The sequence below is a fragment of the Artemia sp. Qi Xiang Cuo genome, chromosome 19, assembly GCF_049724085.1.
Source record: "Artemia sp. Qi Xiang Cuo chromosome 19, ASM4972408v1, whole genome shotgun sequence".
Taxonomy (NCBI): domain Eukaryota; kingdom Metazoa; phylum Arthropoda; class Branchiopoda; order Anostraca; family Artemiidae; genus Artemia; species Artemia sp. Qi Xiang Cuo.
Genome location: NC_142812.1, coordinates 446,653 through 518,741, shown reverse-complemented (window position 1 = coordinate 518,741; position 72,089 = coordinate 446,653). Strand labels below are relative to the sequence as shown.

At 35.1% G+C, this 72,089-nt stretch overlaps 1 protein-coding gene across 1 annotated transcript; it reads right to left on the bottom strand.

Moving 5' to 3' along the window:
* Positions 1 to 28,961: 28,961 nt before the first annotated feature.
* On the bottom strand, positions 28,962 to 38,253 carry LOC148940391 (uncharacterized). Its single transcript, XM_089105538.1, has 2 exons — positions 38,044 to 38,253; positions 28,962 to 29,375 (listed from the first exon to the last, which is right to left on the bottom strand). Exons 1-2 carry the CDS (start codon positions 38,251 to 38,253, stop codon positions 28,962 to 28,964), a joined length of 624 nt encoding a protein of 207 aa, XP_088961664.1.
* Between the last annotated feature and the right edge of the window lie 33,836 nt (positions 38,254 to 72,089).

Genomic DNA, 72,089 nt, shown 5'->3' with positions numbered 1-72,089 from the left:
TTTCAGACATCACACACCTATGAAAGACTAAGAAATCCAGCTCAGAAAAGTCAAAAATAGCAAACTACATATCCCAAATCATAGGTTTCAGTCAACACACACCAACGAAAAACTAAGAAACCTAGCTCAGAAAAGTCAAAAATAGCAAACTACTCATCCCAACTATTGGTTTGAGACAACATTCACCTAAGAAATACTAGGAAACCTTAGCTCAGAAAATTCTGAAATAGCAAACTACATATCCCAAATCATAATGTTCTGACAACACATACCTATGAAAGGCTACGAAACCTAGCTCAGAAAAGTCAAAAATAGCAAACTACACATCCCAAATCATAGGTTTCAGACACTATAAACCTATGAAAGACTAAGAAATCCAACTCAGAAAAGCCCGAAATAGTAATTTACATATCCAGAATCATAAGTTTCAGACAGCATTCACCTATGAAATACTAAGAAACCTTAGCTCAGAAAAGTCTGAAATAGCCAACTACTCATCCCACACTCGAAGTTTCAGACAACAAAAACCTATGAATGACTAAGAATCATAGCTCCGAAAAGTCCAAAAAGCAAACTAAACCTAACAAATAATAATTTTCTGAAAGGACAAGTATATTATAGGATAAGAAATCTTGCTCAGAAAAGTCAAAAATAGCAAATTAACCATTCCAAATCATAGGTTTCGGTCAACACACACCTACGAATGGCTAAGAAATCCAGCTCATAAAAGTCAAAAAATAGCGACCCACACATCCCAAATCATAGGTTTCAGACACCACACACCTACGAAAGACTAAGAAATCCGGTTATGAAAAGTCGGAAATAGCAAATTACATATCCTAAATCATAGGTTTCAGACAACACTCACCTATGAACGGCTAAGAAACCTAGCTCAGAAAAGTCAAAAATAGCAAACTAGTCATCCCAAACTATAGGTTTCAGACAACAAACACCTATGAAAGTCTAAGAAATCCAGCTCAGAAAAGTCAAAAGTAGCAATCCACCCATCCCAAATCATAGGTTTCAGACAACACACACCTATGAAAGACTAAGAAATCCAGCTCATAAAAGTGAAAAATAGCAAACTACATATTCCAAATCATAGGTTTCAGTCAACACACGCCAACGAAAGTCTAAGAAACCTAGCTCAGAAAAGTCAAAAATAGTAAACTACTCATCCCAAACTATTGGTTTCAGACAACATTCACCTACGAAATACTAGGAATCCTTAGCTCATAAAAGCCGGAAATAGCAAACTACCTCTTCCAAATCATAATTTTCTGACAACGCATACCTATGAAAGGCTAGGAAATCCAGCTCAGAAAAGTCGAAAATAGCAAACTACACATTCCAAATCATAGGTTTCAGACACCACACACCTATGAAAGACTAAGAAATCCAACTCAGAAAAGTCGGAAATAGCAAACTACATATTCCCAAATCATAAGTTTCAGTCAACACACACCAACGAAAGGCTAAGAAACCTAGCTCATAAAAGCCTGAAATAGCAAACTACTCATCCCAAACTATTGGTTTCAGACAACATTCACCTAGGAAATACTATGAAACCTTAGCTCAGAAAAGTCTGAAGTAGCAAACTACACATCCCAAATCATAGGTTTCAGACAACACACATCAATTAAAGACGGGGGCTCGGGGAGTGCCTTTGAGGGTGTTTGGGGGACCCTTGGGGAGCCGGTTGGTCCTTTTAGAGCTTGGGGGACCTTTGGGGACCAGGGGAGGGTCTTTGGGGGTCTGAGGAGGGCGTTTGGGGGATAACATTTCGAAATTTTTACTTTTTAGTTTACTTTTTGCGGCGCATCCCTGCGGTGCATCCCTGCGGCGCATCCCTGCGGCGCATTCCTGCGGCGCATCCCCTGCGGCGCATCCTGCGGCACTTTCCTGGCCCGGCAGCGCTTTTCGGGCCCGGGGGACCTTTGAGGACCGGGGGAGGGCCTTTGGGGGGCTGGGGAGGGCCTGGGGGGGTCTGGGGGGGGGGCACTTGAGGGCCGATTGGTCCTTTGGGAGCCCGGTGGACCTTTGGGGGCCGGGTGAGGGCCTCTGGGGTCCGGGTGGCCCTTTGGGAGTCCGGGGGCCCTTTGAGGACCAGGGGAGGGCCTTTGGGGGTCTGGGTGGGCCTTTGGGGGCGCCGGTGGCCCTTTGGGAGCTTGGGGGACCTTTGAGGACCGGGGGCTTCCTTCGGGGTTGGGGTAGGGGGATTGGAACCCTTTGGGGTTGAGTTAGAGGACCTCACAACACTGTTCAAATGAAACTTGTATATTATAACGACCACAGAGTTTCACCATCAAATCCTCTTCCAAAATCTCTTCAAAAATCTTTCACCGAAATAATTCCATAACCTGTCTAAAACAGTTTCGCCAAAAATATCCCTAAGCATAAATTCAGCGTGTTCCTTTTGTTTTTGGCATCTCTGCGCTAATGTATTTCAAATTAATAAAAAACCTGATTCCCGCGCTAAAACAATTCATCGTTAAGATGTTTCATGGAGAATTGTTTTCATGGCGTTTGGTTATTAATATCCTTTGGAGTTCGACCAAAAGAGTTGTTTCCGAGGCAAAGACATTAATGACATGCATCTATTCCTGGAGCAGTTCCTGTCAGACATTACTAAACTTTGCCCGGAAACAATTTGATTAATGACTGACAGCAAAGTGAGAAAAATACTGTTTTTCCATTCTCACTGACAAAAGCCATGAAACATACATAAATTGCTGTTGACATCCATGAAAGTGAGAAAGTTCCTGTTTTTTCATTCTCACTGACAAAAACCATAAAACAGACAAAATTCCTGGTTTTGCAAGTGAGAAAATTCCTGTTTTTTCATTCTCACTGAGAAAACCATAAACCACGTGGTAATGTCACGAGTAACACCCCCTCCTCTACTGTTATTCTGGAATTGGTCTCTTTTGGCAGGTGTTTTTGGGCTTAACATCTTTTTCTTATGTTTATCTACTATGGACCGCCTCTTATATTTATGTACTATGGGCTGACTCACCGTAGTAACATCATACTTGTAGACATGATTATGTAATGAGTCGGAGGTAGTAGGCTTGAGATTACTGTTGACAAAAAAACATCGCCATTTGCTGAAAACCATATAGTGATCAAGATGTGCCCAGGATTGCATTAAACCTCCATTCAGGTGGAGGTCCCAGATACTTCTGGGATACTTCTGGGACACCTCCAGATACTTCTGGAGTTCCCAGATACGTGTTGGTCCCCGTCCGGCACTTGGTTCTGGGACCAAATCTTTTGCTGAGGTCAAAATAATTTCAATGAATTTAAGAATATGAGAATTACAGCTTGGAATGTTACGAGGTTAAAATATAATATTGTGTCAACATTTTTACTCACAAATTCAGACACTTCGAACTGGACCTTCCAGTTCCAAACTCATATCCCTGGGTTAGGAAAAATGAAATTAGGTGAAATAGAATTTATTTACTGAGACAGGAAGGATGGTGTAAATAGATAAGGAATAGGGCTAATGATGAAAACCATTTGTGAAGCTGCTGATGGTCTCTTAGGGAAGAACGTTAAGAGCGCAGCTTGGAACATTCGTGAAAAATCTTTATTTTTAATAGAGAAAACAAAAGAAATGTAAGAAAAGTGGAGAAAGCACTTAAGTATGAACCAGCGTGGTGTGAAATGGGGGCTATGGATAAAATTGCCGAGGATGTGGGATATGCAGTTATACGGCATAACAGTAAAATATTATATTGATATTCTAATAAATTAAGAGGGAGTTGTTAATCTGGACTTGTCCCAGTTAAAGATAGGAAAGGGGCCAAATTTAGTAATAAGGAAAGAGTTAAAGGGAGATAAGCTGAACGTTTTGATAATATTTTAAACCAGAATAGAACCGCACAAATAGAAATTGAGGAAAATGAAAACGTTTGCGTCATTTTGGACTTGAATAGATATTTATTTTGGGAGGAAGAATTATTAACAGTACTAAAAGGATTAAAAAATAACAAGACCCTAACTGCTGATACTGCGGTTAGTGAGTATCTTAAGTATGGTCGCTATGAGGTTAGAAAGAAATTTCTGGAGATTATGAATATGATTTTTGAAAAAGGGAAACTACCTAGCAATACTTGGAAAGCCCGAATTAAACCCTGTATAAGAAAGGTTATAAGAATGAGTGTGTTAATTATAGAAACATTAGTCTGATCTAGCTTAGCTAGAGAAGGTGTCACTAAATTTTGACTCTTAGGTTAGTAAGTGAGAAGTGCCCGAGTCATCAAACACCTTTAGTTCTTGGTTTTTTAGATCATGAGCAAGCTTACGACTCAGCTGATAGAAGAGCTTTAGCGAAGTTATCATTCTTGTATGGTATACAAGACAAAAATTAAAGTGATTAGTTCTATATATGAAAATAAAACTGCCGCGGGTGTGGTCGGCAGGATTTCGTTCTATCCTAATTTATAAGGATCATTTTGATGAACTTTGTGCTAAGGAAATGCAATAGGAGAACACGGAAACAAATGGGGAAGAAAAACTAAAGTAACTTCCATAATTTTGGTATATTTACCCATTTTGGGTTTCATCTTTGTAAGTTAAAGCATCCAAGTATATGCTTGGATAAGTGGATAAAACATCAAAATATAAAGTATGTTAACTGAGGTAGGTGTTATGTTAAATAAAGGAGGTATGAATGCACATGAAAACTAAGTAAAGCATAAAGAAATTTTTCTGACTGTCTGGATGATACAGGTAGATCGCATTAGTAAAATTTTGTATTGGTTTGTCTTCTTCTTCTTCCTATTTGGTTTAATATGGAGACGCTTTTGCATAGTCTCACTTCTGGAATCAAAGTCTGGGCGCTGCAGTGTGTTGCTACATCATTAAAATCATTAAAGTTGCTACAAACATTAAAAAAAAACAGCATAAGGACGTTAAAGTCTTTTTAGGGCTTCCTCTAAGATATCGTACCTTTGATCTATACGCAACCATGGATTAACTGAAATTGCAATTCTGGTTTTGCTTGCTAGCCTAAGACTTGCACACACTGCCCGTCACAAACTTTTTCCCGATAAGCTCTCATGCTTTTTCACTCCTTGTTCCTCTATGAGTTTTGCTCCTCTGTTGATTCTGTATCTGTGATTTGTTTATAAAGTGATTGTTCCATTTAGTTTTTATATTACCATCTTTATTTTCATCTTTTCTTTTTAATAAGAGTGATCTCTCTCTTTGTTTGTTCGCTTACTTTTTCAGTTTTATTCTTCTTTTTTTTGTTTTTTTGCTCAAATAATCTATGCTTTAGTGTCAAGGCTAGTTAACTGATAATGTTTTTTTAATAAAATGAAATAAATCGAAAACAAAAGCTTGGTTACAATTAGTGATAAGTACAAAGTTAAAGAGAAAGAGGCAGGACATTTTAAGAGTGTGATAAACTCTTGTAAAGCTACTGTAAATGCTAAAAAAATGAATAAAAAAAACTTCGTGACTCTTCGAAGTGAAAAAATATTTATTTTTTGAGGAAAAATTAGAGTTGGCAAAACATGGATTAAAATAATAAAACCGCAGGTGCTGTTGATGTTGTAAACGAGTTTTTGAATAGGATTCATGGAAAAGAAGAAGTTCCTAGCAATTTTATAAAACTCAAGTTGACCAATCTATAAGGAAGGTAATCAGAGTGAGAATTGTAATTTCTCGGGGACTAATTTGATTTCTGTAGTAATCAAATTACCTATTATAATGCTGCAATTGGAACTTAAAGAGGCCGTACATACAGTTTTAAGAGAAGAACAGTGTGGCTTTGGGTTGGGGAGAGGTTTTGTTAATCAAATTTTATTCTTAGATTATTAATTGAGAAGCTCTTGAGTCACAAGACCTATGATATCGGATGTCCTAATTTCAAAACCCAGAAGTCTGAGTTTTTTCAATTAGTACAAGTGTTTTATTCTGCCGTTAAGAGCTAAAGCTCTCTCTAAAGAAGTGATTGTCTAAAGGGAAGGTCCTATCCTTGTATGGGGTACTAGATAAATATATTTGAAGTGGATTGTTCAAAATGACTGATTTCTTGGTAATTAGTTCAGTCGTAAGAAGACCGAGTCACGTAGACTCGGACTAAGTAAAGTTGAAGAGGTGATGTTGGGTAAGAAAAAATTAGCTTAACTCACATTGGCTGGATTATTAGTATAGATGGCGAATGCGGCGTAAACGAAAGAAACGAATTAGGATTTTATTGAACACTTCCCCCTTGATATAATAAACTACATCATAAAAGTTGGAACAGAGTACTTTGCACAGCAAAACTAATTTTGCAGAACGAGGAGTAACCAGCAAAACTACAAAATAGCCTTCAACTGTTTGGTTTTAGCCTCAATTGCGACAGTTTAATTAACATAAATTATATACTTTTGCAGTTGCGGATAGTCTCACCGTATTTTGAAAGAAGTGCAACCTAAAAAAGAAGAAGAACAGCGTCTATACAAGACTCAGCGATACCCAATATAACACCAATCCCATACACCGATCTACAATTTTTAGCGGAACCCTCGCTGCCCTGCTAATGTTTATTTTTGTATTTTCGTGAGCTAATTTTGACAGTTTAATTGACATAAATTATGCACTTTTTAAGTTGTGGAAATCTCACCTTATTATGAAAGAAATGCAACTTGGAAAGAAGAACAGTATCTATAGAAGTAATCTGGAAATTGCAGTTGGATGTTCTTTAGAAGAAAAGATGAGAGTCAGTGACACCCTATGTAACACCAACCCAGTATAGTAAAATTTTATAAAAGGTAGTTGACATATATTGAGACAACATATATGTATCATTCCCCGGATAACAGCTGAGTGATTTGGATTGTCCTGCACATAAACTATTGTTATGTTATAAAAACAACTAAGACATAAAATATTACATGTTTAATATTGGATTTATATTAGTTGCTGGAGAGAGTCTACCAATTTTGGTGTGAAAAGTGCTCGCTCTTTGTAACATTTTAAATCAACCTTAATCTAGGATTTTTTTTTCAGAAAAACATTAGTAGTGATTAGATTTGCCAGTATTTGTAAAAAATTTTTAATTTGAATCTCATGGATAAACTTAAAATTACTCGAATAATTTAATATAGCTAATTCTAAGAATAGAAAAAAAGAATTTTATTAGGCGAGAACTATGCTGGTAAATGAAGTATGCTGATTACAGGGGGAATATAATTTTCGGGGTTCCTTGTTTTAAATTTCACAGACCCTTCCCTTGCCACATGCCCCCCCCCTCCAAAAAAAAAAAAATTACCGTTCATTATGTATGTAAATCTAGGATTGACTGTCTGGTAACAGTAAAACCAGGAGAAAAGTGCAATGGATTCTTAAAATATGTTTTGGATTTCACCAATTAATTAATTGAGCTATTTAATTCAAATGCCCATTAAATCACTACTTCGAGAAGAAGTAAATAAAAAAAGTAACTTATTAAAGAAAAAAGAAAAAAGAAAAAAGTATAATGGAACGTGCAAGTTTGCCCTTTGTCTATCATTCAGGTAAATAATATATTTGGTGAAGAAATTTCGTTTTCTGAAAAAAATGTAAAGGGGAATTTATAGAAGGGGACTTGAGCTACGTTTGTTACATTAATGAAGATTACAAAATGTAATAACGTGCTTGCGTATTCATTAGTAGTCAATCAGTAAGAACAGATTAATGTAACTTAGCGTACTGTTCAAATTTTCAAATATATTTTTTTTGAAAATATTCAAAGGTTCCCAAAGATCCTTTTTTCAGCCAAAAACAAATGCTGAAACTCATTTTCTTTGACTCCTTGAACCTGTGGCAGCTCTGTAATGCCGCAAGGCTTTGTGCAATGGAAGCGGTGGATATGTAAAGGTTATTGGTGGTAACATCAGGTGATTCAGATCCTATCGCATAACTTTTTATCCTCAAAATATAAATTGTTTGGTTTGCTATCAAACAATTCTTCAACCTTATTTTCTCAATAAAATCGGGAATTTCCTGAAAAATATCTCTGGAGTCCTTTTTTCTGGGAAATAAAATAATAATTTAGCTTTTTATGGAAAGCAGCAAATTTCGTTTCAAGATTTTGTAAATTGAAAATATCGGATTGATCTTCGGTATTCAGCCAAGTAACAAAAAGCAAGAAAGGCATAATTTTAAAGAGGGTTGTAAGAGCCATTTTCTATTGAAAAATAATAATTAAAAGTTTTAAGAGGGAGACAAAAGGAGGGAGATAATGCTAAAAAAGGTCCAGCGTTGGGGTATAGTAATAACCAAGTCAGTGGTTTATTGCAACTTTCGGGTGAATTTATTTCTTGTTACCATTTTGGTTTTGATAGTAATAGAATAAAGCAATTGAAATAAAATTAGAAGGACTGGGGAGCACTTACGGCTTGAGACTCAACAAAAGGATTTCTCAGCGATATTCTAAAAACTGGTCTATGGTACAGGTGTGATATATTTCATCCTTAGTAACACCATTCCGCTTTTTTTTTCCAACATTTCGATCTGATAGAAGGACTTTGAATTAGTATAACGATGTGATCGCAAGTCATTGGCCTGCTGTTGTTATAAATCCTTTGTAATCGTGAATATTATAACAAACTAGTAGGTTTAGTTACTTCTGCTAAAACTAATAGTAACTTACCGCAGCACCAAGCTGCCTGACGCCAACACAGCTATGCCCGCTCCTCCATCCTAGTCAATTCAAAGCTTCCCTCTTTACACCTTTATCAAGAAATTTCTATTTTCCTTAAGTCTTTCTTTCGACATCCTCCAATTTCAACTGAGGACGGCCTGCTTTCCGTTTAGTCCTAGACGGTTGGATGAGAAGGACATATGTCGTACACCACCTATAGAACGTGACCGAGCCTTTTAAATTTATTGGTCGTTTTAGGTTTAGAACGTCAGAGTGACAACCACATTTAATAGATCTAATAAGTTGAAAAATGATCAGTCAGTCAGATAACCCAAATACTTCGTAGATTCTTTTCTCGGAAAACGTCTGTGAAAATTTTGATTTTCAGTGTTAGTAACACGAATTATAGAAAATTTTACACAATTTGGGAAATTTGACCATAAGTGGCTTTTAGGTGACGGAGAAAAATTGTGCAGCTGAGGAATCAACTCCAGACAAAACATCCTTATTACCGTAGTGACGAGCTTAAGGGAACTCTGGAAAAATGGGGGGGGGGGGGCAGAAAAAAGAATACCGGTTGTGGATGGGTGTGTGGGGAAATATTTTAAGATATATTTTCTCAGGGATATTTTTTTTTAACACACAGAGACAAAATTCCAAATAGAAAGACAAACTAATTTGACCTGTAAAATGAAACGAAACTCAGCATAATTTGGAACAGAAAAGATTCCAGGTAAAGGGATCTTTCCATTTGATCTATAAAAAGTTTAATTGTTATGTATTTTTGTATATTCGTTATATATTACGCCCCAAACCTAGAGTAAAAGAAAATACAGAATTAAACCGATATTTCTTAAATATTTAGTATGTCTTTATGTTTAGAATTGAATTTATTTATCTTATATTTATTCTTAATTTGCTACAGAAGTATAATTTATAGAAAATTGAAATTGTCTTTATTGGAGATTTAGTATGTCTATAAGTGTCAAAAATTTATACTTAAATGTCCTAGATAAATTTCTGTAAATTTTTTTGACAGAAGAATGCTGTTGAATTTTGTCAGAAACTTTTTTTTTGTAAATTTATCTATTTTTATATATAAAGAACTTTTAAAATTATATCATAAAAGAGCATAAGCTAGCGTGCCTGTGGGTGGTTGGGTCATTTTGTACTTGAGGGGGGGGGATACATGCTTCAGAGGGTTTCTTTAAACGGCAATACATATAGAAAGTTTCCAATGATCGAGAAGGGGGTGTGGGCTTCGAAACTGTTGTATGATTCCTCTTGATTCCCAGAAATATTTAATAAGATATAAATATTTATAAGGGTCACTTGATTATTTTTAGGCGGAAATTCCTCTTCCATAACAAGGTGATTGGAAGTACGAGAGTTAATGTCTTCTCTTTGTTCATAAATTTCCAAATCTGGTTAATGAAATACTTCATTTCCCTCTTGTAGAGCACTTAGAAACATGTCAATTTTTTTTTTCAAACCACCTATGTAAATAGCGACGAGGAACACACTGCCATTTAATATTCATTTAAAGTTGTATTCTAAACTTGTATTCAGTTACGTGATTCACATAGACTTTGGCCGACATATCCGTTCACTTAACTACCCCTTTGTCTGTCTGAGAAAAATTGTATAATTAAAGTAAATACAGTCGTAAATTACCAAATGGGTTAATTTTTGTTGCAAAAACTTCCATGTTTAGGCATTACTGACGCATAGGGGAGGAGAAGGTCCCCCCCCCCAGATTAAGAAAACAAGCTTAGATCTATTTTGGACAAAATGTAGAAGGGGGAGCTTTGGCAATTAACCCGATTATGAGCCGCCCGAAAACTTGAAACTTTTTTAATTTTTGGGAATCACTTAATCAAGTTATAAAGAATTTCTGTTTTACAATCCCCCCTAAACTGTGACCATTATTTTAATAAGTTAAAGTCAAAACTGCAACGTCAAGAGTGGGGTATTGAGGAGGGGGAAGTTCCCCTCACATAAGTAATAATTTTGTTCGTTTTAAGTTTTGATGTCGCTCTTTACTTTTATTTGAAATAACTTGCATTCGGTCCTTGAACGCTTGTTATTATGAAATCAGAATGAAATTTGTTTTTTTAATTTTATAGTTTATTGATTGTGATACCTGCAGAACTTATTGCAAATTTAAAGCAATAAATGTTGAAAACCATGTCTAAACCAATATGAACACTCAGTTGCAAAAAACCTACGTTTAACTGGAAGTCTCATGCACTCTGAGATCACTCCCAGCCCCTCAAAATGTCCCTTTCCCAAGATGTACCCAATAAAAATCTTTGAGATATCCGTCTTGCTTAAAGTTATCCAAAAGTTAAATAGTTATAACTCATGGGTTGAGGAAAACCCCCAAAGCCACTGGGGCAAGGGTCTTTTGTGATGCAATTTACCCATTTTTAGCATATCAGGTATTAAGAAAAGAAGGTATATTAGATCTTGAATTAAAAAAAGTTTAGAGTATTAAGGCGAAACTTTAAGGAAATGCTGAGAGGGATGTTGAACACAATCAAAACAAACTATGTGGTTTTTGGTTGTGAAAAGGCAATATCAGCAACGTCTAAGGAATGACTGAGGGTAATGGACGTTGAGACTTTGAACGAATGTTGAGGGGATGTAGAAGAAAGATTGGAGGTCAACCAGCCCCCTTCTCCTTGTCCTGTTTAGGTGATCCTTCTCCTCTACAATTATCAAATTTTTAGTTTTCATTTTATTTAAACTAGTCTAAAGATCTAATAGCTATGCCTTTTAGCGATCTAGGAGGCATAGCAATTGCATCCTCTTCGATGTATACTAAATCATTGAACACTTTCTATGTCATGGTTACCAAAAGGGTATATGTGCAATATTTTAGGAATGGTTATAGGGATTCACTTTGTACTTTAAGGACCACTATTGCTATTAGTACTTTAGTTTTATTGGTGAATACTTACGACTTCGACTATCACTACTTGAAACTACTTGCATGTTTGACTTCTTACAACTTCGACCGCCTCTATTTTATTCCAGTATCGTGTCCACTATGTGTTTCAAGGTTATCACACGGGTTTACCTGTATTATCACGGGAGCCGCTAAGGGTAATAGCTTATTGTTTTCAGGACCACTATTGCTACTTCTTTTACTGCAACTGTGTCTACTTGTGAGAACGACGATCTTCAACTGCAACTATAAGAACTTGAGACTAAATAAAAGTGTAACTACTTATGACTGTGGCTGAGTTATTTTGCATCTATTAGTGTGACTACTTGCAATTTTGACTATTTGTAATTCTAACTACTTTTGAATGTAAATACTAGAATAACGCGATTACTTGTGACTATGACTAAGACCATTTAATGGTTGTTACTTTACTAATACTGAGACTATTTGCAACTTTCATAAGTAGTGGTCGTGGTTACTTCTTACGATTACTACTTGTGACTGTGTGTACTTTAGCCCACGAATACTTACAAATGACACTATTTGCGAGTCTGACAACAAAAGACTACTATTGCTGCGACTTTGAGCAGCGAATGTAATTAGACTGTTACTGCGACTGCGATTAGGACTCTGACTCTTGAAACTATTGCAACTTTTACTATTACAACTAAAGCTATTTAGCTAAAAAAAAAAAAAAAAAAAAAATATCCTTTATATCAAAATGATACAGTGCATCAAGGTTGCCAAAAAATCTTATCTGCAATATCACAAGAATATCTAAGGTTATTAATCTCTATATATCATTGAATATTAAGGGGATGTTGACCTCAATCAGAAGATACTATATGTGTATCTTTTGTCAGAAGGGTGCATCTTCAATATTTAATAGAAAAAATTAATTCAACATTCAAGTCAATTTAAAATGAGCAAAAATCGTTACAAACAGGAGTTTGGTTACTGCCCCCTCTACTAATCATAAATATCTAATAACGTCACTTGTACCTTACTAAAGATTAATTATATTTAATATATGTTCTTTTATATTTCCAATATTGAAAAATAAAATGTACGGTGAAGTAAAATATTTAATTACTGAGTTTCCTTGTTAATGTAATTATGTATCAAACATTCGTTTTACATGTGCCTAGTCTTACTGATTATTTTAGTCATTTAGTTTACATTTTCCGTCGATATTTCATAAACAAAAGCATACTATGCTAGACACATAGTAAAAAAAAAAAAAAAATACAAATCAAACAGTTCGTGATAACGAACTGCAAGTAAGGAGTGACTCGGCTCAATAGTAACCAAAACTCTGAAAAGTGGAGTTTTAAAAGATGCATCAAAAGAATCAGCTTTTTATGTTGATGCCAATGATACGGGAGTCACCAAGTTTAACGTTACACCTCAGAAGTTACGAAACTTAGAAAATTTGCCTGATTTGTAGAAGGGGGGCAATACATCTACAATTTCATTTACTCGCAATGAAAACCAAGCAACAAACTTTAGTTCTCCATGTAATGCTAATGAATATGTTTCAAGTTCAAATATGTAATAATGCTTAATTTTGCTATTTTTGCAAGAAGAAAGATCATGGATGAGTGTCTAGAGACTTTGACAGGGTGGGAGGGTTGTTTTGGCCGCTGAACAAAATGCCCCGTGAACGGGGTCACTTGCAGAGGAGAGCTATAGGTCACAGAGGGTGAGCGAAATTTACCGGCAATCTTTGAAAAACGAACAGAAATTTTTAGATATATGAAGGGTCGTAACTTCATCAATAACTTGATCTTTAAACTAAAGTTTATCTGTTTGTCCCAATTTTTTAAGTGTCTACTGAAAAAAAGGGGCTGTTTAATTAGAATTGAAAGCTTTTTTTTTAAAAGGGATAACAGCTTTAACTTAAAAAGCAAGGTATTTAGGAAGAGGCAACCCTCCATAAATCTGCCAAAATTAATATGCAATATTTGCTTTAATTTTTCATGTGCTTTGAGCTAAATTTGAACCTGCGTTAGTTGAAAAACGTTTCGGAATAAGTTTTTTCAACTGAAAGTAAGGAGCGACATTAAAGCTTAAAAAGAACAGAAATTATTTCGTATATGAAAGAGACTGTCCCCTCCTCAACGCCTCACTCTACGCTAAAGTTTTTATTGTTTTAAAATTAGAGTTGTGACAAAGAGTCAAATTTAGTGTAAAGAGCGAGGCGTTTAGGAGGGAACAGTCCCTTTCATATAAGGAATAGTTTCTGTCCGTTTTAAGATTTAATGTTTTAAGATTAGATGTCACTCCTTACTTTCAGTTAAAAACTTATTTATTTATTTATTAATTTATTTAGTAAACCTAGAGAAGAATAGGCAGCAGCCAAAATTCTGAAGTTTTGTTCGTTATAAGCTTGACTTGAATATCTAATTTAATTTTTACTCTTTTAAAAAATTTTTCATTTATTTGTTTATATTTTTTTTATTTATTTTATATATGTTTGCTATGATTGTTTATTTAATTTTGGTTTGTTCTAGGTTTCTTTTTATTCTTTAATAGTAATTTTTGGTCGTTTTTAGTTTGACTTATTGCTTGAATTATTTTTAATGGACCTAATTTTACTATGGCGTATCGCTTTTCTTTGAAAAACTTGTTTTTTGGGAAAGTTTGTTTTAATTAATAAGAAAAAACATAAAAATGATTCTGGTAATTGTAAAAGCATTGTATTTCCTGTTGGAAGCAATATTTTTTATTTACTTCGAGATTCTCCAGATAAAGTACTAAGAGAAGCACAATTTGGTTTAAGGTTGGGATGGGACGTGTCCATCAAATTTTGACTTATCGATAAATAATTAAGAGGCACATGAGTCAGCAGGCCCTGTAGTGAACAGGAAAAATGTTATTATAATCACTGATTTCTCGAAGGTTTTCAGAGTTTAGAATTGCAAAAATTGGTTTGAAAATTATTGCCAAGAAGACAAAGTCGCTTCGACTGGGAGCTTCACTTCCTTAGTGTTTTCTAATTTAAAAGATCCAGCCCTCGGCGTTGGGGGGGGGGGGTCATGGGGTCTAACAAGTTCAAGGATGTGGAAATCAAATCTTTCAAAGAAAATGTCAAAATCAAATTTTTTATTGGACTATTTGTTGGGGAAAGGGGCGTGGGAGGGGCCCTAGCTGCCTTGTAATCTTTTTGGTCACCTAAAAGGACACTAGAAATTTTAAATTTCGTTTGAATGAGCCCTCTCCCGATGTTTAGGACCATTGGTATGACATGATCTCCCCTTGTAAAAAAACAAAGAAACAAAAAATAAACACGAATTCATGACCTTTCTTCTGACCAAAAATACAAAATTTCACATTTTCGGTGATATGGGGTTGAAATCTCTATACTAAGGTTCTCTGATGTGTTGAATTTTACTGTCTGATTTGTGTTAAAATTCTTTTACTTTTAGATGATGTTCCCTTCTTTCTAAAGTCTGACCACTTTTCTCAGGCTCTTTACCTCTTATGGGTGACATTAAGCTAATGAGTCGTATATATTTTGAATCAGCATATTAAGCCAAATCTTTTGATATATTTATTGATATCGAGATTCTGTTCTTTAGAGTCTTGGCTACTATTGAGCTTAGTCACTGCATACTTACACGTCGTTACTACAAACTATTTGAAAGGGTTTATGAGGCTGTTTGCCACGCTTTTGTATAATTTCTGCTTGTTTTAAAATTTATTTTAGTATTCTTTTTAATTTCTATGCGTGACAAGTTTCATTTATTGAGTCATGGGATATCTAATTTTGTTCAGTCTGACTTACTTTTTCTTATTATTCAAGTTCCATTTATTCATTCAAGGTAGGCTAGTTACTTTGTGCTTTAAGTTTGATTCGCCAAACGACTAAATTTGCGTAGTTTTAGATTTCATTTTACTCCTATTGTTTCTTGCAACATATTTTTCATTTTTCAAAACTATTTTAAATAACTAACCAAATGAAAGTTGTTTTTTTCATAAGTTCAAATATATTTTTTTTCATTTTCTGAGAGGGATAATAAAATCTAGCAGATGAAATTAATCCGAACTATTAAAAACACAGGTTATTAAAACGATAATATACTTCATTTAGCCTAGAATCTATTTGCTTCTTGCCGGTGAGGCAGTTTGAAAGTAGGTAGACACAATTGCAAATTTTAGAAAAAATACTTGTAATGTACCGAAAAAATGAAACAAGTAAAAAATAATAATTTGTAGAAAAAATTCCAACATATTAGGACCAATTATACAGATTGTTTTGTTTCATGTACCTCATTTTTTCTTAAAGAGATGGGTTTACTTTAGAAATAAGAAGCCTTAGCAGGGCATACTGAGCCACTTGTCTTCACCTACGGTTGTGTTTAATTTGGTGGAACACATAATCAGAGGCAACGCTATAGCGTCTCCTGTAGTATACGGCTCCAATGTTTTATTATTATTATTTTTTTCCATAGGCACTTCATATGGAAGGGGTCGTCGTAGAAACTTCAAAAGGGGCTCAATCGATGGGAAATCGAGAGTTCTAGGGTCCTTTTTAATAGTCGAAAGTGATTGGAGGGCAACAAGCCCCCCCCCACGCCCATCTTTTCCCCAAACATATCCAATCAAAATTTTGAGATAGCCATTTTGTTCATCGTAATTGATTTCCAGATAGAAAATATATTTTTGAGGAGGCCACTCCCCCACAACCCTCAGGGCAAGGGTTTTAAGTTATGCCCTTGGGGCATACAAGGTTTTTATAGAAGGCGTTGTTGTAGAAACTTCAAAAAGGGCTCATTCGATTGGAAATTCAAAGGGCTAGTGCCCTTTTTAATAGTCGAAAGTGATTGGAGGGCAACTAGCCCTCCCCCCCCTCCCACGCCCATCATTCCCCCAAACACCTCCAATCAAGGTTTCGAGATAGGCATTCTGTTTATCGTAGTTGATTTCCAGATAGAAAATATGTTTTTGAGGAGGACACTCCCCCACAACCCTCAAGGCAAGGGTTTTTAGTTATACCCTGGGGGCATTTAAGGTTTGTATAGAAGGCTTTGTCGTAAAAACTTCAAAAAAGGCTCATTCGATTGGAAATTCAAAGGGTTAGTGCCATTTTTAATAGTAGAAAGTGATTTGAGGGCAATTAACCCCCCTTTCACGCCCACCTTTTCCCCAAACACATCCAATCAAAATTTTGAGACAGCCATTTTATTAAACGTAATTTTAAGGTCTGGAAATTATATCTTTGAGGATTGCACTCCCCCACATCCCTCAGGAGAAGGGTTGTAAGTTATGCCCTGGGGGCATATAAGGTTTTGTTTTGTATAGACAACGTTGTCGTAGAAACTTCAGAAAAGGCTCATTCGATTGGAAATTTAAATGGCTAATTCCCTTTTTAATAGTCGAAAGTGATTCTAAGGAACTGACACTCCTTCCACGCCCACCATTTCCCCAAACACATTCACTCAAAATTTTGATATAGCCATTTTGTTCAAAGTAGTTTAAAGATCTGTAAATTATATGTTTGAGCAGGACACCCCCCCACAGTCTTCAGGGGTAAGGGTTATAAGTTATACCCTGGGAACATATATGGTTCTTACGGAAGGAATGCTCGTATAAACTTCAGAGAGGGCTCATTTGATAAGAAATTAAAAGTTTTTGTTCACTTTTTAAGAGTCAAAAGACATTGGAGGGCACCTAGTCCCCCCCTCCACGCCCTTTTTTCCTCAAACCCATCCGATAAGAATTTTGAGTTATTTTTTTTTAAATAGTTCAAAGACCATATAACGAAAACTAGGGGTCCACAAAGCCCCCCAAGACCTGAGGGCAGGTGTTGTTTTGCCCTGGTGATGCCCTGGGGGAATATATGGTTCTTATTGAAGGGATGCTCGTAAAAAATTCAGAGATAGCTCATTTGATTGGAAATTTAAACTTCTAGTTAAGTTTCATAGAGACAAAAGAGATTGGAGAGCAACTAGCCCAAAACCCCCCACGCCCCTTTTCACCCAAATGCATCCGATAAAAATTTAGTGATAGCCATTAAGTTAAAAATTTCTCAAAAGTCAGACGACAAAAACTCAGGTGTTGACACAACCCCCCAGGGCCCGGGGGCCGGCGTTTTAAGTTATGCTCTGGGGCATATGCTGTTCTTATGAAAGGGATGCTCGTATGAACTTCAGAGAGGGCTCATTTGATTGGATATTAAAAGTTCGAGCTCTATTTTTAATAGTCAAAAGAGATCCGAGGGAATCTAGCCCCCCCATGCCTTCTTTTCAAAACCCATCTGATGAAAACTTTGAGATGGACATCTTGTTAAAATAGTTCAGAGGTCGGATAAGAAAAAATCCGGTGTCAATAGAACCCCCTCCAGGGAACAGGGAAAGGCGTTCTAAGTTTTACCTTAAGGGCATGTATGATTCTTATGAAAGGGATACTCGTATAAACTTCATAGAGGGCTCATTTGATTGGAAATTGAAAGTTCTAGTTCACTTTTTAAGAGTTAAACTAGCCCCCACGCTCTTTTTTCCCCAAACTCGTCCGCTATAAATTTTAAGATAGCCAGTGTTTTGGAAATTTTTCAAAAATTATATAACAAAATCGTCCCCCAGAGCCTGGGGGATAAGCGTTGCAAGTGTTGTCCTGGGGGCGTATATGGTTCTTATGAAAGGGATGCTCGTATAAACTTCAGAGGGGGCTCAATTGATTGGAAATTGAAAGTTCTAGTTCAATTTTTAAGTCAATAGATATCCGAGGGCAACTAGCCCCCCCCCACAACCTTTTTTCCCCAAGCCCATCCAATAAAATTTTCATAATAGCCATTTCATTAAAAATAGTTCGAAGGTCAGATAAGAAAAATTTCTGTGTCGAAGGAACCCGGCAGGCCCCGGAGGCAGGCGTTATGAATAATGCTCTAGGGGCATATATAGTTTTTATGGAAAGGGATGCTCGTATAAACTTCGGAGAGGGCTCATTTGATTTGAAATTGAAAGTTCTTGTTCACTTTTTAAGAGTCAAAAGAGATCGGAGGGCAACTAGCCCCCCTTTTCTACGCCCTAAATGCATCAGATAAAAGTTTTTAGATAGACACTTTGTTAAAAATAGTTCAAAGTCCTGATAACAAAAAACTCCGGTGTCGACACAGCCCCCCAGGTCCCGGGGGTAGGCGTTGTAAGTTATGCCTTGGGGGCATATATGGTTGTTATGGAAGGGATGCTCGTATAAAATTCCCAGAGGGATCATTTGAATTGAAATTGAAAGTGATCATTCACTTTTTAAGAGTCAAAAGGGATTGGAGGGCAGCTAGCCTCCCACACTCCATTTTTTTCCCAGAGGCACTTTATATACAAGGGGTCGTTGTATAAACTTCAAAGGGGGTTCATTCGATTGGAAATTGAGAGTTCTAGTGCCCTTTGTAAGAGTCAAAAGTGACCAGAGGGCAACTGGCCCCCAGGCCGTTTTTTCCCAAATACATCTGATGAAAATTTGAGGTAGCCATTTTGTTAAAAATTTTTCAAAGATCATATAACGAAAACTCCATCATGTGTGGTCATTTTGTTAAAAATAGTTCAAAGATCAGATAAGAAAAACTCCTGTGTCGACCCCCCCCAGGGCTGGGGCAGGCGTTGTAAGTATTGCTCTGGGGGCATATATGGTTCTTATGAAAGGTATGCTCGTATAAACTTCAGAGAGGGTTCATTTGAATGGAAATTAAAAGTTGTATTTCATATTCTCAGGGTGGAAAAAGATCAGAGGGCAACTAGCCCCTCTCGGCCTCCACGCCTTTGGGTGTATCGGATGGATAAACCCATCTGATAAAAATTTCAGGTGACCATTTTGTTAGAAACAGTTAAACCATTAGATTTTAAAACTCCAGGGTCGACACAACCCCCCCGGGCCCAGGGATAGGTGTTGTAAGTTATACTCTGGGGATATATATGGTTCTTATAGAGGGGACACTCGTATAAACTTCAGAGAGGACTCATTTGATGGAAAATAGAAAGTTCTTGTTCACTTTTAAAGAGCCAAAAGAGACCGAAGCTCAATCTAGTCCCCCCACGCTCTTTTTCCCCAAACCCATCCGATAAAAATTTTGAGATAGCAATTTTATTGAAAATAATTCAAACATCAGATAATAAAAATTCTGAGGTTGACACAAGCCCATTTTTTCACTTTGATATTGTTACTTTGATATTTGTTTTGATACTTTGATGAATATTTGATTTTTTTTTAAAAGTTTGATATGGAAATAAGAAATTTTTAAAAACTTGAAAATTTTTGGCAATAAAAAACGAAAAAAAATTAATTTAAAAAACTCCGAAAAATAAGTTTTTCAAAAAAAAAGTAAAGGCCATATTAAACTTAAGCTCAGCAGATACAAATACCTTTTAAAATTCAAACTCAAAACGACAAGAAATTACTATTAACCCTTTCATTCCGTAGGTAACCGTTCCTTCCACGTACCTAGTTTCTTTTGTAGTTCAGATACTGCTATCGAATTTAATACCGTCAGATAGCAAAAGTTCGGCCCTCCGTGTTGCGATACTTTTTATTCTCCTAGATGGCTCCGTAAGTCGTCAGCTGATCAGGGAAAACAGTAGTATTCTCTGTCCTTCTAGCCGAATTCTCTGTGTTAAATGTAAGGTTCGGTTGTGTCTGAATGGCGACAGAAACTGTTTTATGAACTTCCATATTGAGTGAAATGAATCTTTTTTTATCCTAAGGTGACCATATAGTAACCATTTCTATTTCAGTTTGTGAATGAAATAAATAATTGATGTTGAAAGTAAGTTGAAACGAAACTTACGTTGATTATTATTGTAAGGTTTCAGAATTTTTCAAGCACTCCTTCGATGTTCAGGTCTGAAAGGGCTAAAGAATAAATGAAACCCAAAACGAATAGAATTTACATAAACAATCATAGCAAAAACATACAACAAGTAATAATTTAAATAAATAAATAGATCTTAAGCGAGTAATGTTTAGATTGAATATAAATTTCAAGCTTAAAACGAAAAAAAATATTTGCCTATTGAAGTATAAATGAAACTTAAAACGAACAGAAATTAAACAAACAATCAATGGAAAACACACATAAAATAGATATTAGTGTAAATTAATAAATAAATCTTAAAACGAGTGAAACTTAAATTCAAAATGCAAATCAAGCTTAATCGAACAAAATTCACTACAAAGAAAAGTTTGGGTATGGCTCGCTTTTCTCACTGTAATAGTCTAAAACCTGCTGCGTCATTGGCACTTTACTGTAAATTATGTGCGTCTTGAACAATCTTGGAAAGTATAAACAACATCAAATTGAATATTTGATGTATAATGATATTAATTGTTGAAAGATCCATCAGTTCAAGAATTTGTTTCACAGTAATTGTATTTTTATTTTCAATACTGTAAGAACTGGAAAAGAAAATATTTGTATTATAATCCGTTTTCAGTTAAGCGCCAATGACGCAGTAGGCTTTCGGTTTTTATTTACAGTTAGGAAAGTAGGCCGTACCCAATCGAGTGTTACTAATGAAACTACACTCATCTTTAACAACTTTAAAAAGATCTAATAATCTAAACTGAATATTTGATGTATAATGATATTAACCTAATTACTGACAGCTCATCGATTCAAAATGTTAGCATCATCTTAATGTTTGTTTCCAACATGAAGTACAAATAAGAAGCATGTTTAATAGGCCCGGTTTTCAGTGAAATTCCAGCGACGCAGCGGGTTTTAGACTTCTACAGTAAGAGAAGGAAGTCATACCCAAACTCTTGTCTGTAGTTATTTCTTTTTGTTTTAATCCTGATTTGGACATTTAATTTAAGGTTCACTCGTATTAAGATTTATTTATTAATTTACATTAATATCTATTGTATGTTTGTTTTGCATTGATTGTTTATTTAATTTCTGTTCATTTTAAGTTTCATTTACACTTCAATAGGCAAATATTTTTTTTCGTTTTAAGCTTGATATTCATATTCAATCTAAGCGATACTCGCTTTAAGATCTATTTATTCATTTATATTATTACTTGTTGTATATTTTTGCTATGATTGTTTATTTAATTTCTGTTCGTTTTGGGTTTCATTTATTCTTTAACAGTAATTTCTGGTCGTTTAGAGTTTGAATATTAAAAGGTATTTGTATCTGCTGAGCTTAAGTTTAAAATGGCCTTTACTTTTCTTTGAAAAACTTTTTTTTCGGAAAGTTTTTTAAATTAATATACTAAAAATTTAGATGTTTGATTTTTATTGTTTACATCCAAGTTTACCAGTTATACTTCGACTAAGGATTTGACCGCAGAAATTGATTTTGTTTTTGACGATTACCCCCAGAGTGTCAACACAGTAATTCTGTTGTATAATATAATGCGTGCATAGTATATATGCGTATAGCTGCACCAATAATGATTGTAAGAAAAAACTCATCATTTTTGTTATAATGTTGTTTTTTTTTAGTTAAAAAAAAGATGCAAATTTGCAGGTGATGTTGGGTCGGGCCCGACCGATATGGATTTTTGGGGTCTAATAGCGATTCCGATATATCGGTAGCGTACCGATGCGATACCGATCTAATTTGCCGATAAATTTCCCTCCGAAAACAAAAATGTTACCTAAAATTTAAACCTCCCATTCTGTCCCCATTCATACTCACATGTTTCACTTTGATTTATTACACATCAAAGAACAGCCTAAATAATTCACTATGGATATTCCAAAATTAGGCCATTTGAAAGAATCGTTTGACTTTCTTACTCTTTTCTGATCAGCAGCTTGTTGAAACGTGGCGGTAACACCTTGGAAATCCCCACCTTAAAACCTCTCCCCACCATAAAAAAACCCCTTTCCCCCGTGTTTGCACCCTGGACTGGATATCAATGTTTTAACTCATTGAATCTTTGATCTTTAGCCAACGCAAGTGAACATTCATTAAACAGAAATGTACGGTTTATTGTATATTTTTTAGTTGTTTTGATAGAGGATAAACGTTCTTGAAGTCACCACACACTAGAATACTACTGCACCGAGTGTGTATTGACTAGTATTGACTACAAATATGCTTAGGCTTCATTTAACTCTCCCCACAGTAAGGTTGGGTGACAAACTTGCTACTTGTCCCTGTAAAAAAGATTCAGCAGCTGAAACACCTATCCGACGCCCTGTTTGCCTGCATGTGCACAGCTTAACAAAACTGTTCTCGTGAATCGAGGGGAAACACCCTCAAAATTTCAAAGAAACTTTCAAATGCTCTGCTTTAGAATGTGAATCTCAACGTGCTGAAATATAAATTTCATGTTGCATTGCCAGGGTGAAACTCAGTTTAGCGAGATTACGTTTACAAAAACTACACTTTAGCGAAGCTGTCGTATCGCTTTGAAATGTCCATTATTATATTTGAATGAACTAGTAAGCTGCGACAGTTCAATTAACGTAAATTATTTACTTTTTTAGTTGCGAAAAGTCTCAGCGTGTTATGAAAGAAGGGCAACTTCAAAGAAAAGAAGAACAGCGTCTATAGAAGTAAGTCATAAATGGCAGATGGATTCTATTTTGGAGAAAAAGAGAAACTCAGTGATACCCAATGTAATACCAATCCCTTATGACGAAGTAGGACACAAGGTAGTAGACATATAAAATATTAGAAAAATTTTAGAAGCCAATACCCAAATAATTTTATATCTGGTTCATTCATAATCTATGCCCTTTTGTGTACATTCTTTAAATTGTTACATCCCCTATTCTTCATTTTTATGTATATTCTTTGACTTTATTATATTTAAGGGAGGATTGTCAATGGCTTCAGTGCATATATGTAAGCGTTCAGTGTTTTTTTAACATTTAAACATTTAAGATAATTGTGAAGATGATAGAAGATATATCTGGTTTAAAGATGAACTGATTCATTCTGAAAATGAATTTCGTTATATTTTCATTGTATTTCTTACAATTTCATTATATTTTATTATAATTTCATTATACTGAAATTCATTCCTGAAAGTTTTAATAATTTTGAATTTGTTAAATTTGAACGACGAGAAAACATTTTAAATGTATTTTGTTTTCCTAATAGTCCAAACTATGAACTGGTCTGAAGAAATTACGGGGGCTATCGGCCCTACGCCTCTTAGTTTCTGGTCGTTATAAGGATGACTCGGATAATAATTTTAATTTCGGTTCTGTTTGAGTTTCATATTGAATTTCTATTGATGGTGATTTATGGTTATTTTCTCCATGAGAAATTGTTTCCTTCATTTTTGCTTATATTTTTGTTAATATAGCCCATTACTTTTGTAGACAAAACTGTTTTGTAGAAAAAGCTATTAAAATTAATTTCTGTTCGTTTTTAATTGACATAGTCTTTTCCACTTGTTAAGTAAGTAATATCTTAAATCCTTTGAGTTTTTTCTAAAAGAAAATAGATTTTGAGTTACTTTTTATTTGTTTCCCAAAATCTTCATCAGTTTTTTTTGCGAAATACACCCTTTTAAAAATTTTATTCACAGTATATTTGTATTTAGTTTCACACCTCTACTTTCCATGAAAGCTAAAACTTGAAACCTTTTTTTTTCAGAACATATTGTATTTATACTATTTTGATAACCTTGATGCACTTATAACCTTTTTATTTATTTCAATAATGAAAGTTAAGTAGTAATAGCAGTAGCCCTGGCAGTCTGAACTTAATATCCTCAGTCGTTTAGATATTTCACTGAGACGATTTATTGACTGCACATAATGCCTTTTATTTTAGTTTTAAAGCAAAATATATTTTCCTTGAATGTTTATACTTAATATTTTATTCTATTTCCAAGATATCCCGTCTGGATATCTTGTCAACTTGGATTCATTGAAGCTATTTTGATTTGGTTCAATGGTATACGTATTAGTAGGCAGTAGTAGCATTCGAAATAGTAGAAAAATGGGTAGTAAAACGGAAGTCCCGGAAGCAAGGCCCACCGATGTGTGTAAACGTCTTGTGAGTTACAAAGGTTCTCCCCGTAAAGCGTTAAATTGCATGTTGACGTAGAAAACCATCGTGGGAGGATCCTTTCTATTAGGACAACTGTGACAGGGCATAAAATCGAGTTATATGGACAACGGCCTCTGCCAAGGGCTGCCTAGACACTGTCGGGGTAACCGCAAGATTGGGGACCTTGCGGTCACCTTTATTGAGGATCGGTGCCCCCGGAGAAAATATAGCTTAGTATACGACACAGCATTCGCACGGGATTCTCATTAATCGATAATTGTTCTGGGTTTGGTCTATTTTGGTGGCCCTTTTCTGTCTGGTCTGTTTTGGCTGTGTATTGGTGGGTCTTTTTTTGGTGAAGCGCTTAAGCGGCTCGGTTTAGACTTGATATGATATGTTGGTCCCCGTCCTGAACTGGTTTCTGGGACCATTGCTTTTCCTGAGTCCAAAATAATTTCTATGATTTAAAGAATATGACAAATGCAACTTGGAATGTTACGACGTTAAAAGATAACTCATATCGACGTTTTGACTAACTAATTCAGACGCTTCGAACTGGACATTAGGAGTTTCAGAAGCTCATATCCCAGAGGTAGGAAACAAAAATTATGTAATATAGAATTTATTTACTCTGACAGGAAGGATGGGGTTTATCGACTGGGAGTAGGGCTTATGATGAATAAGGAAGCTGCTGTCTTGTTTAGGCTAGGAGAGTTCTATTAATAATAGAATGCTATTTGTTAATGTTATGACTAAAAAGTGCAGAGTATCAGTCATAGTAGTATGCGAAGTTGTATTATAAGTAGTAGTAGTATAAGTTTGACAATGTAGAAAATAGATGGAATTGTATTAGGAAAATAATTTGTGAAGTTGCTGATGGTGTATTTGGGAATAAAGTCTGGAACACAGTGAAGAATATTAGTAGTATTAGTATGTTTATTTGATAATGGGTGTACGGAACGATGTGGGAAAAGATGCGATTGAGGATATTCAAATATCTTCTTGTAGTATTTTTACAGAAAAGAACCTTTAAGTCACAAGTATATCAAATGATTCTTTTCTATGGAAAATCTAGCACAAAAACCTACACTTTCACTGGATTTATTCGCTGATGGTGTCTGATGGTGAAAAGAATACAAATGAATGTGCATTGTCAGTTTAATATACATATACTGATATTTAGTAATCAAAATGTTAATATTATTTGATTTATTAAAGTTATAAAAGTAAAAACATATATATTTTTTCAGTAAAGTGCAAATTATGTTCTGGCCTGGGGAAAGCATAGGGGTTTTGAACCTACTCTTGTTAATTTCTGCTCGTTTTGAGTTTGAGTCGATTATTTATCTTAATTTTTTTTCGTTTTGGGTTTCACTTATTTATAGGTGCTGATTTGAGGTAGTTTAACGTTTGGTAGATTATTTGATTTAATTTTTACTCATTTTTGGTTTAATGGAGTTCTTTACTTTTCTTTGCAAAACTGATTTTGTGGAAAATTTTTTTTTAATTAATTGCATTAAAAAGGGAACAAGACTGATTGCGCTAGTTTTAGAGGCATTAGCCTGGTCATTGTTAGTAGAAAATTACTTATTATCATGATACTTTTGAGACTGAGAGGTGCTGTGTAAAAAGTTTCTAGAGAAGAGCAGTTCGATTTTAGGAAGGCTAGAGGATGTGTCGACCAAACCTTTACTCTTAAGATAATAATTGAGAAGTGCTTGAGTCTTCAAACACTTTTGCTTCTCAGTTTTATAGATTAGAAGAAATTGTTTGATTCAGCTGATAGAAGAGCTTTAGCGAATACCTTATCCTTCTATGGTATACCAGACAAGTATATTAAAGAAATTAGTGCTAAATATAAGAATAACACTGCTGCGGTTAATGTAATAATTGGGGCTAGTGACTCGTTTTGTACTAAATGCAGAGTTAAATAGGGTTGTGTTTTATTCCCATTTATATGGATCGTTCTGATGGACTTTGTCTGAAGGAGCACAGGAAAGGTAATGGGAGAACACGGAATCAAACGGGGAAGAAAAACATTCCTGATTTAGATAATTTTCAGTTGGGTATCAAAAGGTCATATCTCCGTAATTGTAAATTTTCAGAAAAGCAAAAAAAAACCTCACAACTGTTATGTTTCTCTTTGGATAAACTTAAAACTAAAACGGAATGATATGAATTGATTTTACATATAAATCTGTTTTGTTTTCCTGTTATAGGATGAGAAATAAAAAGTTGTGAAGTTTTTTTTTGCTGAATGAACTTTTAGAAGGATGCAAAGAAATATTTAAGAGTAATGGGAACTTTCTGGGAGGGTGTAAACAGGGAGGCTTTGAAAAGATTGGGACGGAAGGGGAGCGTGCGTATCTCTGTTGGCCTCAGGTGGGTTGGTGATGTGGTGAGTTGTTAGTACTAGTAGTTGTGGTAATAGTAATAGTCATAGCAACATGAGTAGCATTAGCAATAGTAGCAGTTATAGTAATAATATTGTATTTTTTGGCCTGGTTCAACATCCCCTTCTTATATCCTGATTAAAAATACAAAAATCAGATGTTTGTTCTACTGAAATTAAGGATGAACATTAAAACTTTCTACGAGCAGGAGGAACGAAACTTTCAACAAAGCAGTGGAACAAAAATAAATAAAACAAAACTTTAATTAAACAATGTTCCAAAAATTTCGTCCCCACGTCCGGAGTCTTTCTCAACGGGAAAAAACCAAAAAGAACGAAAAAAAAATTGTTAAAAAAATAACACATAAAAAAATACGACAACTAAATTACGAAGAAAAAAGTAAATATAAATAAATAAATAAGAACAACAAACATTATAAACAAACTTCAAGTTCTGACGTTATAACATAAGAACAAAACCAAGCGAATGTCTATAGTGAAACCATGGGTCACTCCTCTTAACAATCAGTGTATAAATGGGAATCTATTATAAGTGAAGACTATATCTACTCGAACAAACAAAAAAGGTCTTATAACCCCAAGTCCATCACCTCTAACTAAATCTCACAGGTTAATAAAAGAATTCATGAATTATAAATTGAATTTATTTTTTCGTCTGCTTGTTAAGCTGCAGTCCGTTGACTTTTCCCTGCTTTTACCTCATTCTGACCTTTGTTCGCAAGGTTGTCATTTGTTGCAGGAGAATTATGTAAATCACTAATGGTTGAAAATTTTACCCGCGCCTGAGGAGCAGGTAAGGAGCTGGCAAATCTGTTCTCTCAGCTTTCCAGCCGCAGCGTTGTTTGCGGATGCGTTAACGTAAATAATAAAAACCTCTGCAGCACTGGTTAACTTTTTATCATTTGCTCAGGTGAATTTCGAACGTCCAATACCAGGAGACACTCTACTTGGATGTCTGTATCATCATATTTAATTTTTTTTCTTTTTGCATCTGAAATATCCTGGAGTTGACATTATTTGGGAATCCCAATGTTTTCCATGTCCCAGAATATTCTAACACGCATTTTGAGATGTACTCCATTTCCTTCACTTAAATCCTTAACTTATCATTATCCAAATTACAATATTTAATGAGACGAAATAATAAGAACTCACTGATTTAGCTGAACAATAAGAAGATATAATATTAATTTATTTTTGCCCTCTTTCAATACATTAAAAATGCACTAGAGGAGTACAAACAAAGAGAGAAATAGTTAACGAATACAGTACCAACATGTCTAAGAAAAAAAAAGACAAACAAGTGGAAACGTAATTCAACACTAAAATACTGGACTTATCTATCTGCCCAACCATATACATACATATACATATATATATATATATACATACACATATCCACATACACATTTGTTACCCTCTTTCGCTACACTGAAAACAATAATGCACTAGAGGATTAATAAAAAGAAATGAACAAAACACGAAAAATCATCAGCTATACAACAAAGTGACAACCACCATTGACGAGAAAAACAACTAAAACTTAAAAGACTGCTCAGACCGGGGACTAAATACCTATTCCACCGTATATAGAAGATGGTTAAGCGGAAACTCTGACATTTTCTTTCAACGGTTTTCAAATCGAGCCGATAATTCTTCCATCTTCTCAGATATATCAAAGACAGGGTATTTTTTACAAATATATGAGTTGCAGAACCATAGAGGAACACCAATAAAGAATGTAGCAAACCGGTAAAATTGAACCCTAATTTGTTCCTTTTCTGTTGACAAAAAAGTATCCAAAATGGAGTTAGATAAAACATATGCGGTACAAACATAGAGTTAGAGAGCTTTCCTAATGTATATTTGTCAAATTGCCCTTTAATTTTTGCTAGCAAACCATATGTTTTGCGAAGTTTCTTTTTCAACTCATTAATAACTAGAGTGCGTGTCGCTTTTATCGATGACCCAAAATGAGCTCCTAAATACTCGAGAGAGTCAGACCTGGGAAGAATGATCGAGCCTACTTTAAGGGAATTGAGTTTGTCTTTTCATTCGAATTTACTATCATAAACTTAGTTTTCGACGGTTCAATAGCAAGTCCAATATTAGACAAACTAGCCCGAAGAGTCTCAAAAGCCCTTTCCATTGATGACAGGTTATCAGCAAGAAGAAGTATGTCATCTGCATACGACAGGTGACTAATATCGATATGACTATCAATAATATAGGGTGGGATATTTCTCGTCGCAGTTCTAAGTGCATTGTTGAATATTAATGAACTTAAAACTGAGCCCTGTTTTACCCCGCGCTTCACAGGAATGGGACTTGTCAAACCATCACTAGAACGGACCCAGACAATTGAACTCTGGTACCAACTCCAAGGGCACGCGCAAATAAAGCCGCTAGTTCCACTATTTAACAAAGCAACTAAAGACTGTGAATACAAAATTTAATCAAGAACCTTAGCTATACCAACCGCGGATACACACAGCTTCTTCATCATCTTGTGACATTTCATTTGTAAGATTGCCCCTACTTATCAGGGCTAAAATTTGGTAGGGTATTATAACTGAGGCGTTGGTAAGTATCGGTAGTCAAACTCCAGTGACAACTGATTTTTATTATAAAATAGAATAAAAGGAAATATGTTCTATTTCTAATTATTCTGAATTCACCCAATACCTCTTCTAGGTCGGCTGTTGTTTAATCCTCGTTGTTTACCGAAAAAAAGGATTAATTTAGTCCTAGGCTATCAATACTTCTAGCTGCAAGTGTTACTCTTGAATAATTAGACAAGACTTGGGTACCAAGGTTATTAAAATTCTTTGCTTCAAATTATTGTTTCTTAAAAACTAGGAATAACACTTTTATTAAATCTCAAATTATTTGTTTAAACTAAACCAAGCTCTTATATTTATATCTTGAAAATAAGGTTAATGCTCTTTGGAACCTCTATAAACTAAAACTTTACCAGGGAAAATTAAATCTATCTTGACGGAAAGATATTGAAGTTCTTAATCTGACAAAATAGTTCCACTTTCTTCCCTGACCTATCTGTAAAACATCAAAGTCGCCTTTTATATAAACAGCTGGCGCGGGTTAAATAAAATAGGAATGGAGTCCCCCTTCTTATAAACGTCAGAGAATACACAAGGAAGGAATATTGTTATTGTCCGATAGTTTCAATCTTCTTGATATATAAGGCAAGTTCCAAGGGTCACTAAGTTGGGAGGGGGAGGCACAAAGCTCGTTTAATCTATTCTTCCTGGTTAAGGGTTTTTTCTTTTCTTTAAAGCTTAGGTTATTCACAAGTTTCAGTTTCTGGGACGAAACTAATTTTATCCTATTTTAATCCTTAAAATGCTGTACTTTGTCTAGAGGGCCCAAGCCTTGGTTAATTAATATACTCTAACCGAATTATAAACCTCAATCACCAAATATTATAAAATTTCTAGAGTCCTAAGCTATTTGCGCGCACATTTTTCTGCTGCTAATTTGTTTTAGTTAGATTGCGCATCCTTTAATTAATAAACCCTTTAAAAGTCTACTGACAATCCTCTAATGGGAATTCCTGCTCTAACTCCAGTATCAGTTTAAATGTTTCCAATGTAAGTATTAAATTAAATGTAAGTATTAAATGTAAGTATTAAATGAAAATTTACACTGGCGCGAGAAAAGTTGAAATATTAAAAAAAGATGGCACCTCTTTTAAACCTCCAAGTACAAATCTCCGGCGACGGGGGAATTCAACTACTCTACATTCAGACCTCTTTTATTTTTCGGTATCAAAATTATTTATTTGTTAAGCCGGTGTTCAAAATTATTTATTCCATAGGCTAGTTTTGAAATTTTATGTAGGTTAAAAAATTTTTTTTGCCCTAAATTTGGATGTAAAGAGAAAAAAAATTCTTTTCCAATTCAGTTTTGGCAGAGAAAATGAAAACACATTCAGTTTCTAATTTTAAACATTTTTGTATGGAGGTAATTGTGTTCGTCCAAAGACTGCTCCACGTCAGATATGGCACATGCAGTTCACTCTTCTAATGCCTCTAGATATCCAGCTCGCCACCTGTAACCTAATTTAATCGCAGGAAGGGTTTGCTAGTACCCCACCTTCTTGCCGAATGTGCTCTGCAAGGTCAGGTATCTGAAGCCTTGGATGCCCCATCGCTTGGAGAGTGGGGGGGGGTTCACCCCTCCCCCATCAATTGATGGGGGAGGGCTGGAGGGATTTCTCTCTTACAAAACAGAATCTAAATAAACTTTCGAGGCTTGTCCTTTTGTAACAAGAAATAAAGTTTGCCTGCCCATTCATGTACATACAAAGCATAGGCATTAATTGTACGAGAGGAGGCTCATTTTCCTAATCTAAACTAGGAAGCTATAGGGTAGCCTAGGCTAGTCATCAAAGGTAGAAATATTTTAGGGGCTTGCCGTTTCGTTTCAGAAGAAAATAAGGTTAAAAACAATGAATAAACATGCTTTCATTCTTGCTAAATGTCATTCTACTGAAAACATTGCTTCATGACTCTAAAATTAGGCATTTTATTTCTTTTCGGTTTTTTGGACCAACCATTATTCTGATACAAATTTTCCTTAGCCAACGGCCATAAAGTTTTTAAACTTTTTTAAAGTTTTTTTTTAAGTAAACAGTTGAGTCTGACAACGCTTTTAATCCATAAAACTCAAACATGAACAATCTACTGATTCCTGGAGACAACTTTACCTTTCGAGGGAAGCTACACCTTTTTAAGTTGATTTATGCCATACATCTTTAACTTGTTTTTTTTGCTGATTTTTTCACCCACGTTTCTTTTTTTAAATTTGACGCCCGGTACTGCCTGTCTAATTGCATATAGAGGTCTTCTTAATTAAAAATAACTCCAGCATTTTATTGGGGGGGGGGGGAGAGGGGTCTGTATCTGGAAAGTCAAAGGCCATGGGCTATATAATATTTTTTTCTTCAAATTATTGGGGGGACAACAGCCCCCTCCTCCAAAACGACGCCACTGGTTAAGTAAGCCTCCACTTAAAACAGTAAAATTTAAATTTCTCTGTCCTTGAAATTGTAAACCCTTTTAAACAAAAATGTTATTGATTTTGTATTGCTTCTGTTTTCCAGGTCTTTTTTGGATAAATTAGAAATGATGCCTGTATTTACTGATGTTATAAATATCCCAAATATAAGACATGTGGAAGAACTTGCCAAAGCCATTGAACAAAATGGCACATTTAGTAGTAACGACATCGAGAAAATAAAGAAAAAACTTCGGCGTAATCTGTAAGTCCTTCTTCTCCAAATGATTTTAGGTCTTGTGTTGGACCCTCTTGTCTCCAAGCAATGGCGTTGGAGCCTATCTATGAAGTATAAAGAGCCAGAATTTTTAATGGTTTGAAGGGTTTTTCATCTTCTGGCCCAGACTGTATTTCTACTAAGGTTATCAAGTTCATTCTTCCTCCCATCATTTCTGCTCTTACAAGACTTGTCAATATGTCTTTTGAAAAGGTAGCCCGAAGTGGCCCGAAGTAATGTATATATTTATATGACTGACGAAACTGACGTTTGATTTTCTCAGTTAATCTCATGACTTCATCACCTCTGTCAGCTCAGCCCAAGTGTTTTCAAGTTAGCAATAAGGACCAGACAGACTTGTCTTATTTCACAAGATTGTCTGATGGCATTGATGGTAAGTAGTACCTATATTTAAGTAGCCTAGGGGTCGTAAGAACCGTTACTAGCCAAAATTTTGGGGGGGTTGCAACTAAATTTGCAACCAACGCCTGGCTAGCTAAACCACTAGTCTTATCATCATTAGCAAAAAAATATCTTAAGATAAATCATAGGGTACGAAAATGAACCGTGCAATTAAGTATAAAAAAAAAATAACCCGTATAAATAACAATAACAAACGAAACCTCTTTCTTAGGTTAAACAATTCCTTAACTATCGAGAGGTTTTGTAACGCAATTAAACAACCACAAACCTGTAAAGCCAATGCAAACTTCGTATCGGATAAAATTATACAGCATAAGTCGTATATTATATATATATATATATATATATATATATATATATATATATATATATATATATATATATATATATATATATATATATATATATATATATATATATATATATATATATATATATATATATATATATATATATATGTATGTATAATGCAAGAAGTTTACTAAAAATAGGTTACCAGAAGGGGTAAAAGAATAAAGACAATAATTGAAATCCCAAAGTATGGCATCTCGTAGATAAAAGAATTAGGTATAATATTTGAAATGATACCAATGTATAAAACTAGGCTAATGTCTCTTAAAAGATAGCAAATAATGTTCTGCTTTAACAGTCAGACAATAAACATTAGACTTGAAGAAAAAAAAGTCCGTTAAAAATTAATATAACAAACAAAACCCTTTCATTAATAGGGAACTTTTGAAAGCAAACTACGCCATTATACCTGTAAAAACATGGCTACGGTGTTGGCCTAATTCTCAAGTCATTGCAAAACATAGCCAATTCCAATTTTTACAAATTCTCGCAAAAAAAAAAGAATAACCCTACAAAATTATCGTAATTCACAAACGCTCATATAAGGAGAAAGCGGTATTTAATAACTCTCACTAACCTTGTAAACTGATCCAACATAAGATCCTTGCTAAAATTATCCTCCAACCAAGACTTGTAAAATAAACTAATTAAAAACATATTGTTCAAGTCAAGCTTTGTGAAATTCATATCATTTAAGAGTTCTAAAAGTATGTATTCATGAGACACATACGTATTTGAACTGAAATTATTGAGATAAATGCAAACATTTATATAAAGTGTATAAGAGTCACGGATAATCCTTAATTTAATCAAACGAAAGTGGGAACCGTAAAATTTATAAATAGGCGAACGGAATCTTAGTCCCATAAAGTAACGACAACGACCCAAATTTCAAAATTGTTATTAGTCAGAAAATGATTGAAAAACCCTATTTAGGTATGCAATATTGAGACAGATATATAAATAAGGTTTAATACCCTTAGAATTCTGAGCGAGATGGAAACAAAACTAGTTCACGCTGAAACTAATGAAAAATAACCTTAATGAGAAATTATATTAAAATAATATTAAGTAGATAAGATACTATATCTTAGGCAAAACCCCCATTCAAAAAGAATAAGCAGATCCTTGCGAAATTTTTGGTAATATCAAACCTCTGCCATAAAGCATAGTCTCTACCAAAGAATTCTTGTACGAAATAATTTTAACCTCACAAAAATAAAAAACAATTAAGCTTTATATACCGCGTCTTGTACAAATCAATTCTCATATTGTTTGACTTCATAATAAATAGCTTACAGCTCGCTATGTCTTATGACATTTAGATAGGGGTCAAACTCTAATTGACCAAAAGCTCACTACAAAGTACAATATATCTTATTTTCGTTTAGGGAATATAAAGAAATAAATTTTTATGCCTTAAAAAGTTTTTATATAATATTGTGTATGAATATAAATATCTCCGCCACAGGGCGATAACTCTACCACGAGAGAAAAAGATGTTGACATCTTAAAAGTGAATATATCCTTCTTTTTGACTCAATTATACGGGAAAACTTAAACTCGATTAACTAGCCTTTGTATCCAACCATTTCAGCATAATTCTAAAATAAGCTGAAATAAAAAGCTTATTCCTACATATCCTAAAGATATTATTCGAATAAACATCAACAAAAACCCCTCACTCGATTCAACCTAAACAAGAACTCCGGAATAAGCAATTAAGGGAGAAATACCTACAATTAAAATGAAAGATATTCGAATTAGTCATTTACAAAACTGAAGAAACTAGAGTCAATAGGTGTTGTACTAGAAGGTAATCAAAGCTGAATAAAGTATGATGGTAAAAAAAAAAAAACGCGGTGCAGTTTAATAGCCTAATTTTTTAAAAGATAAGTTCCTATCTTCAAAATTCAACCTTATAACAATTGTTCACGTTGACAGATACAAAATAACCATAGACGCTTTAAAAAAATTGTTAAAAGGGAAAATTTGCCTTGTTGACTAACGAAACTCAAGAAAAAACCAAATTGGTCGTATATAAGGATTTACCGATCAGAGGACCGAATACCCACACTAAATACTAAGTGAAAATATAAGATCCCTTTCAAATTAATTGACGGTTATCGCATTAATTGGATTATGCTAGCCAATAATGTAATACAACCCTTCCTTTAACGACTTAAATTCGAAAAACCAATTAAAACATGTGAAAAATACTTTTAGCTAAAAATCAGTAGTGGTAAAGCCCACACTTCGGACGGTGAAAAACAAAGAAAGTTTTCTATAAAATTTTAAAATTTCTCATAAAACCACGCAAAAAGGTGGAAGATACTCTTAGCAAAAAAATCAGTAGTTGTACCCCTCACCCTTCAAATGGTAAAGAAAATTTTTTAATTTCGACAATTAACAAAAGCTCAATATAAATGGCAATTCTAATTCAAAGAAAACACGAAATAAAATAATAATCAGCGAAAAACCCCTTTAAATACTCTGAAAATGGTATATGAAAAAAAAAATTTCAGATATCCATACGATATACGACAGTAAAAACGGATGAACCCACAAGCATAGGAGGTTAGAGCCGAGGATGTGCATGGTGTTTTTTTTGGTGAAACTTAGATCAATAATGTGTCAAAATTTTGTGTCAAAATCGCTCTACAAGCACTACAACTGCCTATTCGTAAAACTTCTTAAAAAAATCGACCCTCAACCGTGGGAAGCTTTGGGCAGTCAGGTGGAAGTCGTGTATACTATCCCTCTTCCTCCTGATTGGTCTCAGGCTCTCTATGAGAAGCTACTACCCAGTTATAAATGTGAATGATGAAAATAAAGAATTACAAAGTACAGTTAAAAGGAACAATCGTTCAACGTGGGGACCCATTGATCAATTATTGTGACCTGTGGTGTGTTTTATCCCATTGATCATGAGACTTGGCCTGGGGACTCCCATGAGAAAATTAACAAATCTCCCAATGAAAAGTAATACGCCAGAATTACCCTAACCCACCTCTACCATAAGAAGATAATGTGACAACAAAAATGACCATACGAGAAAATAAAGATGAACAAGTATTCCGATACGTGGGGCATTGAAAATTTTAAAGGAGCTAATTCGATTCAAAATTAAAAGGTTTGTTGCCCTTTTTATGAGTACACAGAGATTAGAGGGCAATCAGTCCTTCTCTCAAGTTCATTCATTTTTCAAACACATCCGGTCCAAATTTTAAGACAGTTATTATTTTCAGCATAGATGAACGGTCCACCAACTATGTCCTTAGGGATATAGATTATGCCAACCCCCATAATTATGCAATTGGCCCATTATGCATTCAAACTAAATGTTGCATTAAACTACACAAAAAGGCTTTGTGTTTATGGTTGCCAAGAAGATACCTTAGCAAAATATTGAGAACGACTGGGAGGATTAAGTTAAAACTTTTGGGACTATTTCTATTACTACTTCTTCTCTTTCGATTTAAATAAATAAAAAGAGTGTGAGTGTATCCAGGATGTCAAAGAGCATATATTGAATCTTTTGGGAATGATAATGTTTTTTTTTCGCTGGTCAACTTCAGGAGTTATAAAATTAAATAAAACTGTTTGTGTCAGGATTAAAAATTGTTGAATTAAAAATTAAAAAAAGACTGTTTGTGTCAGGATTAAAAATTGTTGAAAAGTCACTCCAACATACAAATAGCAACCCGAACTATGTATTTTTATAAAAATTAAATTAAAAAAAAAAGTTTTATCAACTAAAAGTAAGGAGAAACTTTAAAACTTAAAACAAACAAAGATTATTACGTATATGAAGGGTTTTGCCTCCTCGTCAACACCTCGCTCTTTACGCTATAGCTTAAATTTTGTTCCAGTTCTTTAAGAATGACCCCTGAATCACAAAGGCCGTTTGATTAGAATAAATAGCTCTTTTGAAAGGGCTGAAAAAAACTTTAGCACAAAGAGCGAGGTATTGACGAGGGGGAAAACCCCTCAAATAAGTAATATATATATATATATATATATATATATATATATATATATATATATATATATATATATATATATATATATATATATATATATATATATATATATATATATATATATATATATATTATTATTTTATTACCCATTATTAAACATACAAAATGTTGTAAATGGAGTACAAGAAAAAGAAAAAAAAGAAAAAATATCCGAAGAAAACTCAACTACAGAAAAACAAGATTAAGAACATTCCTACGACAAACAAAAAGACAAATTTAAGTTATTGCGACATATTATGAAGCGAGACTTGGTTCAAATGTCTTTGAAAATCGAACACGGCGATTCAGTACAGCCATAAGCAAGTCGGCTATACCATACTTCAGAGATATATTCAAATTCCTAATCCAAACCGGAAGTCGAAGCAGATATTTGCCATATCTGTAGAAAATAGACCAAATATTGCGGCGATCAGACGAGGTAAATATTTTCCAAAACGGGGATAGGGCTAGCACATGTGGCAGAACAAAAGAATTATATACCCTTGCAAGTAAAAAACGGTTAAAGTGGCACTTCATTTAAACGAGAATTCCATAAGCTCTGCGTGCTTTACAGCGAGCAACGAAACAAGGCAATGACGAGTTTCTTTAAGATCGCTACAAATTGGAAGGCCGAGGTACATAATCTTAGACGAAGACTGAATCGTATAAATTCCAAAAATAACATCAACTGGTATACTATATTTAACACGGCTATTAAATACGAGAACTTCTCTTGACTGAAAGAAATACCTATATTATCATACTCCTTACTCAAAACACGGAAAGTCTCTTAGATGCCAACAACTGTTCTACTTGCGCTCAAAATGTCGTCGGCATAGTCGATCAGCAAACATTGATACCTCTAAAGATACATGTAGACAGAACCAGTTCTTGCGGTGAAATACTACTATTATTAAATAGCGATGGCGAAGTAAGTGCCCTTGGCGAATTCCCTTCTCTACGGGTATAAGACTAGAAGAAAGAGTTAAAGCATTAAAACAAGGTACATTTACACGCGCTTTTAAATTACTACACATATTCGTCAGCGCGCGTATAATAGACTTATCCTCGCCACGTTTTCGGGCCGACAACAATATTTGAGGGTACTCATTGAAATCAAACTCGCGGTTGCCATCGTGACCGGCAAAATACAAATTCTCATTTGAATCATCAGCTTCAATCAACAAATTGGCAATCAAATAATGCGCGTGTTCTCTACTCATTTTCTTCTTGAAACCAAATTGGTTATCTGGCGTGTTACATGTAGCCACTAAGCCTATTTACAACAAGCAATTCAAATAACTTGCACAGTATAGGCGCGACAGTTATCGGGCGGTAAGAAGAACACTGCCCCCCGTCTTTTCCCTTCTTTAATACAGGAGTAATTATACCCGTGCAGAATAGGTCTGGAACAACCCCAGCATTAAAACTCATTAGGTACAGGAGACAAAGGTGCTCAACAAGGTTTTGACTTCCCACTTGCAGATGCAATCTGCAGAGGTTACCCACTCCCCTCGACAACTTCTTTTTCAGTTCTAAGAATACCTCACTGACTGACAAATTAGGCACAGCGAAATCAACTTCCCGTTCTTATTCCTCAAGACTCGCATCGAGCTCAATAGAAAATTTATTTTCCAGATCAGCCTTAGGTGATGAAAACTCGTGCATAAAATATTTAACCCATTCACTCTCACTGGGCAGAACATCAACTGATTCTTTACGTTTCTTCTTTTTTAGGAATTTCCACATGCGATCGGGTTCTTGCTTTATGTATTTACTATCACATTCAATAATCATAGCATGATGTATAGCGAGGGTTTTTGCGAGTCTTCGCTTAGTATATAATCGGATGGAGTTCACTATACCATGCCTTGGTCGGTCATTATCTATCCACATTCTTAACCAGAATTTCGCGTCCGCACACGCATTTACAAGATCCGAATTATCGAACCAGTGGGGTATTTCCGAGCCGATCCGAATATATATATATATATATATATATATATATATATATATATATATATATATATATATATATATATATATATATATATATATATATATATATATATATATATATATATATATATATATATATATATATATATATATATATATATATATATATATATATATATATATATATATAATATAATATATATATATATATATATATATATATATATATATATATATATATATATATATATATGACTTGACTTACTTGGCTTGACTTAAGGCTCCTGCCGAGGGTTCGGCGTAGAGAACGATAAGACTAGGCACCTCCAGGTTGACCTATCACTTGCCAGGATCGCAGCTTCTTCCACCGGGATGTGGGCTTGGGTGGGGAATTCATTGGCTTTGTCTTTTCACCTAGTGGGTGGGCATCTTCTGGGTCGTTTCCAGCCGTGTAGGGTGGGGTCGAAGTAAAATACAACCCATGCTGGGGCTGTCGCGTGGCAGGCGAATGAGATGGCCGTACCACCGAACAGTACGCTGGGCGAGCTGCGTCGAGAAAGGAGTTTGAGCCGTGTGTGATAGGAGAGTCTGGTTGCTAACGACGTCAGTCCAGTGAAGTCTTTTGATTCTTCGGAGATGTTTCGTCTGAGTGACATCGACGGCGCTGAGGATAGATTCGGCAGCTGACCATGTCTCCGTTCCATACAGCAGGACGATGCTGACTGACGCATTGTAGAAGCGCATTTTGGTCAAGCGGCTTATGTTTGGCTTCAGCCAGATGCTGCTAAGCCTCCCAACAATTGCTTAAGCTTTGGCATTTCAAGATGTAAACTGTTTTGTGACCAAGCCATCATTCGACAGAATAGATCCAAGGTAAGTGAAGTCTTCAACCACATCTACTCGGTTGCTTCCGATGTTGACTTCCTTTACAGTAGAACGGGACGTGGGGGGCTCAAGGAGCATAACTTTGGTTTTCTGCCAGTTGATCTTCAGTCCAACTTTCGAGGCTTCTTCTGAAAGCACCTGGAGAGCTTTGGTCATCTTATCAACGGTGCTCGCAACTAGCGCTAAGTCGTCGGAGTAGTCAGCATCAGAGAGTACCCGGTCTCCGAACTGAAGACCGATTTGAAGGCGATTCATCGTGCTGGCCATAACATGGTTTATGACGCAATTGAAAAGCTCGGGAGCGGCGGTGCAACCTTGCCGCACGCCAGTCTTCACTAGGAAGGTGGGACTGCGCCATCCATTTACTTGCACGCCGCTTTCCGTACCCTCATACAGCTTTTCAAAGAGTGAGCAATATTTCTTCAGTAGACCCGTAGTTCTTAGTATCAGCCAAAGCGAATGGTGATCAACAGAATCGAAGGCAGCCTTAAAGTCCACGAACGCGATGTACGCTTTTAGGTGGAACTCCCACGTCTTCTCGATCAACTGGCGCATAGTAAACATTTGCTCCGTCGTCGACCTGCCGGGCATAAATCCGGCTTGCTGGACTCTTCTCTTTCTACGCAAAAAGATGGAACACCTGTCTAGGAGTGACATGGCGAAGAGTTTACCAGGAACGGAGAGAAGCGTGATCCCACGATAGTTGGAGTAGATTTGACGGCTGCCCTTACGTTTCCAGAGTGGCAATATGATGCCAGCATGCCAGTCATTCGGTATGCTTTTCGTCGTCCATACAGCTGAGAAGATTATCTGGAGCCACAGAATCGTCGCTGCACCCCCGTACCTGAGGAGTTCTGCAGAAATACCACGGTCACCGGGGGCTCGATTATTATTTAAGCCGTTGTACAGCATTTCGGATCTCAAAGGTGGTAAGTGGTTGCGACACGATGTAAGAAGCAGCCTTGGGTGTGGTCATTGCTGCTTGAATTAGATCAGGGTCGGGATGAGCAACTGCCTTGGCATTCAGAAGCGTTGAGAAGTGACTGCTCCAGGCAGAGAGTTGTCTTTCATCGTCATCTGGCATGCTTCCGTCAGTAGAAAAAACACGGCTCATGGTGGAGGTCCTCCCTTCCTTCAGCTCGAGGAGGTGTTTGTAGAAGAAACAGGTGCCTTTTTTTCTCGAGGTCTCTTCAACATCGCTGGCTTCCTTGTCGACCAAGGTCTTTCTGTCACTGAGCAGTAGACTATATCACAGGCCATTGGGTCGTGCTTACTCTGGCATGTTCTTTGCTAAACGGGTCTTCCAGCTCAGCTCGATTACAGACAGATTCTCCTGGGATATCCGGGGCTTATTCTTGTGTCTCGTGCAGCCAATAGTACTGCCAGCAGAATCGAGTACGGTATATTTGAAAGACTTCCAGACTATTTCAAGGTCGCCCAGAGCTTGGAGGTAGCTCAACTGGTTTGAGATATCGAGAGTATACTTCTGCTGCATCTGAGATGTAGCCAGACTACTCAGATCAAGCTTGGGAGGCCGTCTTTCTTGTCCTTTTGCTCTTAGCGTAACCTGAATGAGGCAACTACCATCCTATGGTCTCTGTTTCCGAGTTCAGTTGACCTATACGTCCGGACATTTGTTATCGACGAGCGCCAGTGACGCGAGATCATAAAATAATAGATCATCTTCTTTGTATGGCCGTCGTTACTATACAAATAGCATTTGTGTGTATTTCTTCTCTGAAAGAGCGTGTTTGAAATAACCAGATTATGCCTATTGCAGAGCTGGAGGAGCCTTTGTCCGTTTTCATTCAGTGAATCTGGAGTCACAGGGCCGAGAAAACTTCTCCACACGCCCTCCCTGTCATTTACCGTCGCGTTAAGGTCTCCCAGAAGAGTGACGATGTCGTGGGGTGGGTACAATGGTTCTGAAACGCCACAGCCATTTCGTTTCTATAACATTTCTACTTATCTTGACGAATAACGAAGAAGAGCAGTTTCCATCCAGGGACATGTGAATTTTTGAGTTTATGAATAGTCTTAAATCTGTTGAAAATTTAAGCTTTGATTTGAGAAAAACTTATAAAAACATTAATGTTTGCGGGTAACATTGATCGCGCCGGCGGTGCGCCGCCGACATCATACCGGCAGTGCGCCACGGACATCTTACCGGCGGCACCCGCCGGAGATATAGATATATATATATATATATATATATATATATATATATATATATATATATATATATATATATATATATATATATATATATATATGAGGAAATATGCTTCTTCATCTTTTCGTTTGGCCTTTCATTTACATATTTCAGTGCTGTATTTTATGTGTAATTTTTTGTGTGTTTTAATAGTTTCTTCCTTTTTTTAGTACATGTAAAAAGAATGCACTTCTATGAACTTCGATGCTTGGCCTGCATGCGAAGTTTTAAAAGGCAGGCTGGCCTTTCCCGACATCTTGTAACATTCCATAAAATCGAAAAGAAGGATGTGAAGGCAGTTCATTGGCAATTCCGGAAACATCAAACTATGTCATCAGGTGAAGTAAGTTATGCTCATGTCCTTTCTGTCAAATAATAAAAAATATTATAGTTCCGATTCAATTTGGTTATTCAATATGCAGCCAATTGTTGAATATGCTGAATTGTATGCCCTTAATGTCCTATTTGTTATTTTCTGAAGCCCCTCTTCTGCTTGCAGGAGTTAATTTTGGGTGAAAGATGTTGTTGAATGGGATTGAGTATCGAAAATTATAATAATTAATAATAATAAATGCTAAAATAATAATTTGGAAATCACTGCTTTCAGTGGTGTCAATTCACGAAAATATAGAGAGACCAAATATATTTTTCAATATATAGGGGAGGTCAAATTTGGCGTTTTTTCAAATTTTTTGAATGAAAATACTAAAAAAGGCATTTTTCACTGAAAATGAAAATAAAGTTTTTATTAATTTTAAGTTTTGCGTTTTCGTTCATTGGAATACTTCTTCGTTTTAAATTTGAAGTCTACGATAATTTCTTTTCAGATAAATTGTTTTTGAATATTTTTTCAAAATTTTGATTTTTCTTGTCTTTTCATAGAAAACTTCTTTTTTTTAACGAGTCCTTACGCACAGAACCCGAACGAGAAAAATTGACATAGAAACTATTAAGCCCCCATAATTAATCACAATATTCGTTCATGATTTGCAGTCTAAACGGCAGAGGGCTTTCTAGAAAAAAAAAATCATATTTAACTACTTTCGAAAATTTATAGTGCGAGGTCAGTCATTATTCAAATGCAACCGAAAGAGACTGGATACTAGACGAGCATTTTGAAATACAGCACCAAGATATGAAATATTTATTCAAGCCGTCTTTATTGAGATGATTTTTTCCTTTAAAAGAGGCTTCAACTGCTGTGTTGTAATATATTAGAATTTCCCAACAGGAGTTACATATCTTTATTTTTTAAAGTTATGTACAGGTTTTGTAAGAAATGTACCATTGTGTAATAAAGTATGTAATACAATGTTATTCTTAACCGGGTATTTTTACGGGTATATTTAACCGGGTATTATTCTTTACCTCACGGGTAGTAAATTGCCAATGTCATCCTCAAAGACCTAATTTCCTGATCTTTCAACTTCGCTGAATGAAATAGCTATCTTAAAGTTTGGATTGGGTGTGTTGGGGGAAATGGTGGGCGTGGAGAGGTTTTAGTTGCCTTCTAATCACTTTCGACTATTAAAAATGGCACTAGCCCTTAAAATTTCCAATCGAATGAGCCTTTTTTAAGTTTCTACGACAACGCTTTCAATTAAAAACCTTATTTGCCAGCGTGGCATAACTTACAACCCTTGCCCTGAGGGCTATGGGGGAGTGTCCTCCTCAAAAATATCACTTCTATCTGGAAATCAACTACGCTGAACAAAATGACTATCTCAAAATCTTGAGATTAGATGTGTTTTGGGAAATGGTGGGCGTAGAAGGGGTGTAATTTAAAATATACTTGTGAAGTTTTTTTTGTTTGTCCAAATATCAACATAATGGATGTAAAGGATTTTTGTTTTTTTTTTACATTAAGGAAGAAAACAGAACTATGAAGAAGTTCGAAGAAAATCTGAAAGATATCAAGCAAAAAAGAACATCAACGTTTGAATTGGAAAACCAAGTACATTTTTTAGGACTAAACGCTGAAACAATTCTCTCCATGAAGGAGGAAGTTATTAAGGAATTAGAAGATTCATCATCAGAAACATCCTTTGAAGAAGAGTCCATGGAAGAATCCTCTTTTGACGAAGAGGATATTCTGCGCCTAGAAAATTTTGACCAGGTAGGTAAACATGTTTCTTCGCTGAGAAGGGGGGATTTTAGTAAATTTGTGCATTCTCTATCTTTTAACTGCAGTTTTATTTCTTTTTCTTTCATTATTTCATTATTTTTTTTTCAAAAGTGGCAATTTGAATTTGTTGATTGCTAAACAATCCTGTTTAGCCTATATTTTAGACTCAACTATAAAATTCCATGAGCCATCTTATGAACCATATGACGATCAACTTATCTTAGTTTCTTTAGATCATCGCCACTTTCTCTTCACCTTGTCTCTTCTGATATTGTAACACTGTCCTTAAAAATTCTGGACGTCGAATTTTCTCTAACCTGAATTACGACACTTACGTCAGAAACATCCTTCATCTGGTCAATGCTACTATTTCCCTTCAAAGACTTATGCCTCCTTTGCTTGTCTTCTCTACTTGAATATTTTGTGTCGCTTTTGACAAGCTCTCATTTTGAGTGGAGACTTTAATTATGATGAATACAGCCCAAAAATGATCCAGTCCGTCTTGTTAATTGTTTTTCTCAGTCCGTAACTATCTTACTCGCTATCCATTGCCTTACCTTAAAGTATGAAAAAGAAACATGCATCACCAATAAAACATGACCAATTCACTGCTCATTATTTCGGCCCGAGAGTTGAAGCTACGCGCGAGTTAGTGTTATCATCCGTATTGGAAAAAACTTAAAAAAAAACCTTAGAAAAAATCCGCGTGTACTTTTTCCGTTTTTTTTAGTGTCTCTCCATTTCAGTATTTTTTCATATACTTCTTGATTTTTTCTCCGTTAGATTTTATGATTTTTCGTTTTGTCTCTCGTCGTTGCCTTATTTGAGTCTATGGCCGGTAATTTAATCTTCTGTTTTGTGTTTATTTGTGTATTTATTTATTGTGTTTATTCCTTACATAGCACTAATCAGTTTAATGCATTTTTCTGGGATACCATACAACGATAAGACCTAAGCTGAAGCTATTCTATCAACGGAATCAAAGCTTACTCATAATCAATAAAATTGAGGACATGACGCAGTCACTTCTCAATTATTAACCTAGGAATACAAATTTGGTCGACACATCCTCTACCTTTTTCTAAAACCGCATTTTTCGTCTCTTAAAACTTTGTCTACATCATCTCTAAGTCTAAACTAAACGTTACTATTTACTTATTAACGTGTAAGTAATTTACTGGGTTATCGAACTTTGTAACGAACCATAGTAAGTGAAAATTTGAACACATTTTGTAAAAAACTTACATATAATGTTCGAGTTAGGTTTAACCACAAATAGGGGTTAGAATAGCCTCTTTTTGCCTGTTATTCGATTTTTCATCTGTCGGGTCTATTTTTGAATATTTAGTAATTTTTTCTCTCTAAATTTAAGTCAGGCAAGTTCAAATTTAAATTTAAGTGAGGCAAAATAGTTATCACATAATTTTTATCGGACACATTTGTGTAAAAGTTGGTTGGTAGGGTAAGGGATGGGGGCTAGATGTCTATACGACCTTTACGACCAGATTAAACGACCGGATGGATTTGGGGTAAAGAGGGCAAGGGGGGATGGCTAGTTGCCATCCAGTTCCTTTTGACTTTGTAAAAGAGAACTAGAAGTTTCAATTTCCAATCGACTGAGCCTCCTCCAAAGTTTATGCGACCAACCTTTGCAAAAGAACCTTATATGCTCCCGGGGACTCAGTTACAACACTCTCCCGGTTCTGAGGGACTGTGTAAGCCCTAGAGTTTTTATTATATAATCTTTGGCCTACCTTTTTTTTTAACAAAATGGGTATCTCATAAATTTGATCGGACACATTTGTAGAAAAGACAGTTGGTAGGGGAGGGGGCTAGATGTCTATACGACCTATACAACCAGTCAATTCGACCATCTTTTACATGAAAACCTATACTCCCTGGGGTATAGCTTACAACATTTACCCCTGTGCTCTGGGGGAAGTGCCGACGCCGGAGTTTTTTTTTATCTTTGAACTATTTGGAACAAAATTAACATATCATAGTTTTATTGGAGGCAGTGGGGGAACTGGGCCTGGGGGGGGAATTTGCCCTTCGATAAGTTTTGACTCTTAAGAGTACGAGAATTTCCTATTTACAATCGAGTGGCTCTTAAGTGTATACGATCATTCTTTCCATAAAATCCTATATACCCCAGGGCATAACTTACAACACTTACCCCGGGCCCTGGTGGTTGTGTCGACCCCGGAGTTTTTGCTATCTGATCTTAAAACTTTTTTTTTTTTTTTTACAAAATGGCAATATAAAAATTTTGATAGGATACATTTTTGGAAAAATTGCTCGGATGGGGGGGGGCTAGTTGCCGTCTGATCACTTTTCACTCGTAGAAAGGCACTATAACTTCCTATTTCCAATCGAATGAGTCCCCTCCGAAGTTTATACGACCACCCCTTTCATATAAAGTGCCTCTGAGAAAAAGAAAACAAACATTAGAGCCTTATGGCCTCTACTATAGAGACTTACTAAGAGACTTCTTTTTAATCATATTTTTGTGGGAATGCCAATTATCTTTTCTAAGGACAAAATCGAATTTTACAGGCGCTCTTTTGCTGTATGGCTTTTGCCCCCTCCCTCCGATAATGTGGAGAAAAATAATATGCATCCCATGCCCCTTGACTATCCGGATATGGACCTCTCTTGCTCCTCAATAAAAATGCTGGAGATTTTCCTCTGCCCCACCAAAAAAAAAAATACATAGGCGTTTTTTTTTAAAGTGATATTCTTCCTCTACCCCCATGTTAAGCATATAGAATGAAATCACAAACAAAATGTCTTGTTAAAATATATGGCTGATAAGTGCTGCTTTTTAGATTTCTACATTTTTTCAACTGACATTCTACGAAAATATTTTGGCGGTGGATGCTGGGAATCGTGACCCATCTTAAGCATTTTTGGAATTAAATTTAGGGGGGCTATCTGCACTCCAATATTTTTATATTGGGGCTACTGGTATTCATGCATGCTACTTAGTAATAATAAAATTTATATTTAGCCAGTGAAAACCCAATGGCCGTTTTAATGATTATGACAATACTATTTTCATCAAAAATCAAAGGGGGCCTTAGGAATTGCTTCTACTACTACTAACAGCTCACCGCTGAAGCGAGCAGTTCAAGGCCAAAAACAATCGCATCAGTAACTCTGCTCGAATTTTTATTCAATTCAAACTTGAGAAGTTGAAAATTATAGAATATTTTCAAAAAAGATGCATCGAACCTTCTAACAAACTTTACAATGTAAACTTAAGTAAGACGAACAGTCAATGGCTATTATCTGTTTAATGGAGGACTAACAAAAACAAAATGATTTCTGCACACAAATTATCACTTTAAAGAAATCTTTGACCGGGCTTCCATTGGTACTATTGGTAAGTGCGTCGATGCAGTTACCATACGTTTAAAAGCAGAAAAGTCTCTTCGAGTCCTAACAAAACTTTTTTTTTTAGAGAAATAAATTTTCCCTTCAAGTACTATTTACAATTGCAAATTGCATAAATTTGAGAATAACAAAAAAAAGAGAGTTTATGATGAAAAAAAACTTTAAAATAAAGTAAGTGTTTACATTAAGATATTACCAAAATGTTAGATTTTAACAAATTTAAGAAAATGTTAGCTTTTAAGTAATCACACTTACTAGGCTAGGGAGCCAGGTAAGTGATGAAGAAAACGTTTTAAAGACTCAAATGGAACTGGATAGCAACTAGCCATCCCCACTACCCTCTTTACCCCAAATCCATCCGATCGAATTTTTTAGTTATCCATTCTGTTAAAATCAGTTCAAAGATCAGATTATAAAACTCCATATAAAGCCCTGAAGGCATATAAAGTTTTTATGTGAAGGTTTTAAAAATAGTTCAAATATCAGGTAAGTCTAAAACCCGCCCCACCAAAAAAAACTTATGGGCAATATTTTATTCCAAAACTTAAGTTTTGGAATAAAAATTTGTCTTTCAGTTAACTGAAAGACAAGGATTGCCCTTTACTAACATTTTATTCCTTCGAACTCTTTGAACATAAAAAAAGAAAATCCGTTTCTATTTCTATGTTTTTTATTTTCTCAGATACTATCTTTACTCAATCTTAAACAATACTGAAGAAAAAAAACACTGCTTATGAGTATTAAATTATTAAGTTAGCAATCTTTTTTGCAATGAAATATACCTTTTCATTATAATTTTTTTTTTGTCTAAATTAATCTATTTTAAAATGATTTGAACATTGCCCTCGTATGTAATAGTCAATAGGCATACATGTAGCAAATATGTGGCGTGAATGCAAGACCCTCTATAGAACAAAGCGAACTACCAATGAAGTTGATGACCACGCAGGAAGCAGTTAATGTGAGTTAAATTCATAGTCATTTCTGCTAATGATTTTTTCTCCAAAAGGGAACAGTCAATTTGAAGGACAAGGATTGCCCTTTATTAACATTCTATTCCTTTGAACTATTTGAACATAAAACACAAAATTCATTTCTATTTCTGTATTGATCAATTTCTCAGATATCATCTTTAATCATTCTTAAACAATACCGAAGAAAAAAAACCACTTTTAAAAAAGGTATGGAGTGCTTTTCCATTAACCGAAGATGAAGAAGCACAACTCATAGAATGTACCCTTAGTGTTGAAAAATGGGATAGCTCCGTGATGAGCTGGGATTACCAAGCATATTGTTACGAACTTGATCCCCATTTTGCCTTTTTTTTTAAAATTTTTTTATACATCACTGTTTTCATTCCAAGTAAAATCTTTGCTTCTTCCAAATATATTTTTTACATTATAGAATTTTATTGATGATGATGACGATAGTGTTTGGGGCGCATTTCCTTTGAGTGGAGAAGAAGTAAATGAATTATGTGATCTTGTTGAGGGAACCCCTCTAAAACCGATGATACAACAAGCTAATTCAACGAAATCCGCCCCTACACCACATGTATATGATGATATTCTAACATTTCAGAATGAACCAGACGATATATTTAATACATTTGATTTAGACAAGGTGTGTTTTAATCACTCGTGCATTAATGTATCCTCATCAAATCATAACAGTTTGAATAAAATGAACTATAACAGTGAGAATGCTCAACGCTTAAGAGAACATAAAAAATACACAAGGAAAATAACCCTTTGAATATTATTAGAGACTCAAATGGAGCTAGAAATCGTATAAGAGTGCTTATAAAGGCACAAGAAAAAGATAAACATTTTCATTTATTTAAAGGAAAAGATGCAAGGCTATACACACTGCTAAGTTATGCAAGGAACTGCCCTGTAGTATCCTTATGGTGAATTTTCAATTTGATCGATGAATGTTGCTCCAAAAAGCATTTTTTTGTGATTTCCAATACAATTCTATACCCATTATTGAATACAGGACGAGGAACGAGGCGTACAAGATCATACGCCTATTTGTAGTTCAATAACAGGGCTAGAAATGAGATCGGGAGTGACATCAGACCAGATTTCTGCGAACGTTAGCTTTGAATTTACACAATATGCTTATCGAACTGTGTATTTTCTGTTTGTCACAATTTCTCCGTGGAAATCAACCTACTTAATAATTGTTTGCTATGGTTTCACACATTATAACTTTGGTGTTTGATGTTTTTGTATCTCAGTCAATAAATTGAATTTGATTATCAGTTGAATCAATGAAATACGGAAACTTAAAAGATGTATGGTGTTCTCGATTGTGAATTCATTGGTTTAAAGAAGTCAGCTTGCGGTGTAATTTTTGAATGTACATTTTTATTGTTGGCTATAGATCATAGTGAAGTCTCTTGCTATCACTGGCACATCAACTATAAAATGCATGCTTACAATAGAGACAAGTGAAGTATGACATTACGGATTATAAACAGATTACTCTAGGCTTATATGATAGAGGGATCCCCCATTCTATAAAGGAGGGAAGGATCTATCCACGGTACAACAGGAAGTTGGAGAAATATGTTGTTTTTTCGGTGTGACAGCACTATACGTGAAAGGCAATGAACCCACTGATAAACTTTTAATTGTCAAATGCAAATCGGATATTCCATTCTCATTGATAGATTGGGATCACACAAAGTGGGTCACGAATGATGAATTATTTTGATGTATGACGAGGTTGTTAAAAGTTGTGTATACCCCAAGTTGATATAGTAAATATACATGGAATTCAAAGTGCTTTAAACACAATAGTGAAGTATACTGAGGACAATAACTTGTATCGGTAAATGATTTTGTGTATTATATTATTGTTGTAATTATGCTCACACACAATTAAATTATTTCGAAATCGAAAATGGTCCCTTTCTTCTTGTCAGATTTTTTTTTAAATAGGTTATCGAATATTATTAGAATAACACCACTGGTATCAATCTACCACTGTCAATCCGACCTGGATTGACCTCAGACCAGATTTCTGGAAACGTTAGCTTCGAAATTTATATAATATGCTTATCGAACTATGTATTATCTTTTTATCACCTTGAGACATTGTTTATAATGTTTGTGCTTCAAACCTGAGATAACAGTTCATTCGAAAGCATTGAGGAACAAACACCAAAAAAATAGATGATATTGATGTTATTGCTACGCAAATTTATAAAGTGTTTTATTTATGAATAATTAATTGAGATATTTTTATGGTAGCCCCCAACCCCTATATATTCAAATTCAGGGTATTTATTTTTACACTGGGGTGGGGTAGCATAAAGCGTATGTTAAATGTAACCCAGCTAGCATTTTTTCTCTGAACAAATTAATTTATTTTCTACTATGCTAGGTTTTGAAAATGTCGTTTGGTATAAATTTTAAGCCTATAACTGCGTGTTAACGAGTTTTTTCAATCTAATTATATGTCTATATAGTGGGACTTGCTTTCATACTTATATTTCTAGATTTTATAACATTTCGAAGGTTTTATACTGGGATGTCTATAGCCTAGTCTAGACTTAGAATGAAATTTATCCCCACTTAATTCTTTTTTTAGAAATGTAATTTCTTTAATGCAGAATGACAATGTCTTAATGAAAAATCTCATTTTTAATGTATTTAATTTACCATACAATATTATAATAAATAAACGAGCCTAGCGGTGTATTAGAATTATCAACTTTTAAACAAGTTTCAATGATAAAACTCCCCACAAAGTTGAAAAATATTAACAGCTTTTAGTTAGTGCTTTACTTCATTAGTATTAACCAAACTTGCGTGCAAGCGTGCACGCAAGCGTGTAAATAAACGAGCCTAGCGGTGTATAAGAATTATCAACTTTTAAACAAGTTTCAATGATAAAACTCCCCACAAAGTTGAAAAATATTAACAGCTTTTAGTTAGTGCTTTACTTCATTAGTATTAACCAAACAAGCGTGCACGCGTGCACTTTATATTTGGAACGAATTTTGCAAATATCACAATAAATGAACTATAAAATAAAAAAAAAATCAAATATATTTCTGATTTCATAATAACAAGCGTGCAAGACCAAACTCAAATACTTTCAAATAAAAGTAAAAACGACATAAGAATTTAAACGAACAAAACTATTACATATGTGAGGGGGGTGTCCCCTTCCTCAATACCCCGCTCTTGACGTTACAGTTTGACTTTAAATTATTAAAATAACGGTCACAGTCTAGGGTGGATTGTAAAAAAAATTCTTGATAATTTGATTAAGTGATGCCCAAAAACTAAAAAGTTTGAGTTTTAGGGCGGCTCAAAATCGGGTTAATATCCAAAGCTCCCCCCCCCCTACATTTTGTCCTAAATAAATCAAAGCTTGTTCGTCTTAATCTGGTGGGGGGAGGACATTCTCATCCCCTAATTATCAGTGATGCCAAAATATGGACTTTTTCGAAACGAAAATTGACCTATTTTGTCAGTTACGACTGTATTTCCTTTAATTAGACTATTTCTCACAAACGGTCAGTGGCGTAGCTTGGGGGGTGAAGGGGAGAGATATACCGGGCAAAGCCTGTGATAAGCACTTAACAGGAGTTTTTTTTTGTTACGCTATGTTACTAATGGAGTGAGGATGTACCAAAACGGATCCAAGCATTATGGTATGGGTGGGGGGGGAAGTTAAACTGGTAAGGATTCAGAAAAATCTATTAATAGAAAAAGGGCGAGAAACTGATTTTCTGAATTTAATGCAGCAACAACTTTATTAGTATGATGTTTGTAGGCAAGAGGACACAAACATTTTGCAACCTAAATAACCATGCATCATCTATCTTGTAATCTCATATTTGAAAAATAGCTTCTAACAATGTTTATCAATGCTTGTACAAAAATATTTATTTTTTTATACCTTACGCAATCTTAACTTCTTCCTGAGTTTCAGTTGAATAAGTTAGGACCGAAAAAAAAAAACAAAGATACTTCAATATCGATTCATGAACAAGGCATTGCAAAGGAAATAATATAATGACCTGAATAAGAAGATGCAAAGATATACTACAGAGGGAATCTCCTCCCTATTTTCTCCCTTTTGATTTTGAAAAATACCTTTTTAGGGGGTACTATCCTAAGTCTTTTTTACGTTTCCATTTAAAAAAAACGAAAAAAGACGAACGTTTGACCTCCCCTCCCCCCCTAGATACTTCAAATTTCATTTTGCCTTACCCCCTAAATGTTCGTGAATGAATCAGGCCGCTGACTTTGCCCAAGAAAACTGTCCCCTTTGCCCCCCTCGCCACGCCACTGGCTGTTAGTGAGTAAATAGGCTAATAAAAGAAAATGCAAAATGTGTCAGTTTGTGTTTCTAAAAATGCCATGTTCAGGCATCGATAACATAAATAGGAGAGGAAACTGCCCCCCCCCCAATATTTTGCCCTCTTATATATTGAAAAAACTTTTTGGGGGGAAAAGGTTAAAAAAAGATTTTCTCATAATTGAATATGCTGTGAATATATGAGCCTGTAACCCAAAGACGGGTTTTCTGACCAAGGCACTTCGTGTGGAACGAGTTATCGTAGAAAACTCAAAAGGAGCTCATTTAGTTAGAAATCGAAAGTTCTAGTGCCCATTTTAAGAATCAAAAGTGATTAGAGGGCAACAAGACCCCCCCCCCCTCTGTTCATCATTTCCCCAAACACATCCAAACAAAATTTTGATATTGCCCTTTTGTTCAACACAGTCGACAGGCCCAGTTATTATGTTTGTAAATGAAATACCCCAATGACCCAAACCATAAACAATTGGTGTCTCATTATAATGTAAACATGCATTGCAAACGATGAAAGTTTTTTTTTATGTATACTCTGCCAAAACTGTGAATACGGAGATTTAGAAATACCCAGGGGGCACTTTCTGGGGGGCGGGGGGACGCATAGAACCAAAGTAGCCATAACCATAGAGTTGGAATCCTTTGTCCGAAGAGAAGGGGGGTCGGTTTCTGGTGTCACCGGTTATTTGGTTGTGGGACGGGGGTCAATAGTGTTTCTCTGTAAACTCAGCCAGAGTCAACCAAGCTCTGAATAGATACCAGGAGAAATCTAGGGAAAGCAATCAGGAAGGGTGTGCACCAGAACAGGATGGCTAGTCTCGAATCACCCTCCATGGCCATGAAACGGAGATCAGCACCAAGAATATGTACTGTAAAAGTTCAATGCTGCATTACTTACTTACGTAGCCCAAGTTTGTTTTAAACAACAAGTAGAACAATAGGGAAATTTGTTTAAGACAGTGGAATAAAACTTTAAATGAATATTAAATGGCAGCGTGGTCTTCGTTGCTATTTAAATAGGTGGCTTGAAAAAAAAAATTATGTGTTTCTAAGTGCTCTAGGAAAGGGAAATGGCGTACTCAATTAACCAGATTTGGAAATTTTTAAGCAAAGTGAAGACATCTCGTACTTCCAATCGCCTTATTATGGAAGAAGAATTTCCGCCTAAAAATAATCAAGTAGCCCTTATAAATATTATAAAAATATTTCTGAGCATAAAGTGGAATCATAGAACAGTTTCGAAGCCCCCCGCCCCATTCCTGATCATTGGAAACTTTCTATATATATTGCCATTTATAGAAACCCTCTGAAGCATCTATCTCCCCTCCAAGTACAGAATGACCCAACATCCCTCCTTCACGATAGATGATTCTCCTTCATGGTATAATTGTTTGAAATAGAAACATAAATCAGTTTACTAAATAAGAAGTTTCAAACAAATTTCAGTAACATTTTTCCGCAAAAACAAGGGGGATATCGTCCCCCCGCCTCAATTATTCCGTTTCAATTGGAGATAAATAACTATTTTAATATATGGTTTGAAAAAAAAAACAAATTTATATGTATCTAATTGCTCTACAAGATTGACATGACTTAGTCCATTAAAAAGAGTGTGATATTTATAAACAAAGTGAATACATAAACTCTCGATTTCGTGGGAGAGAAACCCCACTACAGGGATTATTGAGATCTTTGAAAGCTAATGATCTAGGACAGGTCAATGTAGCTTCTGGGGATAAAATTAGAGCTGAAAATATCCTCTTGTAAGCCATTTTCAAGTTTCTATATCTACTCCTTCTCTAGCCTATTCAAACGTTTAAGAAATTGCATAAGAACAAGTCTACATTTTAAGACACAATAATTTTTTTCCGAGATTTCGGTTTCATTATGATTTTCATTTACTCCGGGTTTGGGGCGTAATGGATAATGAACGCGTAATAATACACAGTAATTAAACATGTGATGGATTAAATCCTCACCACAGTTTATATAACTAGGCAGTAAGTTTACCGCAAATGATTTCTGGCTCTTCATTCTCAGTGCGAACAAAAAGCTCCTACCACTTATTTCTGGACTTATGGGTTAGTGTGTATGCGTCAGTCAATGAGAAATGGTTACAAAGAGCATTATTCACAATTGCAAAAGCAGAAAAAAGCTTGGTGAGCCGGCCAATTGGTTTGAAAGTTTCCCATCTCACAGGTATGACTTAATTTATATACGAATTACGACCTAATCTATTATTTATATACTGTGGACTCAACTGATTGGCCTATGTAGGATTTAATAAAAAAAAGGGGCGAGGAGTTGATGAAATTTGTGATAATATATATATATATATATATATATATATATATATATATATATATATATATATATATATATATATATATATATATATATATATATATATATATATATATATATATATATATATATATATATATATATATATATATATATATATATATATATATATATATATATATATATATATATATATATATATATATATATATATATATATATATATATATATATATATATATATATATATATATATATATATATATATATATATATATATATATATATATATATATATATATATATATATATATATATATATATATATATATATATATAAAATTCTTTAATCCGATTCACAATTGAATCATTAATGAAACGGCATAGTCTTATAGACATTAGATGGACGGCGTTTACAGCCCTGGCGATCCCCCCCCCACCCTCCAAGAAAATACCCCTTGGAAAATACCCCCACCCCGTGGAAAATGAAACTTTCCAAATTGTGGAATTTTATTTGAGTTTCATTTTTTTAATTTCCGTTGAGGGAAGTAGTTTTGGTACTTGTGTTATTATGCCCCACTCACTCAAGTTTACGCAGCGTAAAACTTGAGAACAAACGGGTTTCTTCGTTAGTTTTTTTTCAGCTTAGCGAGAGACAAGACAAAGACAAGTGACAGAAAATAACTAGACAAGTGATAGAATATAATTTTATTAACTAGCTAACTAACTAACTAACTAACTAACTAAAAAAAAAAAAAAAAAAAAAAAAAAAAAAAAGTGTTTTCCAAGTTTTTTCTGTTTTTTTTTTATGACCGTATTTACAAGCATTAAGTAACATTCTTAGGTTAATGTAAGTGTTACATTTAAGTGCTTTATGATGAACGCTGATCAAAGTTTATGTTATTTGTGCCTTTCATTTATGTTATTTTAATTGGCTTTAAAATACACTTATCTATCTATCTATCTAATATTTATTTCTAAGGTAACCAACAAACTAACAAAAAAAAACGGTTTATTCTCGAGTTTTACACAGCATAAATGTGAGGGAGTGGCGCATAATACACTAGTATCAAAATTCCTTCCTCCTAAGGAAATTAAAAAAACAAAACTCAAATGAAATTTCGAAATTTGGAAAGCCTTATTTCCAGAAGGGGGGGGGCATTTACCGGGGGTGGCGGGATTTTCCGCGGGCGAGGGGGGGGGGTATTTTCCAACGGGAGTATTTTCAGACGGGGGTATTTTTCGTGTTTTTTTTCCGCGGGGAGAGGGGGATAACTGTCGGGGAGAATCACACCTAGAACCTAAAAATTATGCCTTTACTAGCATAAGAAGAAAGGTCAGTAATTCAATAATCTATCAAGTTCTATTTTTCATGAAAAGTTGAGGTGTGAAACTAAATACAAATATACTGTGCATCCAAATTTTCAAAAGGGCGTATTTTGCTAAAAATTGCTGAAAATTTTGGTCAACATATAAAAAGTAACTTCAAATCCATATTCATTTAGAAAAAAAATCAGAATATTTAAAATATTTATTACTTAACCAGTGGAAATGACTCAATTAAAACGAACAGAAATTAATGTTAACATCATTTTTCGACAAAAAATGAAGGAAACAATTTCTCAAGCACAAAACTACCATAAATTATCGTCAATAAAAATATGAAACTCAAACCAAACCGAAATTAAAATAAATATCCAGGAAAAACGGATTGTAATAGAATGAAGACATTGGCCAGAAAAAGATAAGGCCAATCTTTCATTTCAGTTTTAATTTGTTATTTACCGTCGCAATGTCACAGACTCTTCCTGACATTTTGACATTTTTTAAATAAAGATTAGTAAATGTCTCGCAATTTCACACTTGAAATCTGAGATTTATCTTTCTCTTAAAAACCAGAGATTCTAGAAAGATTTGGAGCAGCTTGAACTTAGAATACTTTTGGAAGCCGTCAGGACTGGAAATCAAGCCATGGAGCAGATCAATTTAGCACCCATTCAGGTAACAGCCGTATCACAGAATTCCACAAAATGGGATCAGCTCACCTCAAAACCCAGATAAAACTTATATTAGCTTCGCTATTATCTATTGGAGAATTATTATTCTCACTGAACCATACAGATTGAAATTTTCAGCCTCATTTTGGTTTAAATTAGAGCACAAAATCTTTCTGCATTATGCCTGGCAGTTTTTCTTCAAATCATCCAACTTCTTCTTTGACATCTAACTTTTTCTTCAAATCATCCAAATATGTTCAAATTTTAAATAGAGCACTGAGGCCTTACGTATATACACTGAGGGCATTGACAATCTTCCCTTAAATATGACGAAGTCAAAGGATATATATGAAAACAAAAATAGGGATGTATCACGGATTAATAAATGTACACAAAGGGCATACAGTACGACTGAACCATATATAAAAAAATTGGGTATTTGCTTAAGATACCCAATCAAAATTCAGCTTTAGCAGATGTAGTTGTTTTGACTTAGCAGCCATTTATTTCGAGGAGAGGGCTAAAGAAACGAAGATAAAAGGCTTAACTGCTTGAAAACATTAAAAAAAAATCATTGTTGAAATTTTCATATTTCAATAGGCACAAACACCTGGCAGCTTCAGATCAATTTATGCGCTACTTATATTCATTCTGGAAAGAAAAAATAAAGATTGAGGTTGATTCCTAGAGTCGTAAGTGCGTAAACTTTTCACACCGAAATTGGTAGCCTCTCCCCAATGCATTGTCAAAATTCAAAAAGAGAAACCTCTTTTTAGAGAAAATAGCAAAGAACAAAACAAGCTGCTGCCCATACTAACGTGATAAAATGAAAATAAAAAACTGTCATCCGAGCATGTTCAAAATCAGTTTCATCCTTCAATCAAGTTTCCAAAAAAGATCATCCCCCTATTTATATCTAAGACACCTGATACCCCTCAACCGGTATCCAAGAAATAACACAAATTTGTTTTCCCGATTAAAGTCTACTACCTTTTATCCTGTTTCGCAATAAAGGATTGGTATTAGATTGGATGTCGCTAAGTGTCTTCTTTTCTCTTAAATAACATCCGATAGTCATTTCCGACTTCCTTCTATAGACGACTTCCTTCTCGGGAGAATATATATATATATATATATATATATATATATATATATATATATATATATATATATATATATATATATATATATATGTGAACATCGTACTGATTATCCTCCTATAGTAAAAATCGATTCTTGATAGTGCGCCTACGGCGGGGCCACACGCGGAAAAATTTTTTTTTGAGCATTTAGTAAAAACAGATGCGATCTAGTAAATTTTTTTGCTTCAATATAGTAAATTCTTCCAGGTCAGGGTGGCAACCCTGGTTTAAGTCGCTCGCCAGCATTCATTCGGTGCGGAGCTTTGTGTGCGTAAGAGGTGATTGCTAAATCATGTCAAGGTGCGGGTTGGCTATTGTTTATCTTGGTGTTTTTTTAAAGTGGGCCCTTCTGGTTTTTAATTCTCGGGATAACTGTGCCCCTGCGAGTAAGTTTTCATTAGCTGGATGTTTAGGGTAGATTTAACACATATGCTGGAATTTATTGCTATTAATAAGGAATTTAAATATGACGTCTCTTACAAAGGATAATTTCGATCAGAAACATCAAGAGCTTATGCAGTTGATGGCTAATCTTGAACAAGGAATTGATGCTCTCCGCTAGGAAAATTCCCAATTACGGCAGGAAAATTTCGTTTTGAAATCAAAGTTAATCAATATAAGAATGTTGTGCCTGCAATCGGAGCTTACCTCTAAAAGACAGAATCTTTCTAGACATAGGCTTCCCGGTGTGTCTGAGCAAAGTGCAGAAATTGGTGTTTGGGAGCTTCTGACTGATATTGGGTTGGCAAATGCTGACGCCATTCCATTTGTGAAATGTATCATTTTAATTGTAATAGACAGAAAGGGGCTTCAACTAGGTCTTCTGCTAGGAATAAGATTGAGCCTATTATAGTAAGGCTAACTAGCATTACTGACAAGGATGATATTATGTGGAACTTTGGAAAGCTCAAAGGATCTCGTAAGAGTATCAGTTGCGATTTACCTCGAAACTTAGCACGTCGCCATAAAGAACTTTTAGCGTACGGATATAGTTTACGCACTTCTGCTATTCCGTCAGTGAAGATGGCCGAAACCAGAGTTATGTCAAAAGGGAATAACATTTGGCTTGAAGTTAAGAAAAATTCGAAAGTTAAGAACTGGACGCGTTAGAGGATGTCCCTTTTGATCCGTTTAAGATCTCTGTTAGTGCGTCTAACGCGGTCATCCCTTCACGTGTGAATGAGGAATGATTTTTGGTCGGTTATTTCATTGTGTTATTTCATCAGGTTCTTTTCTTTTTTTTTTTCTTCTTTTTTTTGTATAATTATATTTTAATTGTCATATTTATTATAATATGTTTGTGGTCCTGTGTGTGTGTGGATCTCCCGGATGATTCCATCGATGATCCCTTTTCCTCTTTTTTTGTTCTTCTTTTATTTCTTTTTTTGTCTCTCCATTGCTCCCTACTTTGGATTCAGTTGTTTTGGGTTTACTTTTGTTTTTCAGTTTCATGTGTGCACAAAAATAAGTTCAGCGTTACTTCTGAATAGATGCCATAGCTCTGCTGTGATGTCGTTAACCTTTGATCTGGTGAGTTTGGTCGCGGAGCGAATCTACCATCCACCCTAAGTAAAATGATTAATTCTTTTGGTGACCAGGGTGATGTCAATTCTTTGGGGGAACGCTTTGTTGAGTTACAAAATAATCCTTTAGATATAGAAAGTATAATTAATAATTCAGTTGGAAGTAGAAATAGGAATTAAAATGATCCTAAATCGGTTATTGAAAGTAAATATGTTTCGCAATTAAATGGTTCTGCCTCTTCTAAACAAGATGGTATTTTCTCTGTGCTTCACCTAAACATTCAGGGACTTTGCTCCTCTTTTGATGAGCTAAAACGGATCGTCAGTGGTGGAACTCCGGATGTAATATGATTATGTGAAACTTTCCTGGATTCAAAAAAGGATATGCTTTTAGATATCCAAAGATTTAGGATGGAGAGGATGAACCGGAAACAGATGGCGAAAGGTGACCTTGCCCTGTATACTGCCGATCATCTTGTACATGATGTCCAAAGTGATTTGAGAAGAATTGAGGAAGGACTCTTTTAATCCTTTTGATTTAGATTAAGTCAGGTTGTAAGGATTTAGTTGTCGGTTTGGTTTACAGATCCCCTATTGGATCTACTCCTTCGATTATGAAAATTCTGGAAGAGGTTTTGGACTTGTCCAAAAGCATCCTTTCGAACTAATCCTTATGGGGGATTTCAACCTTAACCTGCTGGATCAAAATTCTGTTTCGGCTGCAGATTGTTTGTCAATTATGCTTTCTGCGGGAACTCTACCTTCCGTTTGTATACCAACCCGAGTTACTGAGATGCATGCATCACTTATTGATAATATTTTTTCGTCACTAGATGTCTTAGATAATTCGGTGATGGTTAGTGATATTTCTGATCATTTCCCTGCTATTTCACGATATAGGACTGATGATCTATCGCAGCGTAAAGCTTCGCCATCTAATCTCCCATGTTTCCGTTTTGGTGTCAGTGAGATTAGTCTACTTAAATCTCGTTTGATTGACCAGCCATGCGATAGTTTGGATTCTGAATCGGATTTCAACCGCTGTTTTGATTTCTTTTATGATCCAGTAAAAGAAGGTATCCTACGAGTTTGCCACCACAATCCAGTACCTCTTACCTCAATAAGGATAGTACTTCTGATTCCGTGGATGACTCCAGGTCTCCATAAAAGCTGAAAAAGGAAAAATTATCTGTGGAAGCTATACAAGGCTTCGTCATCTGCTTCTCATCATCAGCGGTTCAAGGCCTATAGGAGTATATTTAATTCTCTGTGTCGGAAGGCCAAGTCTCAGTATTATCACAGGAAATTTTCCGAGTGTGGAAAAGATGTTGGGAAGACATGGAAAGTTATTCATCCTTTACTTAGACCTAATCCCCCTCCAGTCTCAGTTTTAACAATATTGTTATACAATGGTCAGATTGCCCTAGGAGAAGAAAATGTTGAGATAAAGCTTACGTTTTATTTTGCTAATATTAGAAAGACGACAACTTCCTCTGTGAGCTCTACAACTCCTCGTTGCGATTTCAGAGCCTATCTTGGACCCCCACGTTTAAATTCAATGGTCGTGAACCCTGTTTCTGAGTTTGAGGTAGCTCGGATCGTAAATGTACTTAAGGTTCATCGTCTTCAGGGCCAGACAGAATTCCTACAAGGGTTATCCGTGCCGTTCTGCCTGCTATTCTGTCACCTTTGACTAAGCTTGTCAATCTGTCTTTCGAGAAAGGAATTTTCCCTGAATTACTCAAGCGAGCTATGGTTATAGTGCTGTATAAAGGTGGGTCTCGGAGTGATCCTGCTAATTGTAGGCCAATTTTTGTTTTATCTGTTTTTAGCAAAATTTTTAAGAAGGTTATGCTATCCAGGCTTTTCAGTTTTATGTATGACAAAAATTTTTTTCAGGATTTCCAGTTTAGATTCTGAGTGAATCGCTCTACAGAGCATGCTTGCGCATATCTCTTAAATTTTATACATTTAGCAATAGATTTTGGTCTTATTCCGACAGCTTTATTTTTAAATGTTCGTAAAGCTTTTGATTCTTTGAATCATCAGATTCTTCTTTGGAAACTATCGCATATTGGTATAAGATCAATTTTTTTCTCTTGGTTTGAATCATATCTTTCTGGTAGACTTATTTCAATTGATTCACTTTTCCGGAGCCCTTCTGAAGTAGAATATGGCGTCCCCCAGGGATCTGTTCTTGGCCCCATTTTATTTCTGATTTACGTCAATAATCTGATTTCAGTAGTCAAAAACATCGGTCCTCTGTTACGCTGCAATCTGTGTCATCCGGATGCTTCTTCGTTTCCAAATGCTACTTCTAATGAAGATTACCTCGTTGGTTTTGCTGACGACAGTATTTTTGGGACTCTAGGGAAGACGGAATGTGATATCAGGTCTAACCTGGTGGCAATATTCGAGAGAGTAGCTTCATGGTTTGATGCACATAACTTGGCCTTGAATGTTGGCAAGTCAGATATTCTTATTTTTTCTCGAGCTGATGTAGCTTTCCCTCAACTGACACAGCTTCAGGTGTTACAAGGCTCCTTGTGTAGACCAAAGAATCGGTTGGTCCGGTTTCTTGGTACCCTGCTTGATGAGAACCTTTCGTTTAGACACAATATAGCCATGATTAGGGTTAAGGTCTCACGGAGTTTGGGTGTCATTCGAAAACTCAAACACACCTTTCCTGGATCTATTCTGAAGCTTCTTTTTTTCTGCCTTGTCCAGTCATATTTCTCATATTGTCCCATAGTATGGATGTCTACTTTTCCGTCTACACTGTGGTAGTTTTATGTCATGTATAAAAAAAGCACGGCGTCTGGTTATTGATACCAAACGGTCATACCCAAGATCACTTCTAAATCTACAGTCTATTTAAATTCTTTGTTGTGCTTCTTTTGTTTTTCCTCAGCTTCATGGCAATCTTCCAAAATCTCTTCAAAAAACTCCTCAGTTTATTTCTGATTCAGGTCCATATAACCTTCGTTCGTCACATAGTATCTGCATTCCTCCTACTCCAACTGTGTGGTCAGATTTCAATCCGCTCATCGCTTGTCATCAGGCTTGAAACTCCCTGCCTTCTTCAGTACAGAAATGCCACTCGTTTGGCACTTTCAAGAGGGTTCTTAAGGACCATTTAGTTAAGAATCAAACAGATTTTTTTATTTTTTTTTTTTTTTTTTTTTTTTTTTTTTTTTTTGTGGAGTTGATGTCCCATGAATGTTTAGTTTTGTTTTATGGTGGTCTTCTCTGCGCTATGACTCCCAGGTCTCAGGTATGGTCTCTTTTTAATTTTATATGTTGTTTGGCGATTGATTTCTTTTTTATGGTTGTTTGGATATATTGTATTTTTCTCTTTTTTTTCTCATTCCCCCTTGTACCCCTGGCCATGGAGCCTTTCGAGGGGGATTACGAGTGTTGTGATTGGATTGTGTATGTATTGTGGAATAAAAACTCTGAACTCTGACCTCTCTGAATGACTTATCCTCTAGTTCAAAAAAAAATCAAATAGTAAAAAATCAAATAGTAAAAAATCGTCCAGGGTCATGGCTATTCTACTTTTAGCGGTTTCGCATCATCTGCCATCTTCACTAATAATATACTACTTAGCTAAGTGAACCCCCCAGTCGAGGCGACTTAATCTTCTTGGCAATAATTTTCAAATCAATTTTTACAATTCTGAACCAGAGGACCTTAGCTAAAACTTTCAGTTGAATCAAACACTTCTTCACAATTTATAAAACTGAGTGATGAAGGGTCTCTTAACTATTTGGATAACTATTGAGGCTGACTTGTGCCTCTAAACTATTTATCGAAAAGTAAAAATTTGATCCGACACGTCCCCTACCCAATCTAAAAACAAACCGTTCGACTCTTAGTACTTTATCTGGAGAATCTCGAATTAAATAATCTCGAAGTAAATAATAAATATCATCATACATTGTAGGTTTCTTCCTACAGAAAAAGTTAAAGCTTCTACAATTACCAAAATCATGTTGATTGTTTTTCTTATTAATTAACAAAAAAAATTAAGAACCAAGCTTTTCAAAGAAAAGTAAAAAGCCATAGTAAACTTAAGACCATTAAAAACAATTCATGCAATAATTAAAACTCAAAACGATCAAAAATTAATATTAAAGAGTAAAATGAAACCTAGAACAAACCGAAATTTAATTTACAATCACAGCAATCATAGATTATAGGTACTAATATAAACTAAAAAAAATAAATTTTAAAACGAGTAAGAACTATATTATTGAAACTTAAAACGAACAAAACTTCAGAATTATGGCTACACTGTCCGTTCCAGTCAGGGTTTATTTCCATCATTTGTATTTTTTTAAACACAGTTTCAAACCAGTTTCAAGTAGTCATAGTCACAGTCGTAAGTATTTGTAACCACAACTACAGTAGTAGCAGTAATAGTGGTCCTGAAAGTACAAAGTGAATTCCTATAGCCATTCCTAAAATATTGCACATATACCTCTTTGGGTATATGGGTACCTGGTGGGTACCTTGATATAGAAAGTGTCTAATGATTTAGTATACATTGTAGAGGATGTAATTGCTATTCCTCCTAGATTGCAAGGAGACATAGAAATTAGATCTCTTGACTAGTTTAAAGAAAAGTAAAACTAAAAAATTTGATCATTGTAGAGGAGAAGGATCACATAAACAGGGCAAGTAGAGGGGGGATGGTTGACCTCCGATCTTTCTTCAACATCCCCTGAACATTCCTTGAAAGTTTCAACTTCTATTAACCACAGTCATTCCTTAGACGTTGCTGATGTTACCTTTTCACAACCAAACATCCAATAGTTTGTTTTGATTGTGTTCAACATCCCCCTCAGCATTTCCTAAAAGTTTCTCCTTAATACTCTAAGCTGTTTTTTATTCAAGATCTCATATGCCTTGTTTTCTTAATACCTGATAAGTTAAAAATGGGTATCTTGTATCACAAATGACCCTTGCCTGGGTTGCTTTGGGGGGGTTTTCCTCAACCCATGAGTTATTAATATTTAAATTTTGATTTTTTTTAATCACAAAAGATATATCAAAATATTACAGGGTACATCTTGGGAAAAAGGCGTTTTTAGGGGCTGAGATTGATCTTAAGAGTACATGAGACCTCCAGTAGAATGAAAGTTTTGTGCAATCTTTTGTTCATCTGGGTGTCAAAATTGTTTTCAGCTCTTATTACTTTAAATTTGCAATAAGTTCTGTAATTATCACAATAAATAAACTATAAAATTAAAAAAACCAAATTTCATTCTGATTTCATAATAAAAAGCGTGTAAGGACCGAAAGCATTATGTAAGGACCTAAATTATTAGGTATATGAGGGAGGTTTCCCCCTCCTCAATACCCCGCTCTTGACGTTGCAGTTTTTAGTTTAACTTATTAAAATAAGTTTCTTAGGACAGATTGTAAAATAGAAATTCTTGATAATTCTTGATAATTTTCAGGTTAGTTGCCAAAGCCCCCACTCCTATATTTTGTCCAAAATAGATCCAAGTTTGTTCGTCTTAATCTGGGGGGGAGTCATTCGTCTTCCCTAATTGTTAGTGATGCCTAAATATGGACTTTTTTTTACGAAAATTGACTTATTCGGTCAGTTACGACTCTATTTCCTTTAATTAGGCTATTTCTCAAAATAAGGCTGTGGTGGCGAGAGGGGGGTCAAGGGGAGAGATATCTCAGGCAACGCCGAGGATAAGCACTTACCTGTTGTTTTTTTTGTTACGCTATGCTAATAATTGAGTGCGGCGTTAACCAAATGGATCCACGCATGAGGATGTGTGAGGAGGGGGAGGGGGCTAGGGAAAATTGCAAAGCGTAATGATTAAAAATTCTATCAAAAAACAAAAGTCAAGAAACTAATTATCTGATTTAATGAAAAACCCACTGTATTAGGTTTCTGTTACAATGCTAATCCCTAATTGTCAATGATGCAAAAATATAGAATTTGCCGAAACGAAAATTGACACATTATGTCAGTCACGACTGTAATCACTTTATTTAGACTATTTCTCACAAACGGTCAGTGGCGTAGCTAGGGGCACGAAGGGGACAGCTATACCAGGCAAATCCTATGAGAGGCACGTAACAGGAGTTTCTTTTTTTTCTTTTTTTTACGCTATGTTACTAATCGAGGGAGGAGGTACAAAAACGGATCCAAGCATTTTGTAGGGATGGGAGGGGGAGTTAAACTGGTAAGGATTCAGAAAATCTATTAAAAGAAAAAAGTGAGGAAACCAATTTTGTGAATTTAATGCAGCAACAACTTTAGGAGTATACTGTTTTAGGCAAGAGGACACAAACATTTTGTAACCTAAATAACAATGCATTAAATATCTCCTAAACTCATATTTGAAATTGGCTTCTAACAATGTTTATCAATGTTTGTTAAATAATATTTGCCTTTTTTTATGTTTTTGCGCAATTTTAATGCCTTCCTGAGGTTTAGTGTAATAAGTTATGACCAAAAAGAAAAACAAAACTTCAAGATAGATTTATTAACTAGGCATTGCAAAAGAAATAGTATCCTCACCTGAATAAAAAGATACAAAAAGATATATTATGGGGTGACACGCCCTCCCCCCTATAGTTCAATAGGTCTATTTTCAAAAGTTTAAGCTTATAAGACCCTGTCCTAAGTATTTTTTATGCTTCTATTTAAGAAGAACGGAAAAAGACGAACATTTGACCCTCCCCCCTCTCCTCCAACCTAGATGTTTAAAATTATGTTTTGTCTTACCCCTTAAATGTTCGTGAATGAATCAGGCCTCTGACTTTGCCCAAGAAAACTGTCCCCCCTTACCACCCGAGCCACGCCACGGGCGGTGATTGAGTAAATAGGGTAAGAAAAGAAGAGACCACAAAAACTGCAAAATGTGTCAGTTTATGTTTCTAAAAGCCATATTCAGTAATAAATGATAAAAAGAGGGAAGGAGACGGCCCCCCCCAGATATTTTACTAATTTATATATTAAAAAAAAAAAATTGGGGTGAGGGTGGGTGTTTTGAAGAAAAAAATTTTCTCATAATTGAAGATGCTGTGATTATATAAGCCTGTTACCCAAAGACGGGTTCCGGAAATGCCCCAAAGAACCAAAACCCTAAACAGTTGGCTTCTCAAAAGAATGGAAAAAAATATAGAAAAAGTAGAATTTTTTTTGTAAACTCTACTAAAATTTTTTATACGGACTTTTAGTAAAAAACCAGAGGGTATTTTGTGGGGGGGGGGCAGGGGAAGCCCATCTACTACAATGAGCCCCAGCCATAGATTCGGACACCAGGTTCTTAACAAACGGGGGTTCGGGTACGGGTATCACCAGTTGTAGGGCTGGGGGACAGCGTCAATGGTGTAACTCAGCCAGAGTCGACCGAGCTCAAATAGGTGCCTGGAGAAATCTGGGGAAAGTAAGCAGGAAGGCTGTGCCACAGAAAAGGATGGCTAGCTCCGAATCCCCTTCCCCCTATCTCACTTACTGGCTGAAGGGCCATGAAACGGAGATCAGCACCAACAATAAAGGCTGTAGAAGTTCAATGCTGAATTACTCACTTACTTACATAGCTTGTTTTAAACAACAAGTAGAACAATAGGAAATTTTTCAATAAGACAGTGGAATACACCTTTAAATGAATATTAAATGGCAGCGTTTTCTTATTAATACTTTAATATCTTTTTTGAAAAAAAAACAAATTTATATATATCTAATTGCTATACAAAATGGAAAATTAAACAAATTTGGAAATTTATAAACAAAGTGAAGACATTAACTCTCGTACTTCGTGGAAGAGAAACCCCACTACAGGGATTTTTGAGATCTTTGAAAGCTATTGATCTAGGACAGGTAAATGTAGCTTCTGGGAATAAAATTAGAGCAGAAAATATCCCCATGTAAGCCATTTTCAAGTTTCTATATCTACTCCTTATCGAACCTATTCAAACATTAAAAAAATTGCATAAGAAGAAGTCTACATTTCAGGACATAATAAATTTTTCCAAAATTTCAGTTTAATTGTGATTTTCATTTACTCCATGTTTGGGGCGTAATGGATAATGAACACATAATAATGCATAGTAATTAAACATGTTATGGATTAGATCCTCGCCGCTCAAAACTTTGCTGAGTTTAGTTTAACTCTACAAGTCAAATTAGTGAGTATTTTTATTTGAAATTTTGTCCCTTCATATGATAAGAAACTTATTCCTGAGAAAAAACTTCCTAAAATTTTACTCCCGGCCCAACACCACCCCGGGGCTTATGTTTTGTGCCCCCCTCCCCCCCCCGCAAAAAAAATCCTGTGAGCGCCCATCCTCAATGTGACTCAGGTTTGAGAGCTCTTCAATGTAAAAATTACTAAGCAATGAAGACACTACGACTGCTTGTGAAAATACTGACGGCTGGAGCGGACTGGGTAGCTATCGCCATCGTAGGTCCAAGCGTAATCAAATCTCTATGTAAAGTCGCAAAACCAAGACTTACCCGCAAGGGGGCTTTTTTAAGTCCCCCCACTTTCCAATAAACGCCTTCTTATTATCCAAATGAAATAATCAAGTCCAATTTCAATAGTACAAATAGTTCAATCACACAGACTGGCATTTACTATAAACAAAACAAGATTTTTTAAACGTATATATAATCAAATAATAAAAGGATTTTTTTTTAAATATTTATTATAATTTAAGGCAAATATAAAATATAATAATGTTTCTATGAAAAAAAAAACAATTCATTGATTAAGGTTGATTCGCAGTTACAAACGGGAACACTTTTCACATCAAAATTGGTGACCTCTCCCTAGTGTCTAATATAAATCTAAAATTAAATATTAGATATCTAATTTTATATATTAGTTATTTTTATTATATATCTAGAGTTCATACATAAGATATCAATTATTCCCTCAACTGATACCCAAGGAGTGATAAAAAAATGTTGTCTCGATATATGTCTCCTACCTTTTATCGTACTTTGACATAAGGGATTGGTATTAAATTGTTTGTCACTGAGTGTATTATTTTATTATAAATAAAATCAAACTAAATTTTATGTATTTATTATTTATACGCTTTTATTCTTTTTTTAAAGTTTAAATTACTTAATAATCCTGTGAGGCTTTATTCTACTGAAAAAATACGTTATTTATGTTAAATAACTGTCACAGCTGGCTCATCAAAATACAAAAATTGGCTTTAGCAGGGCAGTAGGGACACTGCAAAAAAAAGTTTCTAGCAAAAGTCTACCATCTAAACCGAGTTGCACCCTGATTGGCAATTTATAATTCAGCGATTAGGGATTCACAGTCTAAAACCAAGCAGTTGAAGACTCATTTGTAGTTTTGTTGGTTACTCCTTCTTCTACAAGATTAGCTTAGCTTTGATAAGTATTATCTTCCTACCCTTAAGATGTAGTTAATTATTTCAAGGGGGAGTGTTCAATAAAATCATAATTCGTTTGTTTCGTTTACGCGGAATCCACCATCTATACTAATAATGCTGCTAAGGTAAAAGCAGCTAATTTTTTTCTTACCCAACATTACCTCTTTCAGCTTTACATTTTCCCAGTCTAAGTGACTTGGTCTTCTTAAGATTGATCCAACTATCAATATTATTCCATCTATTTTCTATATTGTCAGATTTTATATTCTCCAGTTTAGTATTCAACAGTTCCTTTAAAATTTCTTTCAAATTTTCATCATAGAGTCTACCATCATCAGAACATCCTGGAAGATGGTAACTTCTCTTAAATTTCGAATTTAAATTACCCCTCCACACTAAACTAGAGCTACATTTCATTTGACCAAACAAACACCCCCTACTGTATCTGTTTCAGGGGCACCAATAAGGGGGGAGGGGGCAAGAGGCTCTCTGCCCCCCCCCACCTAGATTAATGTTGTGGGAAAGAAATTTCATTAATTTAAATAAAAGTCCGCCGAATAATTTTTAAAATTATATAAAACAACTATATTCATCCGCAAATTGGCCGAAACAGTCAAATAAACATCCAAACGTCAGAAAACCACAACTCACTATCAATAATTAACTACAACTCACTCAAACGGAACATAAAGTATTTCAAAGAGCCGATTAAAAAAAAAAACGAACAAAAATTAAAATGACTAGGGCGCACAACCCCTATACATTCAAAAGAACAAAAAATGTGTTTTAATAAAAAAAAAAATGACCGGTGATTTTTAGTTAAATTTACCTATACTGATATTTATTCCTTAAAATAAAAAACTGAGGTTAAAAAAGGGATGAAACATAGTTTTACTTATTACATTAAAAAAAAAGTGAAAAAATTTAAACATATTTCTTTTTACGTTCAGCAAACATTATGTTATGGTATTGAAAAAGCTGGGGGGTTATCGGCCTTACTAATGATAATTTTGGATCGTTTCAATTCTAACTCGGCTGATTATTCTCATTTTTGTTCATTCTTAGTTTTCAGTAACTTATTGAGAGGAGATTAGGTCATTTTTTAGCTTGGATGATTGTGTGACATCTATTCTGCCATCTTTGTCTTAATGGAGCTCTTTACGGAAATCAGAAAAAATTGTTTGTGGAAAAAGTTTTTTTAGATAATATTCTGTCCGATTTTTATTGACAAAGTTATGTTCATGAAATAAAATAATATTTTATAATTTTTAGTTTTTTTTTTCTAAACAAAACCATAGTTTGGCACAATTGTGGAAGATTAACATGCTCAATATTCCTGAAAACATAGTTGCTGGGTCGTTTCACTATGCTGAATAAAATAGTTGTCTCAAACTTTTGACTAGATGTGTTTGGAAAATAAATCGGCTTAAGAGACGGGCTGATGTCTCTCTAATGTCTTTACTCTTAGAAAGGACACTAAAACATAACTTTGAATCAAATTAACTTCTTTAAAAGTATCAAACATATTTCCATCAATTATATAGAGTTGCTGCCACTATATTGATGATAATATCTTTTTGAAAACCTACTTGTATACAGTTTTTTAGTTTAATTGGACCGCCCACTAAACACTTCCTAGAAGATTCACCTAATTCTCTTAGCGTCATTAGTTACAGTAACTGTAGTTGCAGTACTAAAAGCACAGGCGTAGTGCCTTCTAGCTAGTTAAAAATCCTACAATCCGTAAAATAAAATATATATCTAAATAATATAAAGTGTTCTCGGAATATTGCTTTTTAACCTGTTTGATATTTAACGTTTGTAGATTGTTTTTTGATTGAGTTCAACTTCAGCATAAATTTTTATTATATTTTATTAATTAATACATCTTTATATTATCTGTATAGTATTGTCTAAAAATTTTCTTTCTAACAAGTGCTATCTTCTGTTTTTTTGAGACGATGAGATCCCGGCCAGGGGGGGGGCTATTGTCGCTAAAACATCCTGTAATCTTTAATGAAAAAATAAGTATGCAAGTACAATGAAAATAGCCGCGAATAAATTTAACAAGACAAAATAGTAATACAAATCGTATATTTCTCAGGGAAGCACTTACCACCATTGGCACCATACTGTGGGGGGTTGTGTCAGCACAAATAACCGTGTTACGAGCTATCTTGACAATTTTTTGCAAAATATACCTCCTGGACGTTCTGTTGTATGCATTGGGGAAAAATCGGACGTGGGGGGGGGGTATAGCGGGCCTATGACAAAGTTTAAACCTCAAAATGGCACTTAAGAGTCCGATTTCAACTTAAGTGTTTCCCCTCCAAATTGTATACGACCCCGTGTCCATAAAAACCTTAACTGCCCCCGGGACATACCTTACACCCCGTACCTTGAGGAGTATGAGGGGTTTATCATCCTCACAGACATAATTTCTGGACTTTTAAACTACGTCAGACACAATAGCCCTCTCGAGATTTTGACTGGAAGGGTGTGGAGTAATGATGGGCGAGGGGGGTGGTTGCCCTCCAGCCACTTTTGAGTATTAAAGAAGGTATTGGCCCTTTAAATTACCGCTCGCCTGAGTCTTTTGTCGCAGTTTCACAGACACAAACGTGACCTAATAAAATTTCTCCCAGATTCGTTTCTATCACAGCAGCCGGGTGCATGAGTGGTGGGGAGGGGCTTTGTGCCGTCTCATCATTTTGACTCTTGAAATGAGCACTACTATCTTATGATTAACAGTCCAATTATCCATCTGTGAAGTTAATACGACTAACATTTCT

Bases quoted from the DNA above. Each gene is read 5' to 3' on its own strand.
- LOC148940391 (XM_089105538.1), bottom strand. From the start codon at position 38,253: ATGAGTAGAGAACACGCGCATTATTTGATTGCCAATTTGTTGATTGAA. The intron at 29,376-38,043 runs GTAAATGTACCT...TTGTATTCACAG, and splicing joins GTAGTAATTTAAAAGCGCGT to TCTTTAGTTGCTTTGTTAAA.